A 59,379-nucleotide genomic window follows, 5' to 3' on the forward strand; every position below is an offset into this window, starting at 1 on the left:
AATAATAACCTTGAAAATGATTTCATAAATTATTTACACTTCAAATTGTAAACTCCACAGTATTCAAAAGTTGAGCTTGAATTTACTACTTCTATTAGGCTGAAAATGATCTTTTCAGCAGAACCATTTTAATAGATTTTATTTTCCAGCACTTCATTTTTACTTAAATTTGTTTTTACTGCATAACAAACAAAATGTTCAAAGGTCAGCCAACGTTCGACATATTTCACTTTCAGTAATAGAGTTAATAGAGGGTCTGCAGCTTTAGAAACAGCAAAGTGTGGCTGCTGTTTTGCTATAAAAGTAAACTCTGGACTAAATAGTTGCTGCATGTTGGTTTTGTATAGCAACTTGTAATTATTATTAAGGTTTATTGTTTTCTTGTAAAAAGTTATATGTCAAGTCCAGCAGCCAGATGCCAGATTTCCTGTGAAAAGTCATGTGTCCACCACTTCAGAGGACATAGCATGGACAATAATTTCCAGAGTCTAACCTTTACCCTAACATAAATGTTAATCTAATTTTACCTTACCTTTATCCCTGAATGTAATAATGATGATGATGATTTAAAAAAAAAAAATTATGTGTCCATCAGTGTTTGGGAATGTTACTTTTAAAATGTTACGTTACTATGATTACTTTTAACAGCCTTTAACTGAGGTCTAAATACAAGCAGCCATATTGTGGAGAGTAAATCCAGTTGTATCTGTCATTTCTTTCCCGACCATGGCTGCTTAAAAACAAAGCCTGATATGGAACCATTTCTCTCTCTACACATTCAAATTTCATTACAAAACTGTTCAGCTGTGTTTCCTGTAAATTCCTCACTTAAGATCATATTTTATCCCAGAGTTTCCTTTTCACTGACTGGAGTTCCCAATACATTAATGAGGTGCCTCCTTGGTTAAAAGTATTTCATTAGTCTGGTCTCTGTGGAGAGTCGCTGTTTTAAGATACACCTCTACCTGTTGAATAGTAGCTGAAATGAGTGGGTGCCAGCAATTAACATAATAATAAATTTAACTAGCATGTGAACTCACTAATATGAGGATTAAATTAACCCTTCCTCAAGTTAGTTATTCTTCTTGGCCCTAGGAATTTTTTTATTAGTCACACCATATCTTCATCTTTAATTCTCATCTACTTTACATTCTATTATGGCCTAATAGATTGCCTTTAAGAAGAATTTGTAAGCTGTAAATAACGTCTTTATTTAGTGGGTAATAAAACATGTATTGCTTTTGAATGCAGGTAAATGTACCTTCCATGCCTTCAAATTCAGGTTAATGTACAAATTGATTCAGGCACACTCCCCCCATCCCCCCACCCCCTTTCAGAAATAAAGAATAATCTATTGACTAAAAGGAATAATCCTTCCACTTTGTATGCATGCTTATTGGTTTTGTTGCACTTAAAGACTTTGAATCAAATAGAGAATTTTCAGGATATTTATAACAATACAACATCTAAAACTGTTTAACTTCTCCTTTTATATAGTATCTAATGCCCTAAGACCTCTGCAAATATAAACTCACTGGTACAGTAGTATGCACCTCAGGTCATACAAAGAGGGTTGCCTCAGACATCCCTGCATGACAATTAAAAACCAGCAGGTGGCAGCACTCGACTGGTATTTTTAACTCATTTACAACAATCACTATGATTGGTAAAAATAATCATCTTCCGCTTTAAATACTAGTAGAAAATTATCAACTTGTTTTCATGCTGAACATTCACTGCATCAGAAATATGATTAAATCTAATACAGATGAGGCTGAACACTTACAGTCACTCATATTTAACCCAGATCAGTTTAAACATTTTGGATGGTAAAATCTTTATATGGGATCAACTTTAATTTGTCTTACAGAGTAAAAGTAATAAAAAAAAAAAGAATGCTGTTCCATCTTACAGTAAGAAACAAACCCAATATCAATGTAAATTAAATCTTAAAAAATAATCATTTAAACTCAAAGCCCATTCACTAATTCTCTTTGGAGCTTCTAAAGCGAATCTTTTTACCAAATAAAACAGACTACATATTATCATATATATATAAAACAATATATTTTGAAGTTATGGATGTCAAAAAACGTTTTGTTGTCAACGTCAAGAAGCCACAGAGGCTAACAATTTATCAAGCTAGTGGGTAGGTTTTGTAATACAGGAAATGCAAAGGTATAATGACAGAGGTGAAAGATGAGGCCAATGGGAGCATCAACATTTTCCTCAAACATATTATTAAATTAGGAAGAACAATTTCCTGTACAACCGAAATTACAACATCATAATTCAATTACTTAAGATTTTACACAACTTACACAACAGAATCTTACAACATTACAGAGAGGAACCCAATAATTCAGCAATTCCCACATCAGCGACAGCTAAGAGGTAAAAATGTCCTTTTAACAGGAAGAAATGTTCAAAAGAACCAGACTCAGAGGTGGGCGGCCATCTGCATCGATCATTTTAGGTGAAGGGAGAAGAGGACAGAAAAGAACAGAAAACAATAAACTGATGGTGGCTCCAGTAATCGCAGACCAGAAACATGCAGCACAAACCTGCAAAGCGACATAACAAACAATAAACAAAACTTTAAGACAGACAAGGCATATAGGTAATGAGATTTAACAGTGACGTAAACATGCATGGAGAGTGACAGGAAGTAGGAGAGGAGCTCAGTGCATCATGGAAGGTCCTTCAGCAGCCTATTGGCTTACAAGAGCATAACTAAGCACTCTGAGAGAAAAGTGCTCAACTAGGATGATTGGGTACTATAAGACTTTTGAATAAGATGGAGATGGGCCATTAAGAGCTTTGTAAGTTAGCAGAAGAATAACTTACCATCCAACAAAAAATGAACTAACATTGGTGTCCGCCATTTCTCAGAAAAGTCAGCAAACATTTCAAAATTCTGAGGTTCAAAGTCAGGAATATCACAAATCAAATTTGTTTTATGCACATTTCCAGTCAAGAAACTGCATCTTGCTTTTGCGCTTACAGTATATGTTGAATTCATATTATTATTATTATTATTATTATTATTAATTAAATATAAAATATTGTTTAAAAGCATTTAAAGCTCCTGTTTTAACAACAAAATTTTAAATAAAAGATTAGAATTCAAATATTTCTGTGATGTGCAGTATATGCCTATGATTATACAAAGTGATTATCTTTGGGTGTTTTAACCTCGACAAGTCTAACTTTTATTTAGAGGTGCAATCATCGTTATATCCTCTCCTCGTGTGCTACCATGACTAATTATTCCTTCTTTTTCGGATCTTTTTCTTCTGGTATTTAAGCAGTGATGATATGCGGCATCAATTTCCTATACTTGGTCCAAAGCCCTCAAAAAGATTTTTGACACTGCAAATGAACTGAAACAGGGTTCCGTTTGATCCGACCGAGGACCACCTCTCTTAGTTGAACCAAATTTTGATCCTTTGGTCGGGACCGTCTTGGGGCAGCTTTGGCTCAGCTGGTAGAGTAGATCATCATAAAGTTCATGTTTTGCTCCCCCAAAGAAATCATATAAAAGTCCATTAAGTTGCAATTTTTGATTAAAGACGACGCAAAATCAGGCATTTTCAATTAAGAATACCAAAACAAATTCCATAAAATCCCAAAGGGACAGAGCAGGATTCAAGGATTGGTTGATTAGATGTTGGGCGTTAAGGTCACTGTGACCTCACATCTGTCCCAACACTATTTACAAATTAATTTAGCACAAACTTTTCCCACATAGGTCTAATAGGATAAAAAAGTGAAGTAATGAAATGTTATATCTAAAAGGTGAAACTATGCACTGTTACATCATAATGTTCAACAAAACACTTTTCTGGCCATTATTCTATACCGTGACTCAGGAACAGGGATATTTGGTTGGATTATTAAGTGGTGACACCAATCTTGGGTGGTGCCCCACGTCCATGGATATTTGAAGCTTTGTCTACTCTCAATCAGCTTTATTGGCCAATTCTACGAACACTTGCAAGGATTTTTCAAAGTTTTGACTATATATATTATTTGAGTCAATATCCAGATAACGATGTAAACTGCGACTTGTACAGGTTGACGGAGGCCTACAACCACAAAGCTGTAATTCTGGATAGGTATGGTCTACAGCTGAGTCCAAATTCTGGGGCTGCTTCCTTCGAAGGACGCGGCCCACACACATTTGTAGATCGAGAAGACCAAACCGAAATGAAACGGTCTGGTCTCAGCACAATTTCCTGTTCGTGTCACCAGCTTTCATCAGTTATGAGATGAATTGTTGTGTATGTTATTGAAACAAAAAAACTGAATATAACTGCATAACATAGAGGGACACAACAAAAGAAATAGAATAGGAACATTACGGATGATTTACTTGGATATTACTCTCTTTAAAGATTCTCTAATTAATGTTCTTATTAAAAAGAGATCAAACAACTATGCACAATGTTAAAGATGCCGTACAAAATGAATTATCACCCCATGCTGTTGCTCCACTCAGCTTTACAGTGTTTTCAGCCTTTTTCGGCACATTGTTTTGATCTTTCAACTTACTGATTTACTGCTTGCATTCACTCTCGCTGCTCCCACCTGTGCCAGCAGGCCACTGTTTCTAATGAAAAAAAGGCTCATCTATCCAGCACCAAATGCTATTCTGTTTGTCGTGGGCACCAAACACTGTATCGCCAGATAGTTGATATACAGCAGCCTGTGTTCAGTAGATTGTGACTATCGAGTGAACAGCAGCCTGAGTCAGATATTTTTCTCAGGAGTTGATGGGAGACCAAAAGCAGAGCTGGAAGAATATTGGAATTGCAACAAAAACAACACCACATAAATGATAATGTTGCTTTACATCTGCTGTGTGTGTAAATAGGCAAGAGTTAGCCAGTATTTATCATAGTGTTGATATCATATTGTTTTTAAAACTTGATTGCGGACAATCAATAAACAAATAAAACAGTTAATGCAGCTTTAAGTAACTTAGACGCTATCCAAGAATTATATAATTCATTCTTGACGTATGAAACGTATGAATGTAGAGCTTTTAGAGATGACATCATTTTTAGTGGTATGTAAATACTTAATATTTTTAGAATACTAATCGACAAACGAGGGAGCATTAAGACCATTAAGCTCTGCCCCCTTAAATAAAAAAGGAGAAGACAAGCCGAGAAATGTCTCTCCAAAGATCAAAATATCATGATGAACAGTCTGAGCAGTTGAGCTTCCTCTGGTCTTGTCTACATCAAATTCCACTCCTTGAAATCACGACGCCGCATTTTACATCTCTCCGTCCATCTGCGTGTCAGCCTGCACTGCAACCGAACACGATTTCCTACGGTTATTTTTATTATTGTTGTCATTGGTAAACACCACACATCTGCCTACCCAGGTCAGTTTCTCATTGGTTGAGCGGATTGTCTGTCGAAGTACATGCGTCCGTTTGGCGGCTTTTGATTGGTCCGTAGCCTCTTTTTTTCCTCTTCTTCACGGCGGTGGGTCGGAGCCGCTGTGTCCCCGGTCTGGCACGTTCCTAGCTTAATTCTCCACGGTGTAAAATTGGATCCCCCCTTATTTCACAAACCCCAAAAATTATTCCCCCTTCAATTCCCTGCAACCGCTTAATACACGCGCTTTAACACACACTTCCAAAATCTCTACCCAGTACCTTAAGAAGATGGCGATGGTAAGCGGGATGTCGGGGTCGGCGGTAGCCCGGCTCGAGGGCCGAGAATTCGAGTATCTGATGAAGAAAAAGTCGGTGACCATCGGCCGGAACTCTTCGCAGGGTTCGGTGGACGTCAGCATGGGACACTCCAGCTTCATATCCCGGCGGCACCTCGAAATATTCACCGCAGGGGAAGATGGCACTGGCACTGGGGAATTCTATCTTCGATGCCTTGGAAAAAACGGGGTGTTTGTTGATGGGGTGTTCCAGAGAAGAGGGGCTCCACCTCTCCAGCTTCCACGAATGTAAGATTGATAGAACCAGTGTGTTTGAAATGATAATATACATGCGGATTTATGGGCTCGTGTGTTGTTATTGTTTTGTTACCCCGCAGCAGTGTTACACGTGCTGTGTCAAGCAACACCGAGCCGGAGCTGTGCCGCTCCGTGTGTGTATTGGCAATAACGTCACACCTAATCTCCATACCAAATATGGGAGTGTAGTAATACCGATGCTCATATTTACTACAAAAATACGCTGAACTTGATTCACAATCGTGGGTTATTGGTTTTGCTTACGTGCTTAATTCGGCGTACACATCGACCAAGCAAGACGTCAGTGAAACGTCAGAGTCAAAGAATTGGTGCCCTGCTAGTCACTATAACGCATCTCGTGGAAGATGGCCCCTAACGTAAAAAAGTGATATGTTTGTTGTATTTATTTTTGATAGAACATGTGCCGAATTGCAGACGGTCCCCCAACAATTAAAAACCGTCCAACTACTTCAATGCATTTACTGAAATACGAAACATTCAAATGTGTGAGTTGTAACAGGATTTGGTTCGACTTTATTTGTTTTGGGGTTAACTCGAGCTGCTCGTCTCCCGCTCAACACGCCACCAAACACAGGCTGATCGTTGAACTCCAACTAGACGCTAGTGATGAACTATTGTTACGTAGGTTGTCCAACACAATTTTTAAACATGGCATCGTGTTACAATGGTACCCACAACGTTAAGGTGCGTGTTACATTAATCTGGCTCAATGTCAACTTGGCCTCATGTTCCTCACTGCCTGTTTACACTGCTCCTCTTCACTTATTTTATTTTTCAGCTCTTGTGTTTACAGTTAAAACCTCATAAATGTTTAGGCAGGGCTTATTCATGTTGTCGCCAGCCATAGTAGGAATTCAAATTGAGATGTCAGCTGCTGATCCAAATATACTCCATTAATAATAAATTAGACATGTTAGACATGATCTGTTGCGTAATGGTGATGGTGGACGTCCATATTTAAACAGTGTGAAGCTGACTCTTAGTGCTTCTCTCTGAGCTTCAAGTTGCACCTTTTTGGCTTTGCTTGTTGCTCGTCAGGAAGCTTGTCTGCACAGTAACATTGTAATATGCACTCAAATCACTGGCTGTGTTATGCCACTGATTTAAAATAGGAAGATGTCTGCATTATACACATGCTTTATGTTTTGTTTTGTTTTGCGCTTCTCTTCCTTTCTCAGGTGTTGTTTCCGCTTCCCCAGCACAAGTATAAAGATCACATTTACAGCCCTGTTCAGTGACAAGAAGGAGCCAAGGAACGTGCCGGAATCACCGGTCAAGCCCGTCCAACCCCAAATTTCACCACTGACTATAAACATTCCAGACAACATTTCCCACCTCATGAGCCCACTGCCTTCACCGACCGGCACCATCAGGTATGAGTGGTCAACTTGTGTTTGTGGATAATTAAAAAGGAGTTGTTGTTTTTTGTTTTTTTTTAACCTGAGGCTAATTTTTCAGTGGCACAAATCAAAGAGATGTGTTTTGTGAATGTATTTCACAGTGCGGCAAACTCCTGTCCGTCAAGTCCGCGGGGGGCCGGACTCTCCAGCTACAGGATGGGCCGTGTTTTGGCCGCCGACCTCATAGGAGACAATTCCCAATCAGAAAATGACAAGGAGGCCTCAGGTGAAGACAGCCCAAAGGTGAGAGCAAAACGGTCCGGAGCCGAGTGGAAAAACTGGGCAAAAGCAGTGCCATATTGTATTTTATTACAATATTTCATATTGTTGATATGTCTGAGGGATTTTGAACATGGATTCAAAGTAGATATCAGAAACAAGAGTGTGCATGATGAAGGCAGCAGACTTGAAAGAAGTCTCAATGGATTTGAGCGCTGTGAACATCACATTGAAGTCTAAAAATTGCCCAACGCTCAGCGCAGCATAGACTTTGTAGCACAGATCCTGGTTGAACTGTGTGTGTGTGTGTGTGTGTGTGTGTGTGTGTGTGTGTGTGTGTGTCTTTCTCTCTGTCTGTCTGTGTCTGTGTGCAAAAACATGCATGACAATTATTTTTTTTTCCAACAACACATGAATTTAACTTTTTTTCATATTCCGCAGGATGACTCCAAACCACCATATTCATATGCACAGCTAATAGTCCAAGCTATCACCATGGCTCCAGATAAACAGCTAACACTGAATGGAATATACACTCACATTACCAAGAACTATCCCTACTACCGGACCGCTGATAAAGGCTGGCAGGTCAGTGTCTTCCTTATCTGGTACAACTGTCTTATATTTACGGTAGCTTTGTGGTGGAATAATAATAATAATAAAGACTTAGTTTGGTCACTCTCTCTTGTTTCTTTTTTTTTTATATATAAATTCTCATTTTTGTGCTCAACTATGACGTGAACACGTTTTAGATCATGTCGTCATTTACAAGATTCCGTGACCTACGAATTGCAATGTCATTCACTCAGAAGCATGTGGAGAAGATGCACTATTACCCTTATCTTGATTTGGATGTTACTTGTTTTTATTGATCAAGTCTGTTCGAATGCATGACTGTGTGTCGATGTGCAGCACTTTGGTCAACCTTTGTTGTGTTTTCAATGTGCTATACAAATACATTTTGACTGGACTAGACTTTAAGGCAACATATGCACACAAAGAAAAGCCATTATGTTCTTTCTCTCACTGTTCTACCTTTTCCGAGTACATATCTTCAGATCCAGAGTTTCCCATTCGCGGGTTCTGCTGTGGCGGCCCGGTTAGAATAAATTACTGTTTCAGCTTTGGTAATATTAATAATAATTAGGTAAATCTTACCTAAGAATGCCTTTTTTATTTTCATCAAACTAATGCACTTCTGGCCACACACCTGTCATGAGTTGCATATGGTGCGAGTCATGCAACAACAAGGGAGTATTCCAACACTGTAAAACACAAATGCTCTACCCACCCCCATCATTTTGACTTTTACAACAATGTTTGTGTATTTTGTGTGTGTGTGTGTGTGTGTGTGTGTGTGTGTGTGTGTACATAGAACTCGATCCGCCACAACCTGTCCCTGAACCGGTACTTCATCAAAGTGGCCCGCTCTCAGGAGGAGCCGGGCAAAGGCTCGTTCTGGAGGATCGACCCGGCCTCGGAGGGCAAGCTGATTGAACAAGCCTTCAGGAAGCGCCGGCCGAGAGGAGTGCCCTGCTTCAGGACCCCTTTGGGGCCGCTCTCATCCAGGTGAACACGGACTTGATGCTAAACATGAGCGTATTACTTTCAACACTCACTGCCATGTACGGTTTGAGTGAGAGGTTTTATACAGCGCCGATGAACCCTGCTTTTCTTTCACTGTCCCAGGAGTGCGCCAGCTTCTCCCAACCACACAGGGGCACTCTCTGCCCACTCCAGCGGGGTCCAGACTCCAGACAGCCTGTCCAGAGAGGGGTCCCCGGTTCCCATGGAGCCAGAGCCAACCCCACCGCCAGCCCCCACCCAAACCACTACAGTCCAGCCCAAACTCGCTGTAATTCAAGAGGCTCGCTTTGCACAGAACTCCCCTGGTAAAACAGTGCATTAAAAAAAGTGTTGTCCCTTTCACGGCACCGTTTATCAGATACTCTTGCGAAAGATCTCATGTAAACTGACATGTTGTAGATTATTTGTGGCAAAATTAAGAGGACAATGCTACCATTGTTATTTAATTTTTGACCTTTTCATGTGACGGTGTGTCTTATTTGTGTCCCTTTTTATCTAAGTAAATGGCAGTCTCACTGACCTTTACCCCTCCCCCCCCCCCCACACACACACCTCTCCCCGCCCTCTGATAGGCTCCCCCCTCAGCAACCAGCCAGTATTGATCGCTGTGCAACGTACGATGCCTCAAACGACCATGAAGCCTGTGACCTATGCCATGGCAACGCCAGCCATCGTAACAACAACGGTAAATTCTGCCCCCGTCATGCAGACGGTGCACGTCGTCCATCAGATCCCGGCCGTCACCATGGCAACTGTTAGCGGACAATCCGCTGCTACACTGATCCCAGAACCTCAGGAGAATGGAGGAGGAGAGCATCAAGAAATCAAAGGTGATGCTGCTTGCAAATTGTCATTCACACCAAATTCCCCGTGGACCAAAATGTTGTCATTAGATATAAAGTTGTAAGTATTGTATTCAGTTTCATAGACTTTCTCCTCCCGTGTACAGTAAAAGTGGAGCCGGTGCCATCCATCACAGCCTCGTCTATAGGGGGAGTCAGTCGCATCATCCAGAGCTCACAGGCCGCTCCCTTGACAACGGTCACCATCTTGCAACAAGCCCCGCTCGGTCATCACCAGCTCCCAATAAAGGCCATCACACAGAACGGCACTCATCTGGTCCCCATCACTACTGCTGCCAGCACAGGTGGGTCTCACACACACACACACACACACACACACACACACACACACACACACACACACACACACACACACACACGTCTACCGTCAACTCTCATAGAATAGCCAGTATTTAAGTAATTGTCTGTAATAAAGGTAAAGAAAAAATGTTGGGTGGTGAAATGAACTAGCAAACACGACTTCCATTCCAACATGATAACTTGTGCGTTTCCACAGTAGTTGTGTTACTTTGAAATAGCGTTTTGCTTCAGTAATTAATTCCAGTTTTTCACTTGTATTCAAGCTGCCTCAGCACTCTCCACGGGTACTGATCTTACTATTACTCTTTGGCTTTTAATGTGAAAAATGTACTGGAAGTGTGGAATTTCAAGGTCATTTCATGACTTTCACTTTTCAGGTCTTGCATTAGCCATCATAAGGGGCTAGCCATTACATGTTGAATATGGCATTTGTCCGACTTGTATGTTGACAGTGGTAGTGGAGAGTGACAGGAAGTGAGTGGGAATGAGAGACGGCAAAGGTCCGGGTCGGCCGAACCCGTAGCAGGGACTCGCTGCTCAGGACGTATGCGCGCTTGTGGTATGGATGTATTGAAAGGTTTGAGTTCGCATTGAAGGGATAGTTCGGATTTGTTGTTGGCTGTACTGGCACAGAAGTTAAGCAATGCACTGCTTTGGAGAGAGTCGCCAACAAAACGTACTTCAGCCACCTAAAAAAAGTCAATATTAAGTGTTCACTGTACTGCACGTAGAATGTTTTCACCACTTTAACTTGCCGTCAAACGGCCCTTTTCGAAATGTGCCGTTGTGTCAGCCACCATTGTCCTTTCGTTGGATGCCTGTTCGTAAGTATGATTTCCTGTTTCTAGAGAGCAGCTCGCTGTGGAAATAGGTGAAGACGTACTTGACTCCGCCCACCGCAATGCTCCCGTAGAACTGTGGCCGCACGGTGACGACTCCGCCCACGCCGCTGCACACAGCGGGCGTTCACTTGAACTTGTTGCCTTTTTATTTATGTTTATTAATATCAAGTGTTTGACCGTGGTTAAGTGCAATGACACGGAAGTGGAGAGGTTTTTTTTTTCTAAATATAGTTGCAGCGGTTGGTAGTTTCCTTACAGACAGATTGGTTCAAGCCGATCCGACTTTTTTTTTTTTTTTTTTTTTTTTTTTCTTGAGTACCAACGAGCTGCAGCAGACTGATCTGAAGCACCGGCAGTTCAACTGATCGGTGTGGAGATTCTCCTTTTGTTCAACCTGTTTCCACCTGCAGGGTAGCTAACGCTACGTTATGTTGAGAGACAGGAGCAGACTTTTCTGTTCGGTCAGTTCACTGTCAGGTTTTATTCCGTTGATTCATCTGGTATTCTACGCTATGCTGTATGCTAAAACCTGTATTCTTTTTTTTAAAGATTGTTGTTCATAGTAATTCATTCAATCATTCAACCTTTATTTATACTCGAGAATTCATTGAGGGTGACCCTCATTTACAATGACATCGAGTCATTTACAGAGCAAAGAACAAATAAAAACAGTGATCACAGCAATAAGACCGAGTTGACAGAGATGAGATTGTAACCACAGTTGAGCTTCTAGTTAACCGTTTACGGTCAGATGAAGGAAGATTAACTTGAAAGGTGAATTGAAATTAACAAAAATAAGAAGGTTATATAAGAAGCATTAAAATATAAGTTATGTAGTTTGAGTAGATAAAACAGCAGTAAAGTACAGTTATATAAAACAATTACAAGTACAGGTTTGGAGATTTAAAATCAAGCTTCGGAAATGTGTGAATGGAATAAGTGAATTGATTTTAAGGAGATTCTGTATTTTGTTCCAGGAGTCGGGTGCACTAGAATTAAAAGCAGACTTTTTGTTGTTGTTGTTGTTCCATTTATTTATCTAATATTCCGCCAGTACTATAAATTCCTGAACTGTCATCTATTACTTCACACTCCATATCAGACTCTAATTGTTAACCGTCCTCTTTCCCATCAGCCATTGCGAACCCTCTCCATCTCCTAGCAACTCACGCTTCTGCCTCAGCTTCCCTCCCCACCAAAAGGCAGAACGGAGAACTGCAAGACCAACTCGAGCCAAAGAGGGTGAAAACGGAGCAGAATTCAGACGCAGCGGCCGCCAACAATGGCACCACGGACCGAGCCGGGAAAGGAGGGGTCAGCGAGCAGGTCGGTGGCAAGTAGCCCTCCTCCAGCGCTCCGGTCCGCATCCTGACCCCTGCTCTCCCGTACGCATCGAGCCTATAACGTCCACAATCTCACCCCACCATCTGACCCGGTGTCATCAACTACTCCAAGGTGCCAAAAAGAGAAGGATTACAGAATGTGCAACCCCCCCCCCACCCACCCACCCTCTCTTTCTCTTTTCTTTATAACCACAAAATACGATGCAAAAAAACCGAAAAGACCAAATTGAAAAAATGGAATCGGAGTTGCTAATGACTGCGGAGCCTCGATGTTTCAGACCCAGATGGTAAGATGAAGCACAGAAAACGAAAGCAAAACAGATTTTCAAATTCAGATTTCCAAATTCAAGAAGAAAAAAAAAGACTTATTAAAACATGCGAGGAGTCCCGAAACTCCTCCCAAAGAAGATAAAGGAGCCTCATTCTGGTAGCGTCACAGACAAGCGTTAACTGTGTGTCGGATAGAAAAAGCAGCCAAGCACCAGTAGTGTATACCGCAAAAGGGAAACGTGTTTACGTGTGTGTGGACATTCCCATCTTCGGCAGCTAGCCTCCATGTCGACCTACCTAATCCAGTCGTGAGTAGATATGCAGTATTCCGTTGTACAAGTGTATCTTTCGATCTTTTTTGAGTGTTTTCTCCGTTTCCCAACACACAGATACTATCTAGTAATAATTAAAATAACTAAAAGCTATAAGTGGGGTCTTTGAGAACACTTAAAACATCACGAGATTTTGAGAATCCTTTTTTTTTTGTTGTTGTTGTTGTTTTTGTATGTGGACTCTGTTCGGTGAAATGAATGTAGTCTCCTTTTTTTTTTTTTTCTCAAAAAAAAAAAAACACTATGGAGTGGATGTTCTTTTTTCTGCTCATTCATGCAAATGACATTTCTTTTATCACTGTAAATCTACAGATTTTTTTCATACTTTAGAAATATACTACGAGATCAAAAATATATTCTCGTGTATTTGACTATACACTTCATCGAGCTTGCATGTTACGGATGTAGAAACAATGTACCTGAGCAGATTATCTGAATATGGAACTGAAGAAAATCTAGACTGAATCTACGCTATATGATTCTGACCAGTGCTGCACTTAAACTCTTAGTTCTTTTTTTATTTTTGCATTTTTATTGGTTTAGTTTCCGTTTTGTTTTTCCCCTGTCATCATTGGCTGTGTTTATTACCTTTGTGTTAAAGTTGGCAGTCTCTTGGCTTGATTCTTTTAATTCTGTCTAGGCGACTAAAAAGTCTATTCAGATTGTATTCTATGTTCTGGAGGAGAAACAAGTGAGATAGGTGTTTGTTCTGCTTCAATGGATAAAAGCTTTTTTTTTATAAATTTATTTAAAACATAAACCTCCTAGTTTGTATTTGTTTTGAGTAAATGCCTTCTTTGCTGGGCGCAAACGCAAACTTATATCTGTTATTTCTTTTGCTGGAAAGATGCGTGAGGGAGAGTTTCCATCTCCGTAGCACGCCGCGAGGTTTTCTTCAGGAGGGCTTCGGCGAGAACTCTTCCCACTTTGGTCAGGTTGTTGGAGGAAGTCTGTGCACCACATGGGTGGAAATGCTTCCTGTAACACTATTAACTTCCTGAAAGGAACGAAAACAGCTTGACTCAAACATTCCCCATCGTATGTCGTCATAGAAAAGCGGGGACAGTGTATTGAGCAGTAACTACAGAAACGAGGAAAAAAGTTCCCCCCCAAAAAAGGGGCTTCAAGTCAAATCGTGTAATAGGAAGGTATTTTAGAAAAACATTTTTAGTTTTATGTCCTTTTTTAAGAATTCAACCTTGCATTAAATCTGTTGTTTCTTCTTCAACTCCCTTTTGTTTAATAGATTAATTATGAATTAAATAAGTGATTTCAAAACAGATCAAACATGAAATCACAGGAAATCCACTAGAGTCGAGGCTCGTGACTAAGCTAGTCAACCGTTAAATAGATTTCCAAACAACGAGTTGGGTTTTTTTAACTTTTTTATCAATAGTATAATTTTTGTTTTTGTCTTAATTATGTGGTTAAGCATAATCGAGATATCGGAGTATCAAAACAGATCTTTTAATTATAGGAAGTGGGAAAAAAACCATGAATTTATGTAGTAATGCCTGCTGCCCATGTGAGGGTGAAGTTGGACAGTTGAGTCTTGACCAGAAGGTCCCGCCGGCTAAAATCCAGTCTGTGCTTCGCTCAAAACGAGTGGCAATTCTAGAAACTTGACAATGTCCCATTTAACTTGTCGCATTTACGACAACTGAGAAGTGTTGGATTTAGTACCAAAACTGTGTTTTTGTCATTTATAAAACTAAATAGTAAATCTGGAATTATATTCCACAAAAGAAGACCAATGAAATGATATTTTGGAATACACCTCATTATTTGCTTCTGTGTCGCTCTGCTGGTCATTTGGCATCATACTGGTCTGGACAGGCAACAATGGAATTGGAATTTTAACTTTTGGGAACATAGGTCATAAATAATGGATACAATTCAAAATCATATCATAAAAACATATATACATTGGATGAGGAGTAATATGTCAGTATAATATACTGCTGATAATTGCAAAATATGGCATAATCCTTCCTGAAACATGTACAAATTAAATGGAGAAACTACTTCTTCCAACAGATTCTTCATCAAATAATTCAGACTGTGAAAAATCTTGACAGCTGTTGGTTTAGTGGCTGTTAAATATTATTAAAATGATCTGATGTGTATATGTAATCAGAATCAGAATGTAATCAGAAAGTCTTGACTGTTGCTGTTGCACACCAACAGAGCGCAGCACACTGATGGTATGCAGGAACCTTTGTCAATAAATATTCCAAGTTATGTTGGTCGATCAACATCAGCACCTGTGTTCCACGCGTTGTTTTTTTTACCGCTAATACGTGTGCATTCGGGATATCAGCAATGACTTGAGCAAAAAGCAATCATCGAAATTTGTGGAAAACTTGGGAAATCTGCAACGAGATTTGAAATGCTTGAGAAAGCGGAAATAAATGAAGCAGTGTGTGGAGTCGGGTCTTTTTGAGGGGCGTTCGATTTACTGTGATATCCTGAAACCTCTGATGGGAAACATGCCAACGATGTCACACACACACACACACACACACACACACACACACACACACACACACACAAAAGCTTCTCACCAGCAACTACAGTCAAACCTCCCCACCACTCCTTGCAGGTTTCGGCTCTCTGCAACATCTGTTCCTAAAAAACATTTCACAAAATTTGATGTATGCTCTCTGCTCGAGTTTCAGGTCCATGGTGAAATCGCAAATGCGCACACGTCCCAGCGGTCGCAAAAACGCATTGCACACAGGTCCTATAGTGCAACTAGAGTAACGGTTAACTGGTGGAACTTCTCATTGGGTTTAAATGAGGCTTTTAGAAAGCAATTACACTCACTGACGTTAACCAACTTAACCAACTAACTGGTTATTGGTGTACTTTTGCTTTTTTTGTGTGTGGATGGGTTGGACTTTTAGGGACTGCTAACGAGGCCACAGGCATTACCTCGTTGGTAAAAAAAAAAATGTTCCTACTTTTTTTTCTTGGTTTTTGTACTTTAAAAAAAAAAAATTCTCAAAACATACACATTTCTGTGGTATATATATATATATATATACATACATATATATATATATATATATATATACATATATATATTTTATTTATTTTTTTATAAGAATTGGAAAAAAGTCAGATTCAGGTCTGAATTTTCCCATTTAATCACTGACTTTTGGATTTGGGGGGGAACCCTTTGGAAGTGCTCAGTCATAAGAAACTTTCATGGTACCCCCCTTAAGGTTTCAGAAATTTGACACTTTTTTTTAAACAGATATTTTACGGACCAAACAGTTGATCGAGAAAATAATCTGCAGATTGATTGATCGCTAAAATAATAGTTAGTTGCAGCTCTAATACTGACGGATAGAAACACCATTAAAATAGTAAATGTAAAAAAAACACGTGTGCAACATGTAGGTTTAGTGCAATTGGTTTCCACGGTACAAAATGTGTGAAATAGGGCATAAAAATTAACTGTAAAAGCAGATGTTAAATTTTAATCACAAATTTAAATGCAGATTTTTACAATCATTCTGAGTGTGTCAGAAACAAGTTGGCTTTTTCAGTTTGTGCAGCATCCCTCCCCTGGTCCGTGACCACCTAAGTGTCGTGTATGTTCAGCATGACACCTGCAAAAGTACAATCTGATGCAGTAAGCAACAAAAATTAGATGTTTTTTTGCAATAAATCAGCTGTCAAGTGACAAATTAAAATGAAAAAATGAGCCATTAAACACAACTTTTCTTACATCCGTTCCCACTGTGGGTGAATCGAAACTGAAGAGATCTCCTGTTTATGGCCGCAGGGGTTCAACAAAGCACTTCAGCGTCCCTGATGTGCCTCGGCAGAATTAGGCAGTTTACAAAGATGCACCGGCAGACAAAAAAAAAAAAGACACCGTTGGGGTCAAACAGGTGCGACCGCAGCGCCACACTGGCCAACCAAAAGTATGTGAAGCAACCAATCCTATTTCTGATCATACTGGGATAATAACACTTAACATGAAGTAGTCTTGAACCAAGTTCAAAATGTTTATATTTTTACAGTTGATTGGGGGTGTTGAGTAGAAAATCACCAACACATCTCCTAAATCAGTTACACTTTGGAAATTAACAATTGAAACTGTGTTTGGCTCTTAAATTTTCTGATCAGGTGGAAACAAACACTCAGCTTCACAAACTCTGGAATAAATATTTCAAAATCTTTTGGGATTGTAGTCACTTTCTTGCAGACTTAGATAAGAAGGTCAATACCAGACATCTGTAGGCTGAACGCTAAGGCTTATATTAGCAAAAAGACTAAAATGGTGAAACAGCATAGCTTTTGTCAACAGATAACAAAATGTGTGTAACTGAAGCTCTAAAGCTAAAATAATCATCATGAAAAATATGGCTTGCTGGATTCAAACAAAACCCACAGTAGGAATTCACTGCCACATAATCAAATGATAAAACATTTTCTCATTTTTACATTTCAGTTTTTCTACAAATTATACCAACAAGCAATAACAAGTGAGCTTTAAAAGGTGCCGATAGGGGAATTTTGTTATCTTCAGAGCACATCTTTGCTGTTTCCAGTTTTTAAGATAAACTGGCTACTAGCTCGAACTTCATATTGAACTGAACGTGATATCAATCTTCTCATCGAACTTTCATCAAGTAAGTAATTAATTGTACCCCCCCACCCCCAATTTTTTTAAGCTTTCTTGTTCAGGTGGAACCAAAAAAAACCAAATATTTTCAAATTGTGGGAAATGTGCTTAAATTAGCGTAAAAGTGTAGACGGTTGAAAACTAGCCCATCTTCCGTCTGCAGATATCAAAAGTCACCTCTAAAGCTAACTGGTAAACACCAGCTCGCTGAATCCTTACAAAACAGAAGCATAAAAAAAACTGAGTAGTATTTTATCAAGTCACTGCTCCTGGCTCTGAAACAATCTGACCCCGTGAAAAATTATATTTTGTTCTTTTTTACCTGTCAGTTTCTGTGCGTACAAGCTATAACATTTATTTAAATGAGCTTTAGAGTGCTCAGACGGATTTGGTTACCTTCCGACGGAGGCCAGGCAAACTGCTTCCAGTCTTTAAGCTAAGCTGAAGCTAAACAGCTGATAGCTGTAGCTTCATATTTACTCTACAGACATGAAAGTGGTATCAAACAATTTAAGTCTGGGCAAGAAAGTGAATAACGTTTTTTTCTTAAAATGTCAAACTATTTCCTTGAGCTCAATTGTTTGGGTAAGAAAAAACACAAACACTCAAATTTCACAAGCTTTTAACGAAAAAAAAAAAAAAAATAATAATAATTTGGGAAAATAATGTATTGCACAACGTAAGAAAAATGTTTCGTTTTTTTGCTACTATTCTGTACAGTTCTATGTGGTTAGAAGTTCAGTCTGGCAAGCTGCGTATATACAGTGACTATAAGAAAATCTAATAATACTAAGGTTATGGTTCACCAAGCAGGATCAGCGTCCGCTCCCCTGCTCCAGATGTTACTACGAACCTTTAAGACTGAAGTGGGTCACCTCATTCTGATCCTGCTTCGTAAACATCTTTTATGGTACATTTGTATATACACAAACATGTGTGTATGTATGACAACAGTAATATGTGCACACACAGATTCGCTCCAGTCTCAGAGGCACTCCCTATAGTTAGGTTAGGTGGTGTTAGTTGACAAAAAATATCAACATTTTCAATCTGTCTAACTATCGCAATCATCTGTGTGATTAAAAATAGCCATCCATTGTAAATTCCTCGGACGATGTCTTAAAAAGTTTGTCCTTTCAAAAAAATAACTTTCCCTCTTTGTTTGTGTCTTGTGTTTGGTTTGGGAGTAAAGTCAGCATCCTCCGTCCGGAGACGTCAAATCTGTGTCACTTTTTCGTACTTCCGTCCATCCATTTTTTTCAATGAGGGGGTTTCCCCCCCCTCCAAAGTCTGGGCTTCTTCTCTTTATGTCCCTCCTTCATCCGATGCTCTTTTTACAGAGTCTGTGACGATAAGAACAAGTCCAACATGGAACTTCTCCGGCCTCTCCTTCAAAATAATAATAGAAAAAAAAATAATGAGAAACAAAACAGGTGGCTTAATAGGAAGTCTACAGGGAGAGGTCAGAGGTCATATTTTCTCATCGGTCATCTCCAGGAACTGGGCGTAGACATCTCTGGAACACTCCCCTTTCTGGTTGAATAGAAACTTGTAGTAGCTGCCGTCAGCACAAATGGCTACAAGGTGGGAGGAGAGGAGAAAAAGAAAATGTCAGCAGAAAACAAACACAGGCTAGATACAGAGAACCAGAGTTCAACAATGCAATGCTGTATTTAAAAAAAAATAATAATAATAATAATAATTATATGGAAGAACAGGGAATCAGGCAATGAAAATAATACAAATAGAATGGAAAGAAATATCCATATAACAATATTATAGGAAGATTTAATAAAAGGCTTCTTCAAAACAATACATTTTAAGGAGTGATTTTAAAGATGTCACTGCTCTTGCTAGCTTCAAATGCTCAGTCGGGGACTTCTAGAGCTGACGGCATTTGAAAGCAACACCCAGGTCACCTTTTAGTCTCGAGCCGGGACTTAAGAACAGCCAGCAAAGCCCTGCCCGAGGATCTGAGGCCGCCCCACAGGGGGAGCCGCAACTCAAGCAACGTAGCTGGGAGCTAAGGCCATGCAACTTAAAATGTGATCAGTCTGATCTTAAGATCAATTCTAAAACCGACAAGCAGCCGCGTTTAGTATCAACTGAAGGCATGAGATGGATTTTTGGCTTCACCCTCAAAACGCTGAATTACAGTCATCGAACCTTCATCGTCTCATCGAACGATCAAAAACAAGATTGTACAATGTCTGAAATGAAAGGTCATATATTTAAATATGACACCCGGGTTTCTGGCTACAGGTTTGATAATTGAAAACAAGGATTCCAGATTCTTCTGTAAAACAAGGGAGGACTTCGGGGGACAGAAGAGGATTATTTCTAAGTTATATGGCACTTTGTCTCCAAAATGGCTACAAGAGAGTAGCAACCTGGTGATAAGGGGAGACAGATAACCTTCTGTCTGATACACCTTCTGTCTGTCTGTCTGTCTGTCTGATACACCTTCTGTCTGTCTGATACACCTTCTGTCTGTCTGATACACCTTCTGTCTGTCTGTCTGTCTGTCTGATACACCTTCTGTCTGTCTGATACACCTTCTGCCTGTAACCAGCCAGAGTTACATTGTGAGACATGAAGTCATGCATCACATTTCCATCAGAACCTACCTATGACAGCGTTGGGCTCCGTTCCAAAGGCACACACACAGGGAGAGCCAGAGGGAACCTGGAACTTGGAGAAGCTCCATTTAGAGCTGAAGTATTTGGGAAGAAAGCTGGCTGATGCCAAGCTGCAGAGAGAAAGACATGCAAACGTTGTTTTTGTTTTTTCCATCCATGCCACTGGATTTGTAAAAACTATTATGCAGCAGATTCAACACATAAACTGTGTAGAAAAAAAACAAAAAAAACATTCAGCAGGGACGCACCTTGACTGCTTGTTCCTTTTGGGATCCTCTGCAGCAAAGATGTGCACAGTGCCGTGGTCACTGGACACACAGATGAGCGACGCATCCTGGTTGAAATTAATGCTAAAAAAAAAAGACAACAACAACAAGTGGAAACTAATGAGAACAGGGAAAACTGCAAGATTTCATCAGTTCAGATCAACACAGGGACACAAGATAAAAGCACAGAAAGTTGTAGCTGACTTCAGGAGTAGAACTCAATCAGACCTCAGGCACTATACCTGCTGACTGGGTCAAATTGGTAAACAAAAAAACAAACCAAACATTTTCTCTGCTGGAAGCACCAGAACACAAGGCTGAGAGCGTTAGCATTGACAGGCTACTTTTACTGTAAGGTTGAATGTCCTTGTGATGAGCCAGTACTTCCGAATGAAAGCACTGTATCATAAATTCAATATACTCAAAGCAGAACTTTGAACATGTGTAGCTGCAGTGGCTGCTATAACAGGAACATCTACATCAGCTGCACTAAATCTTTCAGTCATGCGATCACTGGCCTGTTGTGGTTCTTTCGGCTGATTCACTCCACAACAGCTTGAATACAAGTAGGACTTTTTAATACACTCAACTCAAAAATAATAATCATTAGGATGTTGTAAAGTTCTTTTTTTTTTTTCTAAATTTGGTTTGTGGTTAGAATCAACTGCTAAACAAAACTAATGAATGTTTAAAAAAAAAAAAAAAGGGGTGATACTGTTATTTATTCTTTCTGGAAGGTCGGTTTGAAAACATGTTATATTTAAATGCTACACAAATGCATTTAAAAAAAAAATCAGACACTGTCCTCATTAGAGACTGTTGCATTAGGGGTGGATCATAGCATACGTGTTTCTAGGCTACTGAGAGTGCGTCTGTTAAATTTTTTTTGTCTCGCCCTGTTTAACCTGCAGGAGAATCTGAAGGCTGCCACGGGGGAAATAAGTCATGACGAGTGAACCGAGTTCCGTTTGCTGACATCTTTACTGCCGGGAGTAAAAACCTGCCTCACAGATGTGATAGATGAGAAGCTCAAAAAAGTAAAATGCGGTCAAAAAAAAGGATTCTGACACTTTAAGAGCCTGTACACTAGTGTAGATATAGTTAGAGATACCCTGATGAGGGTTTTACGTATTTCATGTTTCACTGACGTCTAGACTGTCATGTAAAGCCGAATGGAAATTTTGGACACCGAAGCTTGGAGAGTTGGTAACCGTGATGTGGTGCCTTCATGAGATCACCATATAAAGAAATGTGGTAGTAGCATTACTTCACTCACAATTTCATAGCGACTCTGCAAAGAAGCGGTCTGACATCTTACGTTTGCAGCACTGAAGACGACAATCTGACCGTCCATAAGTCTAATGTAGAAATGAATACTGTTGATGCAACCTGTCAATACACAGTAATCACTTGCAAATACAATAATTAAGGTTGCAGTGCAAGTTAACCAACAACTGTGTGGATGAACTTTGGGTCAAGTAGAAGCAGCATCATTTTCTATTTTTCTGTTGTCATGTTTCCCACAAAAACATGTACAGCAAAGATGTGATCACGGTTACTCACCAGTAAATGTTAGCTGCCTGCGACCCTCGTCTTAGCTCCTGTATGAGCTGACCGGCAGACGTGTCGAAAATTCTAATGAGAGTGCCCTGCGGAAAACACAACGGAAATTCATCTCGAGTCAGCAAGAAGAGAAAACAAACAACACGACAGCTGATGAAGAGGTGTGCCAACATTAAAAAGTCACTGTTCGGTATGCACCTTTTTTTAAAATTTTTTATGACAATTCTCTACTGCCCCGAGCGATACGTACTTTTTCTGATGCGGTAGCTATTCTTGTGCCCTGCAGGTTGAGAGCGATGCAGCACAGTGCTCCCTCGTGGGCGGGGATGTCCACTGGGGGCTTCTCCGTGTTGGCGAGGTCCACTATCTGCACATGGCCAGAATGAGTCCCCGGGAACGCCAGCAGGGAGTTGTTGCTGTTGGGACACAGCACACACAGACCTGAGGAGGACAAGGGAGAGAGCGAGAGACAAGTTTTGGCGTGATAACACATCTGAACGGTGGCTATTTGCTAAAAGTGGTGTCGGCTTCACTCTGGTTGTAGTGTTCCAACCCATGACTGTGTTTCCACTATGTTCATTTACCAACAGCAGTAACGGCGCTGCTGGAATAATGTTGTACTATTTTGTATTACAGACATATTCAGGGCACTTGACTAAAGTTAATGAGCGGGCAACTCATTCATTTAAGATTGTTGAACACAAACAACATTTAATTCCAAACGGTAGACAGCAAAACTGCCACCTCATCGCTTTCAGCGGTGCTTGTTGCTGGATGAGCTGCAAACGTATGTCATTTGATTACGCTGCATAACAGTATGCCATCATCAGGTTGGAGTATTGCCTTTATTACAATTTTTTTTTTTTTTTTAATCATACAAAAACTTACACCAGTATTATCACGAACGATATGATATGGAACACCCGTATTTAGTAGATACTAAAATCTTCTACTTCCATAGTTCTCCACTCGTTTTCACATCATTATTGCACTAAAGGTGAAGAAGCAAAACCTTTTCTTTTTTTTTTTACCCTTTTCCTAACCTTATTTGCGTGCTCCTACATTTCTTTTTATATTGGAGAACATGTGCTTCTTGCGAAAAAAAAAAAAAAAAAGGTTTGTGTCGAGCCGATGGGTCAGTGAGGGCTACGGGTCTAACAAAAGTAATAATAGCCTGTTAATTAAATCCAGCTTGGCTTATTAAATGTTCCTCCTTGAGGCCCTGCTATGACCTGCCGGAGGGTTGCTATTTATCTGCTGGGACCAGGAGGGCTCTTGAAGCCTACGTACATGCGCACACAAAAAAAAAAAATAAAATAAAAAAAAAAAAAATGTGCTTCACTTTCACTATAAGAAAACACTGCATGACACCTGTTGATTTCATGGCTATAGTGTTAGAGAAAACGGTGCACAATAGGCAGTTTTGGGACCAGACTTCTGGTGATTTAAAAGTTGGATAAATCCAACATCCAAGTGCGTGGTTGGCTCAAGTGACAATCTCCATTAAAACAGAGTGAACTGACCTTTGGGGTTATAGCAGGTCTCAAACACATGCAGCTGATGGGGGTTGTGAGTAAAGGTGAACACTTTGATCATTGAATCCAGGACCACCACAATCCTAAGAACAAAAGGGGAATCAATACACAAACTAAAATTGAAACTAAATGTCATACAACATTTTACAAGAACAGTAATGTGACACTTCCAGTGACAAAACCAGAGGATGAATTAGAAGATACATTTTGTATACTGTATGCAAAATACTTTATGGTTTTGAGAGAGATGAATGCCAGGAAAAAAAGAAAAAAAAAAGATCCAACTCTGGTTGTGCCAAAAGAGGAACCTCCACCTTTTATTCAATAATTTACTACACAACACTGATTTTGCATCAAATTATTAAAAATTAAAACTTGCTCTCAACAATATGACAGAAGTGTTTAATAGAGGACTTTTACCTGTCACGCCGGAGCTTCACTGCTTTAACTTCTGTCGAGAACTCGATCTCAATGACTGTCTTCTTCTTCAGGTCATCCCAGATCATCACTAAAGTATCACAAAATATACAAATGCTGCATCATTGCATTGTTTTTATAAATTTGCATTTCTGTTCGTTTCATGTACTTCTTTGAGGAACATTATAAGTTTCCCCGTCACTGCATAGAGATAAGATGTTTATCTGCAGACATTTTTCTTCTCCCTAGAAGAGGAAGCTTTAGAGGATGCTGAAGTTGATCAACAATACATACCTTTGTTTGTTGGGTACTTAGGTTTCTTCCCTCCTCCCACTAGCGCTAGATAGTTACACCTGAACAGCATCTCCACGTGGCCAACCCCGCCCTCCAGGAACTCTGAAAGTCAAAGTCAGTGGGGTGGTAAATAAAATACTGACAGCAAGCATAACTGTTAATGGCACTCAGAGAAGACAGCAGATCCACGCTGCTTCTAATCACTAACGGCTTATTCATCTCTCACGGCTTAGGACTTGCACAACAGCAGACACATTCTACAGTAAGACTTGCTTCCCTCCATGTGCAGCACACACCACGTCAGCAGGAAAGCACTGCAGCGTTCTGCTGTGACTCAAAAAGGGCTGAACACGGACTGTCAAAGAGAAAAGAAAAGGGCTCCCTCGTTCCCGTGAACAATACTTGGGAAACTGCTGACCAGCAGTCACATCTGGTGAGTTTAGGGGAAGTAACACTGGAGCAGGTCATGTGCTGAGTCACATTTTTAGCCGGCTTTGGATAAAACTTCCTCTTAAACCCCTCCATATTCAAGGAGTTGCTTTGTAGTTGCGTTTTTGGGTTGCTGTGAGCAGCAGAAGTGCCTGGTTTGAATGATTTTTTATTTTTTTTGCAGTCACAAACTTAAAAGTTTTATGGAACTGAAATTACCCGCCAACCAAAAAGTAGACTATTTTTTTCTATTACCCCACTTTGGGATGGGAATTTAAAGCACCCTGACCTACTTGTCTGCAATGTAAATGATCAATAATCACTTTGTCTGCAAAAGCTTCTATATTCCTATGTGATATGTGTATTTAAACAACTGGACCACTTGTATAGTAATAGCCCTGTATATTTAGTATTGAAATCAAAAAGAAGCACAGGTAAGTTATTTTGATCATATAGTAAAACTCCAGCAGAATGCTTTAATTAGACTGAAATCATTCTGGTTGTAATAAAGAATATGACAACAGCACAGCAAGCACGATGAACACACGTGGACGACCTTGTTGGTAACTTAAAAAGCTTGTTGATATAATAAGTCATTCCTCCAAAAAAGTGATGATATTAAAAGCAATTGTATCATGTATACCTCAACGCCTCGGATATATCAGAGTAAAGCAAAGCAAGAGAGGGAAGCTTTTTGGGCGTAGTGGGCTCCATGGAAGATGACCCAGGAGGACTCCACTGTTGAATGAAAAACATTAAAGAAAATAGACTGCTACTTGCTCAAATGCATATTGACAATCCACAGTGCTTCTGGGAAATTGTCCTTTGAACAGGCTAAGCAAAAACTCTTAGACTAAAACTCTCTCCTTTTTGGCAAGTCATATCAGCTCTGTGTTCACGGATAAAAGATGAAGTTTTCCAAGCAAAGAAAACCAAAAATGGAAGAGGTTCGGTTCTGTTTTAGGGCTACTTTGCTGCATCAGGCATCTTGAATCTGTGCAGTGCACCATTGAATCTCAAAGACTATCAATGCATTGTGGAGTAAAACATACTTCTCAGTGTTCCAAAGCTTTTGTCTTAATCACGGGTCGATGGGTTCTCCGACAGGATAATGACCCAGAAGACACAGCTAAAACCACCGGGGAATTGCTAAGAACAAAACATTGGGACTATTCTGAAGTGGCCTTTTATGAGCCCCGATCTGAATCCTATCAAACATCTATGTAAAGGACCGAAACATCATGCATTATGGAGAAGGCACCCTTTAGAGCTGAGACAGCTGAGCAGCTGGCTCAGGAAGAGACGATTATGTAAAATGTTCTGTACCAACAAATTTGTCTACATCTATACGTGTAGCAGCTGAAGATGACTAGTCTAGTTTGGATCCTCCAACATTACAAACGGCAAAGCTCTGAGTCTCTAGTCACATAATGCAGTGAGAGGATTTAGAAAATAAATATGAATGCAATTTCCTTACTGCTCAGACTTTTAAAGGTATCATTTGTTCAGGTCAAAAGCAAAGCTGAATGAAGAGCTGCATGCAATCGTCGGAGAACTCAATTTACCCCCAGGAAATCTCGATATCTTTATTTATTAATTGCTTTGCTGTCTCATGTATCACGACTAATAAAAAGAACTGGCATTAGCGGAATATGCACACACTCATAGAACTAGAGTTATGGCTTAGTAACTTGGATGTATTTACTTATGCCAGAAGTCATCTTACATCAGACAACAATTAGGTGATAAAACTGTTTGAAGTGTGAGTGCAATGTAATTAATGTTACTGTAACAAATTCAACACAGCAAATGCATTTTTAATTTCTCAAAAAGTTTCTGTCAAACAAGTATACGTGAACAATTCTAACAGTGAGCTTGAGCGTGGGTAAACTACGAAACAAAATGTTGCACCAACATCAGGGACAAGGTCAGCTCTAAATGTTACTGTTACCTTGTTTCTCCTTCTCTTTGAGAGGATCTGTGTTGTACACACGAAATCCGTTCTCCATTCCACAGGCGAAGCATCCTGGAGAGACAACGGAGATCCAACAGTACAAATCAGAAATGGGTCACCAGCTAGTGTCAACATTCATACATTGTTGGCATTCTTCACAATCGTCTTTCCGTAGGAATCACGTCAATATTTACCATACTAATGACACGGTGGAAGATGAGCTAGGGAGTGATAGTTGAGCAGCCCCTTGAATGCACAGCTGACATGGAGCAGGTAAGAAATGATTAATGTCTGTTGGAATTCATATAAAGTCGGCACGCCTTATTACTGCCAACGATGAGTGAGGCGTTTAAGTGCCATGACATATTCAGGAGTAAGGTTCTTGGTCCCTTTACCTTTTTAAAGTAACATTACTCTAATTACGACAAAGGTAACTGGCACTAGCAGTTTCATTAAAATTAAGGTAAGATTTAACTGCTTTCATCTTGGAAGCAGCTAACATAATATCAGCCCCCATAACGCTGTAATAACTGTGGCGTTAACGTTGAGAATCTATCTTTCAGTGTTATCTAGTTAAAGGCTAGCTGATGGTGTTATTATTTTGGAAAATAACAATTTGTTTAATTTACTGTTTCATCCAGTAGTGCATTTATTCAGTGATGCAATATAACATTATGGGACTAGTTAGTTTGCCCTGATTCTCAAAGTATGAGCAGCATGAGTGAAAAGGCTTTGTTTGGAAAATGATTCCTTGTGACCGTTTTGTAGATAAATTAGATTTTACCAAAGTATTTGTTGGGGGAAAATGTTTGGCGTGGTGAATTTCACCTTTATTAGTTTTACATGTATTAGGTAGGAAAACACCATTTATACCCTAATAGCATAAATAATTTCGTTATTATATTGTCCTACAGGTATACCTGGAAGGCAGCATTATACACCGGGATCCCAAACTAACAAAACTACTGAAACATACATTTTAATTCATTTACAAGTATAGTGGCATTTGTTGGTATCCTTCCACAAAAAAAAACAAAAAAAAGGAACACAATTTTGATGATGTTGATGAACAAATGAACAAATGATTAACGTCTGTTGAAATTCATATAAAGCCGGCGCGCCTTATTACTGCCAACGATGAGTGAGACGTTTAGGTGCCATGACACATTGACACATGACACATGACACATGACACAGTAAGATCATTGGTCACTTTACCTTTTTAAAGTAGCATTACTATAATCACGACAAAGGTAACTGGCACTAGTAGTTTCATTAAAAATGAAGGTTAGATTCACACCCAACGATCAAGAAACATATTTAGACTTTCCGGCCCGTGTAAATGTGTGTGTGGGTGGGGAGCCAAAACAAATTATGCTATATAATGAGAAGGATTAACAAATTATTCCTTAAATCTGTCAACCTGAAAATCATCAGCCCCCATAACGCTGTGTAATAATTATCTGGCATTAAACTTTGAGAAGCTATCTTTGAAGCTAGCTGATGGCTAACCAACGCACGGCTAGTCGATGGAAATGCAGCTATAGCATTTAGCATTAGTGCTAGGCTTATCTACATCATTGGATGGCCGTAACATTCTTTGTTTAAAAGAGTACTGAAATTGTGAATCGCATGTTTGTATCTAAACACTGCAACCCGCATATGACCTACTCTATGGGCGGGACAGCTGAGAAATGCAAGTGGCTGAAAACAAACAAAAAACGTTACGTTACCGAGCTAGCTGAAAGTCTGATGAGCTAACTCGAAGCTAACACCAACGGTACTTTTTAGAGAACGTTGTCTGGAGTAGCAACGACAGAATCAGTCGTATCACTTGATCATCAAGCTCAATGAAAGGTGGTGTTGTTGTTGTTGGATGGTGTTGTGGTCGATTTTGATGCCTTTTGGAATACGTCGGTTTAGCACTGATAGCTTAGCATTGCACGACGCTGCTAAAATTCCACTCGGGAGGACAGAAATCACCATGACGCTTCTCACCGTGATCCTGGTTAAATCCGGCATAAAGGAGCCCGTTCCCGTGAGGATTAGACGGTAGCAAATTCATTGTTATAACAGAAGACGCGAATGCTAAAAGAAAAAACGGTAACAAGTTTAATCCGACGGGGGATCGTCGATGAGCTGGCTGGCGACCATTCCTCCCGCTGCTGGGCAGAGAAGCAGCAGAAAGAAGGAAAACCAAGCGGCGCTGGTTCCTGCTCGGGAGAGTTGTCACCGACAGATCAAAGGAAGTTTTCAAATGGACTTTGTCGACATATTTGAAAAAAATAGTGGAGCCTGAAATAATTGCATTATCTTCATGATCACATAACTAAAGAATAAATTTACTAAAAGTAATGTCAACGAAACAGGCTCTGATCAAAGAAGGGTTTAACGAACCGCGACTTCGCTGACCGCAATCGAGGATTTTGATCACTTCTGACTTAATCAACGTTTGTCACAGAAGATCATTCGGTACGTGTAAGCATGTCAATGATGTTTCTGAGAAGTTGGATTTGCCCGGGTTTTTGGGGGCCAAAACGATGCAAGTGAAAAGTAAAGTTTTATTGGTGGCCAGTGAAGTGACATCCCAGCAGGAGTCACGCGACTACGCACCAGAAATTGTAAATACGCCAGTTTAAGGTGTGTTCGTACGAGGATGTACTTGACTCCCACTAGCTACGGTACTTAAGCAATAACTTGATACTCTCTAATGCACTAGCCCCAGTGGCCTAATGGATAAGGCACTGGCCTCCTAAGCCAGGGATTGTGGGTTCGAGTCCCATCTGGGGTGAATTTGTTTTAAAGTTTATTATTGAAATTCAAAATATACCCAAAATGATCTAGAAAGAAAGCATTTTTATTAAATAACCATAATTAACATGATTGTGTTATTTTGGCAGGAGACCCCGGGGAAGACCCAGAACACGCTGGAGGAATTATATCGGCCTGGGAACGCCTCGGGATCCCCCAGGATGAGCTGGAAAACGTTGCGGGGGAGAGGGAAGTCTGGGTCAGCTTGCTTGGCCTGCTGCCACCGCGACCCGACCCCGGATACGCGGAAGACGATGGATGGATGTTATTTTGGAAAATAATAATTTGTTTAATTTACCGTTTCATCCAGTAGTGCCTTTATTCAGTGGTGCAATATAACATTACGGAACAGTTAATTTGCCCTGATTCTCAAAGTCTGAGCAGCACGGGTGAAATAAAACGGTGATGACATATGTCTATTTATGAATCTACCACGATTGTTTACAAACCTTCAAAATTGGTAAAACACATTCATCATTTAAGGCCTTGTTTGGAAAATGATTCCTTGTGATCCTGTTTTGTAGATAAATTACATTTTACCAATGTATTTATTGGGGGGAAATGTTTGCAGTGGTCAATTTCACCATTATTAGTTTTACATGTATTAGGTAGGAAAACACCATTTATACCCTAATAGCATAAACAATTTCTTTATTATATTGTCCTACAGGTATACCTGGAAAGGCAGCATTATACACCGGGATCCCAAACTAACAAAACTACTGAAACATACATTTTAATTGCTTTACAGATGTGGTGGCATTTGTTGGTATCTTTCCATAAAAAATTTCAAAAAAAAAAAGAACACAATTTTTATCTGCAATAAATTAAAACTGACAAAAAGTAATTGGCATCTATCAAATAAAAATGGCATCGAAAAAATACTTGGAACCTGAACCTAATATTTTGCCGCAATCATTGCAAACAAATGACCTCTGTAAGTCTCAGTGAGACTTCTGCACGTCGAGGTAAACCCTTCACCTGGGACTGAGACAGAGCTTTCTGACATGGGGCAGCACGTTTCGCTCCATGCCTCGACATTGCTTGGCAATATGGATTTGAGCAAATTCCATTCAGTTTTTGGAAGTTTTCCGTGGCTCAATGTTTACCATTTGTATAATTAGTCTGTTCAATCTGGGATCCATTTTCTTCCACCGCATTCAGCGCGGTTGACTGCAGACTCATGGACCTTAAACTTATTTGCAGCTGTCGTCAAAAGGATGATCACACCGTTAGGAGATGGTTTTATAGCCTTTACACATGTTACACATATACATTCAAAAATATTAGAATTTCCCTGTTAGGATGGATAATGTGATCTATTTATGTTATCTATGTTCAGTGTGGTGCACATGATAACCAGCAGTGACCACTTTTAATCAGAGAAATTAGTTGGTTTGAAATATCACTATAATTCCATTTTTTTAATCTTTTCTAGGGGTATCGACAAATCTTTCAAGGCCTTTAGAATCTTTGCACAAGAGAGAATGATTTATCTCTTCACATTTGACTTCATGACATACCAACGGTATGCAGGTGAACGCTAAACATTTAGTTTTATTTATTTTAAATTTTCGAATTACCTCTACATTATGAGCCCTAAACCAGTACTCTATATGGCGATAGTTTAAGACAAAAAAAATGTGATTATGGGTACTCTTATTTAGTAACCACATATTGTGTAGGATGTCACTCTTTAGTGAAATAACACTTGGAATCAAATGTTCATTTTATTCAAGAAAAAAAAAATTAACTCCCAAAGGAATCAAGGTTTATATCATTTATACATACAAATATTATGCAAGACTACAGCAAACATTTCTATAAAAAAAAAAAAAAAAAAAAAAATACAATTTTTTTTTTACAATGCACTATACAATTACACAGTTTCTGACAATCCGAGCTGACATTTAACGTGAAATGTCCTTCAACATGTCTCGTATGACGTCAAATCATCAGCCCTTCCTCAAGTTCTGGCTTCCAGCTGATGCTGACGTCCTTCAACAGGGGATTGTTGTACTGAACGTCGTAATGGGAATTGGTATCTACGCATGAACAAGTCTCCTGTGTCTTTTTAGGCCATGCAAGCTTGAAAAGCCCTTGCTACACACTGTACAAACATATGGCCTCTCTCCCGTGTGGGTTCGCATGTGTAAAGTAAGAAAGCAGGACTGCACAAAACCCTTTTCACAGATGCTGCACTTAAACGGTCTTTCCCCGGTATGGTATCTCCTGTGTATCTTTAATTCTGCCGCCGATCTGAAAGACTTATCGCAGTCGTCGCACTTGAAGGGCCGTTCGCCCGTGTGAATCAGAGTGTGCCTGACCAACGCGTCTTTGCCAAAGAATCCCTTCCCACAGTGCTCGCAAGGGAACCGCAGCCCTTTGTGGTGGAAGTTGTCGTGTTTCAGGAGGCACCGTCGGGAAGTGAAGGTCTTCCCGCACTGAGCGCAGGTGAAGGTCGGCGTGGGCTTCTCGGTCACGGGCTCGCCGGAGTGATGCACGCGCTCCACGTGCCGCGTTAGCGTGACGCCGTGCCGGAACTTCTTGCCGCATTCCCAGCAAAGGAACGGATACGCTTTGGTGTGTTTTTTCTGGTGCTCCACCAGGTCGGAGTACGAGCGGAATCGTTTGCTGCAGTGAGTGCACTGGAACGGCTGGTAGCCGGTGTGCTTCCACTCGTGTCGGATGAAGCGTTTTAAGCTGGCGAAAGTAGTCTGACAGTGGGTGCAGGTGAACGGCTCGGTGGGGTTGTGGACGTCGATGTAATGCTTATGGAGGGCCTTGAACACGGGGAAATTCTCCTCGCACTGGTTGCACTGGAACGGCGTGTGGGATTCCTTGTGCATCGCCAGCGCTTCCGAGTCTCGCACTAATTTCATGCACACCTCGCAGTAGAGCGGGTTGTGCGTCTGCTTGTGGGAGTCCAACGTCGATTTGTACTTGAACGCCTTGTCGCATTCGTCGCACCTGAAGCAATGTTTGACGTCCTCGGGTTTCTCGGGATCCACCTGCTGCTCGTTGTAGCAAATGTTTCTCAAGTGGAACCTAAACGTCTGTCGGCACTTGAACTCGACGCTGCAGTGGGGACAGTAGAACGGACCTTCGATCACGCTTTTGTTGCCGTCGGGGCTTTTGTCTCCGGCGTCCTGGGCGGCGCCGTCGGACAGCTGCTCCTCGTTGGGTCCCTCGCAGGGAACCCCGCTGGATGACTGTTCACCCTCTTCTGCTTCGGTCTCCGGTTCCTTGGCCTTCCTGCCGCCCTTTGCTTTCGTTAAGGCCGTACATTTGTGTTGTTGCAAGTAGCGCATGCTCTTATAAAACCTTTTGCACGCGGGACAAGAATGTGGCAGCTCCTCCGAGTGCTGATTCATGTGTCGCTGCAGGAACTTGGCGTGACTCACCACCTTGCTGCACACTTTGCACGTTCTCTCGTCCAAGTCGTTGCTTTTGGCGGAATCCTGGGACCTAGTCGACTTTTTAGAGCCGCTGTTCGTGCCCTGCGTCTTGCCAGATTTTCTCCACTGCGACAAGTACCGCTTCATTTTGAGTCCTCGGTTCTTTCGCACCGGTCTTTCCCACAAAACGTCAAACTCCGGATCTTCTTTTTTGTTCCTCGCGCCGCTCTCCACTTCAAAGTCTTCGTCCGCAGGGCGTTTCTTTTTCCTCCCGCGTTTGTTGGGCTTCTTCTCCGTGCCCTCCAGCACCGTCACCTGACCGTCCTCCCCGATGATCAGTGTTCCAGATTGATCTTGGTGGTGCTGGTCGTCTGCCATTTCGCTCTCGCTCGCCTCGGCGCCTTCGACGGGATCTGTGACCATGACGGCGTCCATTTCTGCTTTCACCTCGCTGCCGATTCCAAACCACTGGGTTTGCTCACTTTCTTCCGAGTTCCCGGTTCCCTCCACGTACACCTCTTTGTTTTCGGATTCCACCTCCATCTCTGTGCAGACGGTGTATACGAGGCCGGTATCTGTATCCGTTTCTGTTTGCTCGTTGAGTATAACAACTCTTTCCACAGGAGGAAGACAAAGCGCTGACAAGATGCCGCTGTCGACAATGTAAGACTCTAAAAAAAAAGAAGAAAAAAAGATTGACAAATAAAACCGATTGAAATTGAAAAAGTAAAAACATACAAGACTACAAGTAACTGATGATACCGCGGTGATGGTGCAGTTTAGTGAAACATTCAGCTCACCAATGTCCTCTAACTGGCTGAGATCTTTCTGAGTGTCCAGCAGGACTTTGAGCTCCTCAGGTTGAGTCAAAGTCTCCATGCATTCCTTCAGAACAGACGAGGTGTCGCTGAGCAAAGAGGCGATCTGAAAAAAAAAAAAAAAAAGGGGGGGGGGGGGGTTTAGATCATTGAAAGTAAATGCTGAGATTTCCTTCTAAATACATTATAAATGTTCGAAATTCGTTGTTGAAAACGTGAAAAGGCTGAAACTCATGTTGCACTGAATTGAGGAGTTAAGACTGCTAAACTGTTCACCAATTTTCAGTTCAGGATTATCTTTTTTGGGGGGGGGGGTCTGAAATGTCAGCTCCCCAGACTGCATTTAAAGCCCTCTGCATGACACCTTCCCCTTACACGGGAATCTTTATTAACACCTAGCGTGTATTAGCATCATCGGTTCTCCGGCTCAATGAGAGTTGCTTCGTCTGCTTTAGTCTGACTGTTAGTGTACTGTCTGCTAGCTTGCTACGTCTCCTCCCACCCGGAAATGCATCTTCCCTGGATGCCACCATTTGCAGTACAGCTTTATATCCTCATATAAAAAAAATGTCTGTCAAAGACACAGGTTAATTTTGTGAGGAGCCATACTGATGGAGAGCTGACGACCACCACCAACGGACTCTGCAGTGAGGAAAATACACAGATGACGGCAACACCAGTGATTTTATCAGGTGTCTTAATGTAGCCATGACAAGGAAGTATAATGTATGCAGCTCGGTATTTCATGTTAGACGGTAATAAACATCGACCGAGGGCCATCTCGTCTTTCCGATGAGTATAAATCAGGCTAATCGATTAACTTTTTTTCCTTCGGCATGTAACGTTAGAATTACCGACCCTCTATCGACCGGTCGATTTTTAACAGGATTATCAGCACTTCCCCACCTCAGTCCGCATAAATGAGCCGAACTACGTGTTAAAGTCATGCAGAGAGGGGGTGGAGGTGGAGGTGTATGCTGTGCTTCTGCATACATGTTTTGCAGTCGTTTCCAAACCCCTTTGTAGAATTGATGTATTAAACAAAAACATCCTTAGTTTTATTTTTCCTCTTCCGGTCTTGTCTTACAGAAATGAACCTCTGAGGATCACAGTGGGATTCATCGACTTGCAGTGTGCCTCAAATCGTTTTAGCTGTATGGATGGACCAGCACATGGACAGCATTTACTTTCTTCTTTCCACTAAATTCTCCACCACAGCTACATTTTTAGAATGAGTAATAATCCAGCGATTGCTTGTGCCATTGTTAAAATCATATGATTTTCATATATATATATATATTTTATGTACGTGTATGTTGATTGTATAGAGAAAAACCCACTTGAACATCTTTATTGATTGTCCAACCATGTAAAAGCACTGTTCAAACAGTAGCTGAAGAGACCAGTGCTCTGGAACATAATAATACAGCTCTTTTGATCTGTGACCATGCACAAAATAAAACTAAATGGAAATATAATCAAATATAGTCATGTTTATTGATAACCTGGGTTCTGCTAGTCAGTAATGCATGTTTCTAACTTGAAGAAAAGTGACTAAATAAATGAGCATTCTGTTGCAGACCGAGAAGAAAGAAGTTGATGTTCAGGTAAATTGTGCTCAGAACTAGATTCTGCTTCTGGTGGCTGAAATATGTAAAGTCCCAGACCTGCGTAGCATCATTTCATTTAGGCATCCATATTAAGGGATTAGAGCCCCCACACTACCTGCTGAGACATGTCTCACGCCTTGCGTGTGCAGTGCTTCATTTATAAAATAGAACCAACGCCTATTTTTCATGCACGGTTCCCAGCTAAAATATACAGGGAAACTGTCTGTGATCGCATTTGTACTGTGTATACATAGTAAAAACCCAGTGTAGGCCCAGTGTAGTGTGTTCCAGGCCTAAGGATGAACGAGTCTTCTAAAACTACTGGATGCAGCATCCAGTTTGTTGCTACTTGAAGGCAGCGGCTCAGACTGGCCGTGGTTTTTCTGTGCTTTCAGCATGTGGGAGAAGAGGACTGCTGATTTTCTCACGATTTTGCAACCTAATCAAATATACTTGTGGATGATTTTTTAACATTCAAATTGGCAGGATGGACAATTACCCAATATTTTGCGGTGTGAAGAACTTAAAACACTTAAAGCACGGCATTTTCCAAATTATAGGCAAGATTATTCTTTTCACAAAAATATGAACGGTAGAGTTTCACAACACATTAATAATTAGCCTTAAGTTAAAAAAAAAAAAAACATATTAACTTTAACAGTCAGTGCTACTGTCAATCACACGCGAGCAGAAGGACCGAGCTAGATTAAGCAGGCTGAAAATTTAAATAATACTTGGAGACATAAACTATGAGTGATTACTTTCTCTTAAAATGATATATGAAGTGTACCTGTTGAAGAGTTTGGGTAGGAAGAAGCTTTTCAAGTCTGGACAGAAACAGCCACATCAGTGTCTGGATTGCTTTGTCATATGTGGGACCAAAGTCTCCTGGAAAAACATCCTGAGACACAAAGAAATCGATAAATCTCACATTAATGGGATGTATACATTTCAAATATAGGCTAAACAAGGCTAGACCATAAAACAAAGAATTGTCAGTAATTAAATTTGATTATTTAAACTAACATTATGGTTAAAAATATATACAAATTCAATTTAAACTCGCCTGGAAAAAGTTTCTTCTTTCATCAGGATCTCTCAGCAGATTTCGGACAAGGCCCATAAAATGAGAGTCAGACACCTCCGGCTCCGCATCAGTCTGAAATAAAAGACAATTGAAAAGAGGTCTTCTTTTGGAATAACTAATTTTAGGGAGATGACAGCAGAACACCAGCAGATCTTAAAACCCCCAACCACAAGGAGGTTTCAACCCACCTCCACATTCCACAGAGATCTAAGGTTCTGCATTCGGTCGAGGTGAGGCTGAATAACCTCGAGGTCCGCCGTCTCATCGGAGCGACATAGCTCCAGAATCAGCTGCAATCAAAGCACAAATAATGAGCAAGTTATTTGAAGGAAAGATGCAGTCCAGAGCTGCTCATCTGCCTGCTGCCCTATTCCATTTTAAACTAGGTCTACAATGATGGTCTGAACCTGTCGCAGTCACACAATTTGTTTTTTTACATGTTTAACATTTGAATCCTTCAGTTACATACAGCCTGAATTAAGATAGTTATACTCTCTGATATTCACTGGGAACTATTGCTCTAAATAGCTTCCCTAATCTTATTTGATTCATTTTGAAGTGGTTTTGAAAAACAAAACCTTCCAACTCACTCGTGCTCTGAGCCCCAAAATCAGTTCAGCCCGTTGCCTTGTGGAGAGAAGTTGAGGAACAACTTCTGTGACCATAAATACAAACTTCTCAAGCAGACCATAATCAGAGACAATTTTCTGCTCCACAGTCTGCCAGATGGCTGCAGAGACCAGCCGAATCGGTGGGACCAGGAGGCGCAGGGTGGAGAGAGGAAGAGAGGCACCTGCAAACAGGGAAATGCATTTTAGAAATGGTTTGAAGGCTGGCAGGTTAGCTGACACTAGCGGTCGATCGGACTGAAAAGGTTCTGTATTGAGTATTGGATGAATACAGCAGTCCCTCCAGAATTAACTCAAATTCAAGCAATCATCCACAATTTTTCCCCGTACAAAAGGTTTTCAGCAGTAAATGAAAAATGACTATTGTACAGGAAATATTGGTGAGGCTAAAATATACCAATCAAGATTTAAATTCAAACACTGATCTTGTTCACGAGTCATTGGAGTGAAACATCACAAATCCTTAGGCTCCATTCACACCTGGCATTAGCATGTGTCCTGGGTTATCGGATCACAAGTGGACAGCTCAAAATGTTTGCTCATACCTGGCTGTAACTGACTTACCAGATTTATATACAAATAAACAGATGCATCACATAAATAAACAGGATTATTTGCCTTCTTTCCTTTTGTGACTAAGATACACAGCAAAAATGTAAACTCATTCTTAAAATTTATGTAGGAAAATGTATATGTCTGAGCGCTGTTTGTAATTCTAAACCCGAACCATCAGGCCCACAGCTTTGGAAGAGCTGACACCCCTTTGCACAGTTCATTTATCCAACACAGCGCAGAGCCTGACCCTCTCAAACACCCTGGAATAAATTATTTGAGCCCTCACCGAGTAAATTACTAACTCAAGTGTTTAGCTAAAACGAGTCTCCAGCGAGCAAGAATGTCTCATTGTGTGAAACGGTACTGCCAGATGTGAACTGCCGTACTTGTTAGGAGCTGTCCACTTGTGATTGGATTACCCAGGTTGCATAATCCAGGTGTGGACGGGCTCAGAAATTACAGACGAGATTAATTTTAAAACAAAAATAAGAAGACACAGCGCTGGCTTTGGTGAAACCAAGTGGCAACCAGCAGTGACGTCACGTGTTGGTTTGTGAACGGCCGTTATGAAGCCTCGAGTTCGGAATTTGGCCGGCGCCATGTTGCTAGTCTCGAGCGGTTTGGAGCCAGTAGGGACCATATTTGGACGAGCTGGGGGAGGAGCGAGCGGTGGATCTGACTCAATCTGATTGGAAACCCGGAAATACAACATCCCGGCACCAATAGCCGGAACCTGACTGCACCACAGGCCTGTCAATTAAACAGAAACGCCACCCACCCCCAAAAACCCAGCTTGAGGCTTATTTTATAATCAATGACAGGATTATTTTAAATGGACCGCCAGAACACTAATCTGGAGTGAATTTAGCGAATGACATGCAGGAAACTTGGGAGAAATTTTATTGAATGAGCATTTTATGAGAGAAGTTGAAAGGGTTTTTATGGAGCCGGAGGTTATTTGGAGCCAACCGCTAAGCGACATCTGGTGGTATCGCAGTTTAAGGCACTTTCGCATCGGCCTCATTTTTCAGAGCCAAAAGCTACGGCTACTTTGTGGGTGAAACAAGCAGCCTGTGTTTTTATTCACAAAATAACTGCTTAATAGCCAACAGTTCAATCTGCAAATACATCTCTGGCACTTTCTCTACAGTTAAGGGGCGCTCTGCAGAATTACAAACAATAAATTAAATATGTTATTGAGCCCGGAGATATACTTGCTTTAAACTATGCGTTTACATAATGGCTGCCTCACGAATTGTGTCTGTTTGACGCCTGTGCACATCCTTTGGAAATGACTGCAACATGCCAGATAGATTCAACATGACCGGCAAAGTGGCGGTGTAGGGGCACTGTGGAGATGTGCCAGCGTCGGCGACCTGCAAAACTAAATGTAAAAAAAGTCTGAGACTTTTAGGTGCGTGCACGGTTGCAAATACCGGCAAATCAGGAGTGGGAATGGTGCCAATGGCGTGTTTACATCAGGCAAATGCGGATGTTTTAATTATATGCTCGAGTCTCGCGCGTGCCCTCTAGGAGAGTAGTGAAGTAACACGCAAGAGTACAGATGCAAATATGTGGGCAACAATGTTCACCACGCAAACATGAATACGTAGTTGAAAAGCAACTATATTTCCGGCCTAGGTTTATCGCTCACGCAGAGGACGCCAGTTGATTGGGCGATCCTTCAGCGTGGCCCTGTATGTACGGACCTGCTCAACGCGTCGTGGGTGCTGATCACACCTGTACTTTAAGCGGTCTACTTGAAACGGATGCAAGTAAATCTCAGGTGTGAATAGGACCTTAAACCGATAACCAAACTACGCTGCGGCGCATATACCCACTTTCATCGCCGCGAATTGACTCAGGTTTTACATGTTGATATGAAACTGTCACAAGAGAAAGGCACATGAACGTTGTTGGTATGTTTACATATATAAAAATAAAAACCACTGCGCAAGTAGTATTTGTTAAGACCATAGTCTGAGGGATGTGGTTCACTCGAAACAAAAACACTCAACCACGGCTAGTTTACTTAGCATTAGCGAAGTTAGCACAAGCGATACCAAGCGTCGGTACGTGCCCTGGAACTGCAACGTTATCTATTAACCGAGCTACCTGCTTCAAGGGTAAGATAATGGGAGGGTTGTTGGGACAGAATAGGAGTAAAATGCGCTGGGAAGTAAAACTTTCAAAATACATAAACGAAGTTAGCAATGCTATTCCCGCGCGCGGGCTGGGTTGCGGCCTAACCAAATAAGTCTGTCTGCAACTGATTCTACTCACCGGGCAACTCAGGAATTCCTCCGTCCATCGTGTGTAGTCACTGCAGTTACATTAAATTTACGGAAAACATTGTGCGTCGCTCGACAGAAGCCAAACTAAAATATCTTTAATGGTTGTTGGGTCCAAGACACCGAAGTCATACAAGCCGATCTTTGTACGTCAACGGTTGCCTTGCGTTCCGTCCGGAATAACAGTCCGACCGACAGTGAGGATATAATTCGTTCCGCCACTTGTTTTTTTTGGTGTTTTTTTTGCCGTTCCTCTCACTTTCTCCTCTCTGTCAGATATGCTTTTCCTCCTGTCTTTTTTGGTGGTTTTACAGCAGTTGGCGTCCTTTTTCGTTGCTTCAGTTGCATAATATGCTGGGGATGTTGGAACCTGCTTTTTGTAATGCACAGGCCTTGTACTACTGTCTTACTAACCAATCAATTATCTTGGAAAATGCCATCAGCAATCCTGGATATGAAAAGCAAAACTAAGATCGACAGGATACGTATCAAAGCAAGCCTATAGTCTGACACTATCACAAGATCGTTTGTAATTTCCACCAGTGCTGTTTCTGTGCTATCGTGCACTCCAGAGCCTCGTTGAAAATCATCAGACAATTATTCTGCAAATGGTCGCAATTGATTTGCAAAGGCTTTTAACATGGATTATGTCTTTAGCTTTATATTTGTCTAATATTAGAGTTTTCTTCTTGTTTGTAAAATATGCCGACAAACTACAGTATTAAATGGAGAATTTCAAGACACAATCCAGGCTAAAGCATCAGAGCAGCAGCTGCCAAATGCAGGAAGGATCGGGAGATTTCCAACAGATGGCTTGTTCAAACATTAAATAATCCAAGATAAATCAATAACAAGTAAAGGACAAAAAACAAAATAATAAACAAATACAAATTGGTTTTGAAAAAAAAAATGCTCGAGGTAAAGCAGATGCTAAACTCAAATTAAAATTTTGTACATGAATAGTTAGTTAAGTGCTAAACATGATAGCTTTTCTAATACTTTTCCTGACCCACAAAAAGTTCTACAAATGTATTCTCACTTCTCATTTTTTCCATCCGTGTTTGACCTTTCACTATTTAACATTTAGTTTTTTTGTCCCCATCTTTTTCCATTGTTCTTCGTTCTCACCTGTTTTCCACCCTCTTTGTTTTTCAATGTCCCCCTACATTCCTCTTTCCACTGCTAATCCTTAAACTAAATCAGCTTGTAGAGGTGCCATGATTTCCATTACATATATTTTATATACCATACTTAACCATTCAATTACTAGTCTAAGGTTGTTTTTTTTTTTTGGTTTCAGTGAGATTAGAGCACTAAATTAAGTAAATAATTAATGATTTTGTTAGCTCGGTCTACAGCCTCTAGGTAGGTGTTCTTCAAGGGGCAGCGAAACTAGCTTCAATTAGAGCTAGCGTCAAACTTGTAGTTTTCTGTTCTAATTGAAAGTAATTTAAGTTAAGGGACATCAATATACTTCACAAAGTTCCCAATTAGGAACATACAAGTTTTATATAGCTACCAAACCCGATGTGTAAAAGGAAAAAAAAGAAGCAAAAAAGGAAAGAGTGAAGAAATGGCCCTTTCAAGTTCCACTATGGGTAATGTACAGTGCATCCGGAAAGTATTCACAGCGCTTCACTTTTTACACATTTTATTGTTACAGCCTTATTCCAAAATGGATTAAATTCACTTTTCCCCTCAAAATTCTACACACCCCCATAATTACAAGGTGAAAAAAGTTTGTTTAAAATTTTTGCAAATCTATTCAAAATAAAGAACGAAAATATAACACGTCCATAAGTAGTCACAGCCTTTGCTCAATACTTTGTTGAAGCACCTTTGGTTTGTGCTCTGACATGCACTGTCAGCTGTGGGACCTTATATAGACAGGTGTGTGCCTTTCCAAATCATGTCCAATCAACTGAATTCCAATCAAGTTGTAGAAACATCTCAAGGATGATCAGTGGAAACAGGATGCACCTGAGCTCAATTTTGAGTGTCATGGCAAAGGCTGTGAATACTTATGGACATGTGATTTTTTTCATTTTGTATTTTTAATAGATTTGCAAAAAAACGTTTTTCACATTATCATTATGGGGCATTGTGTGTAGAATTTTGAGGAAAACAATTAATTTAATCCATTTTGGAATAAGGCTCTAACATAACAAAATGTGGAAAAAGTGAAGTGCTGTGAATACTTTCCAGATGCACTGTAGGTGAGAGGTTCTAACAAGGAAGATTAAAAGCATGGAATGAAAATGAAACATCTCTGGCTTTGTTGCATCAATTTTAATCCATTCAAAATGATCCACCATGAGTTTGACTGTTATGGGAGGGCAAAGCAAAACTGGTAGATACTCAGTCAATGCAGTTTAACACAGCATATGATGGTAGTGACTGGTTCATTATTAATCAAACTGTCCAGTGCAAACACCGCGACTGGCTTACAATGGATTTTTATCAACCATTACTAATAATATATGCAAATACTGTTCCTGTCTCAAAACTATTTTGCTTAAACTGAGCATTCATGCAGGGTTAATGCGTCGCTGATGAATGTAGAAGCTTTTTGTGTCTCAGCATGCTGTAGACTTTGAGGAAAGTCTTGCCGCAGATGTGGCAAACATATGGCTTCTCTCCCGAGTGTATTTTAGCATGTGCATTGAGAAAACACATTTTTACAAAGCCTTTCCCACAGACATCGCATTTATATGGCCTTTCCGTAGAGTGGTGTATCAGGACATGCCTCTTTACTTCAGAAGTCGATCTAAAGTACTTGTCACATTCAGGCACAATGCATTTGAACGGTCTCTCTCCTGTGTGGATTAATTTATGTCTCGCCATTGTCGACGGCGAGACCATCTTTCCACAATATGGGCACGGATTACGAAACAATTCGTTCAAGTGTTTGCTCCTTTGGTGTTTTTTCAGGGCTCCTTTCTCTTTGAAGGATTTCTCACACTGAGAGCAAGAGTGCTTCTTCTCATTTCGAGACTCACTGTGGATGAGAGTCAAATGGCGCAAGAGGTTGGATTTATGGGCAAAAGTCTTGCCGCACTCAGCACACAGGTAGGGTTTCTCTCTGGTGTGGACTCTTTCATGGTAAATGAGATCCGCATCGCATTTGAATCTTAAACTGCACTGAGCACACTGGAACGGCAGATGGCCCGTGTGGTGCCATTCGTGTATGATTAGAAAACGCAGCTTGGGTAACGTTTTGGGACAGTGGTTGCATTTAAACGGTCTGCAGATTTTATGGATGTTTTCGCAGTGCCTGAGCAAGGGCTTAAAAAGAGTAAAGGACTGGTCGCACCTGTTGCACTGAAATGGGGTGTGGGAAGCGTTGTGCCTCACCAACGTCGCTGCATCTCGTAGTACTTTCCTACACACGCTGCAGTATAGTTCATCGTGGGACAGCGTGTGCTTTTGCAGTGAAACTTTGTACCTGAACGCTTCTTCGCATTTGTCGCATTTGTAAAGATTTTCGGCCTCGTCCGGCTTTTCCGGATCTACGTGCTGCCGACTGTATTCGTAACACGTCCTATTCAAGTGGTGCTTCAGCGACGTCAAGAGTTTGAACCTGCTGTCGCATCGAGGGCAGGCGAAATTACTGGTGGGAAAGTGGGTTTTCATGTGACTTTTCAGACTTGTGTTCAGGTGCTCCTTGCAGATGAAGCACTGGACTTTGCGAGTCTTTCTCGGAGCGTTAGTTTTGATGTTGGAGATGCCGGGCTGTCGGCTGGCAGCCGCTGCATCTTTAGGACCCGTGAAGGAAGGGTCCTCAGGGGAGCCGCTAGAAAATGAATCATTACCAGCAGAACTACTGACGGGAGTCACCGAGCCGTTTGACCACGAATCAGCAACATTGGAACTACAACTGGAAGTTTTACGGCAAGAGTCTTCTTCTGAGTAGTAAGACCAGGAGTCGTCTTCACTGCAGGTGCTGATAGGAGCCATGTATGAGGAGTCTTTGCTGAAGCTGGTTAAATCATTGTCCGAGACCAACAGAGAGGCCTCACTGTATGGTTTCGTTACCCTGGAAGCAGATTTGTTGGCAGGAAGTTCTCTTTTCTCCTCCACCAGAATCTTGTTCATTCTCAAGCCTCTGTTTGGCCGAATGGGTCGAGAATGTGAAGACAAAGACACGTCAACTCTTTTTAGCTGAACACAACACTTGTTGAGAAGGCAAGACGCATCCTCCGCTTGACTTTGCAGGAAGTCTGAGTTTTCCTCATGTCTTGTAGTATTTCCCAAAAGTAATGAGGTTCCTTTTTTCCCAGGAGTGCAATTTGTTGTGTTGCTCTTTGTCTCACTTGTCTGGCGCTCTTTGGTTATGTCTGTTTTTATCTGTGCTGTATGAGAGGATGTTACAGATTCCTTCTCCAAATCAGACGCACATGACAGCGCATCACCCAGGATGCTGTCTTGTGCTTGTGTTTTAAGTGTCTCCGTTCTTTTTACATTGGGAAGTCTGAGAGCTGAAATGATGCAGGCCCCATCCAAGAAAATATCTGAAACGGAAAAAAATTGTGCAATAAAACAGTGAAAAAGAGTCACTTATTATTTAGATATTACACACCTCGTGAACTCTCTTACAAGCTTATGGACAAAGTAAACAGACATCAGGAGATCATTGACAGTAAAGGAGTCCTTATTTATTATTTTTTTTATCCATAAAACATGCGGGGGAAAAAAATAATAATTTCAAAATCAAAGGTGGTACATGCTGTTTTTTGTTTTTTTTAACACTGTAAAATTACATCTGCAGATCTACACCAGGCAGGTTTTAACTTTAGACTCCCACAATATGTTATTACAGCCCCACTAATACACTAATACTCCTCAGCACCGAAAGCAAGGTTCTATTACACATTGAGCAGTGTTGTTTCTAAAAGAGCACAGTGGTGAAAAAATTACATGAAATCAGAGGAAATTAATGAATCTGTAACATATTTACCATCGTCATCTAGTTTGCTGAGGTCTTTTTGATATTGCAGCAGTGTTTTAAGCTCCTCACAATGAGACACAGACTGAATACAGTCCTCCAGAACAGAGGACACCTCACCAAACATTGACGCAACCTGTAGAAAATTAAAACAAAATTGGGATGTATATCCATAAATGTAGCTTAAAGAGATATCAAAAAAACACAGCAGGTTGTTTTAAATACCTGTTGGAAAGTTTGAAGGGGAAGAAACTTTTCAAGTCTTGATAAAAAAAGCCACATTAGGGTGTGAAGTGCTTCATCATATGTGGGACCGAACTCTTCAAGGAAAACTTTCTGAAAGGCCGAAATTTTAATTTGTTGTTTAAAAAAACTTGAAAACACAAAAGAAAGATTTCTGTTGCTGAGGCAGTTCAGGAATCCAAAGTATAAGATTTTATACAAACACACAAGAGTAAAGCAATCTAATTTATGACATGACAATCTAACCAGAGGAAAATGAACATACTATAAAGGGCTAATGTGCGGTGGCCCCGAAGGTCAAACGAAAAACATTTCACAGAACACACAAATATTTCAGAAAACACTTTTCTGTGAAATTTTTTTGCGTTTGACCTTCAGGGCCACCGTATTAATGACATTTCTGTGACTATCTATTAACAGAAAATAATAAGCAAATAAGCCTTCGATACATCTGTTGAACTGAATATATTGCATTGTTAATGAACTAGAGTACTATTTAACAGATCAAATTCAAGTTGGAAAAGTAAAGCAGACCTGAAAGAAGTGTTCCCTCTCATGAGGATTTTTAAGCAAATTCTTGACAAGATCCACAAAGTCGGAGTGCGGTAGTTCTAAATTTGTACCACCAGCCTGTGAGATACGACATGAAGAAACTTCACAGCAATGAAAATGAGCAAACTAAACTGGTTAAAAAACATTCAACATTTTTTTGTCTAAAATATGTTTCATGATCATTTGAAAAAGAGAGATTTGAAATCACCTCCATTGGCCATGCCTCGATGAGCGTTTGCATCCGATCCAGATGTGGCTGAACAATCTCGACGTTAGACGGAGCTTCAAACTGACAGAACTCCAAGATCAGCTAAAACCAAAAAGCAGCTGTTGTAATATTGCTATAATAGCGGACAGTTTTTAGTCCCATCTCGTAGTATTGTAATACAAAACATAATAATTAATGTTTATTTACACTTTGAAATGCCCCATTTAAGATCAAGAGCTATTTTTTTTTTTTTACAAGGGATAACATCAAGAAAATAAATTACATAATTTCATTAGGAATAGTGCAAAACTTAAATATGAATCAGTTTGCCATTTGAGAGGATTAATGCACAAAATATGTACAGATATGAGCTGGGTGTTGCTCATAATGTTAGCAGGCTACTGTCAGTGTGTTGATACTGAGATGCTATAAATTGCCCTCACCCGTGCTCTGAGGCCCAGGATGAGTTGAGCCCTCTGACTTTTGGTGAGCAGCTCTGGAACAATGTCTGTAACCATGGACACAAAGTCCTCAAGCATCCCATAATTAGCCACAACCTTCCTCTGGACTGTCTGCCAGATCGCTGCCGAGACCAGCCGAAGCGGTGGGACCAGGAGGCGGAGGGCGGAGAGAGGAAGAGGCGCACCTGAATGTAAACACACTGTCAGTGGGTTATTTTAACAACGTAAATTGTGTTTGTTTTTTATTTGTTTTTATAAATTATCAATTATTCCAACAAATGTGCATGCCCTTTCCATCACAACTTTTTAAAAGCATGTCAAAATTAAAGTTTTAAGGTACACACAAAGTGCTATTTTACTGTGCAAAGGTCAACTTGACTCAACATTACAACCCGTCTTCACCTACCAAACGTCTCACTACTTCACAGGACGCTATGCTATACATTGCTATGCTCAGAGACCCAGATAAGACAGAACTTCTGCCCTCAATAATACTCACCCACCAGCCTGTTCACATCTCAACTAGTATGACTTGCGCGATCAGTGACATTTATCTTTGCTCACAAAGTTCATATCTGCTCCACATGACCACCAATACATTCCCTTCATCCATTACCTACATCCTGAACAGGCTTACTTCGGACACAAACACCTCTTTCTAAGGGCAATTTGTAGAATCACCAATTAACCCTGAGATTCATGTTTTTGGATGGTGGGAGTACCCAGAACCCACGCAGGCACAGGGAGAACATGCAAACTCTGCACAGAAAGGCCACAGGCCCAGATTCGAACCCAGAACCTTTTCGCTGTGAGGTGACAATGCTAACCATTGTGCTTCACCCAATACAAAGACAACCCTGCTAGCATGCCAGTCAATGCCGTATTGACCGAGGAACCTTTGTCTCCCCCGTTAGAGCCCATTCATCAAAATAAAAGAAATAAATACATTTTAACATAATCAGCCAGATGATATTTGATATTGTTTGCAGGGAACAAAAGATGTGTCAAAAAGAAAGTGGTTATTAATCTGGAATCTACTAGTACTCATCATTAACTTTCATGTTAACAGCTATTATAATCATAAACCTATATCACTAACCTATCACTCTTTGTGAACCCAAACATGGCGTTAGGTGAAAAAAAATTGTGCTATAAGGGCATTATCCCTCTCGGATATCTCGGCTCTTCTGGTTTCGGTGGTCTTATCTAGTTTATCTTTGGTTTTCAGCATACCGCTGTTCCAGTAAGGAGTCAAACTTCTAGGCGCACACGCAGCTTTCTCTGGGTTTGGCTTCGGCAACAGCATCTGACAAAAACTAACTTCTATTGGCACGTGAGGACAATTTAAAACAAGAGGCACCACTAGTTGCTCAGTTTCTGGACGGGCCCCCACCATTCATATTTTCACACAGACGCACTGTCGGTCTGTTTCTGCTGCGTTTCTTCAGCCGTGCACTTCTGGCTCAATAAATATCTTAAGTCAAGTCCAAACACTGAAGCGTATTCTCGTCCATAAGCATCCTCTTCACTCGTAATTTTTGGGATGCCATTTTCATCAAATCATGTTTCAGTCCTTTTGTTTAATGAAAGAGATAAAGGGGGGGGGGGTGTATGAATAATGTGTTCATGATTATTTTCTGGTTACTTTAGTCCTCCATGAAAAAAACAACACTTGGGACAAACTGGTTGACATTTTAATGACATTACAAAGACCAACAAGCTAATCGATTAACGGAGAAAATAATTGATATCTGAATCAATAGCGAGAAGCATCTTGTTTTCACCCAATAGGCTTCATAAATCGATATCGAGTAAGTAGAGCAACACGATCTGATTATTATATCTGGTTATGTTTACAGACATAATTTATAGCTATAGCGTGTCTTCTACGTGAAAGAACAGCTGGTGTAAGTCGAACAGTAAATTAGTACTTTCAGGTGGTGACGTTAACTTACTTGATGAATAGTTACAATTTCCTTTTGAAATGGGATCTTCCATCTTGTTTATCCACTGCACTTAGTTGACGTCACAATACGTTAGCAGAAAAAAACCCTTCTGTGTCTGGCCTCTTGGTGGAAGTTGGACCTGATGTACCGAAGTTAACCATAAAACATAATGGTCCGACGATTATTTTGTTCCGGGTTGTCCGAGTCGACGGTTCCCAGCTCCTGTTTGAATTGTGATTCTCTGCCACTGAACCCTTCTCCAGTGTTCACTCGCGCTCCGCGTGCACCTGCGCGTGGGCTGTCCGCCGCATTGAGCGTCATTCCAATCCAACCAGGTTCGCACTTTAATAAGCAGTCTAGTTTTTTGCACGTCTGCATTGAAGGAGGCTGTCAAATCAAAACTCTCAGGGAAAGTGCAACACTGCTTTTGAGTCCGGGAGGAAACACAACATAACCTACCTGAGTTCTGCGCGGTTTTATCCGAAGGATAAGTAATGTGTTGCCTCACCTTCACCAGACTTTTGAAAGACTATATTCGTGGACATATGACGGAATGAGAGGTTACATTGTGTTTTAGAACAAACATGCCCGTGTGTACCCGAGAAAGTGGAACATGTTTTGATCTTTTCACTCGATTATCTGTGTTGGATCAGGGGACTCAAGAAATGTGTAATATGTACTGTATGCACAACATTTTTTATTTCTCCAAACATTTTGCTATAAAATTCACCAAATTATGTGGAGATACCCCTGACATCATCCCAATGATATGAGAATTTTTTTTTTAGAATTGTTATTACCAACATTTTGACTTTTAGAAGCGTTTTAAGTGTGGACAAGAAAAACTACTCAAGTTTTGAAAGTTTTCCCAAACTTGACCTAAATCCATCCATTACAGGCAATTTTCTTCAAACAATTACAATAAATGTAATTGGGCTACAGAGCTAATTCTTCCCCCCCCCTCCCCCCCCCCCCCCCCACCAGAACATCCTCTGCATTGTGACAAAACTTTGGCTCACTACAACCTATAACTCCACAAATATTCATTCAAATGCTACCAAAATCTGCAGTGATTTCTAAAATCTACTTGTAATATCTGCTAAACACTTTCTATTTCCCCAAACTCCATCCACCCATTGACTATGGGCAATTTTTTTAAATTTTTTAATTAAAATAAATCACCACTATGGCTGACACAGCTGAATTTATTTGAGGACATCCTCTGCATTGTCAGAACTTTGGCTCAAACATTACCCCAAACATTTGATCAACCTCACCAAAACTTTAATCACCATCAACAGTTTAACTCTTTCTACCTGAGACTGGAGGTGAAGAGAATCCTCATCATAACAAACATCTGTCTGCCTCCACATCCTCCTCTGTATGATGCAGCACTAGACTCTTGTTTCCTGTTGCAGTTTGTCTGCTGCCGCTTATTTTTCAGCGCTGAAGATAGTCTGGCGGGTTACGATCACCACTTCGGAGCAGGAAATGACGTGAGGACGCTGGTTCGAGTCCCGTGGAAGATAAGAGTCCTATGGTAAGAGGTGTGACTTCAATAACCAACTGAAAGTACACAATACACACTAATACTTCACCAAAAACTGGCAAACAAACTGATGTGAACAATGGTACATACAAATGGTATAAAAAAAGCAAAGAGCTTCCTAATATACAAAGAATCTAGTGAGTTTCCAAAAGGAAATATATCAGAGACAGACAGCATGTCAGTGCAAGTGTGTTGTTGAGAACCTATTTAGCTAGCCAGCTTGACAGATTTTTGTTATTGGTTGATGTTAGCAGTTAGCTCATTAGCTCTCTGATACAAAGAAAAAAACCTTGATCTCTGGGCTCGAATGAATCGAATCATAATGTGCAGTGCTAACCACTGCACCACCAAAAAGATTGGACCCCGTTATTGCCCCTCAACGCTATATTCACAATTCTGCATTTTTAACAATTTCACATTCCAAACTTTAAAGATTACAATAAATCACCCTTATGGTCTACAGAGCTGAATTTCTTCCAGGACATCCTCTGCATTGTCCTGTCCGAGTACAACTAGTCAACAATGTTGCCACGTGTGCATGTGCTGCTTGTCTTCTACTGCTTGCAATTTGCTCGGACCCCGATCATTCCCGTATGCGGCTATATTTTTTATTGATGTTGATTGATGGAAGTTTTGTTTGCTTACTTAGTGCCACATTGCCTTCAGCACAGCTTCTATTGAGTACTTTTTAAGGCAGAATAATTGCAAAAATTTTGTAAAATTGCAAGCTCTCGCAAATATGGGGATTTGTTAAATGATTAAAGGATTCTTTTAGATTGCATTTGTAGAGCAGCAATTATTTCCTTAAAGGGGAATTCCACCTAATTTTACACACTGTTCACACATGTTGGGGAATACAATAGGATATGTGAAAATTAGAAAGAGGTGATCTTACAACATCTCTGTGCATTGTGGGTAACAGGTGACAATTTGGGGAAAAGTAAAAAAAAAAAGAAAAAAGAAGTCTCTCCATCATGAGCACTTTTAACCTCACTGGAACCACAGCAGGGACAAATGTTTTCCATAAAGATATTTATTTGTGGTGGCAACATCATGCATGAGCTCTGGTGGGGGATGAAAAGGGAAACTTGAAATGAAAAGCATAAAACGTAAAACAGAGGCCGATATGTCTTGGAGACTGATGCCACATTTGTAGAATTGTCCTGCTCCTATTTCTGTCCAACAGGGAGATTTCTTTCTAAAGTTAAAATTATGCACAATAGGTAGACAATTCTGTTTATCAGAAACCAGCAAGAAGAAAAAAATAAATACATCTGCACCTAAGAAAAAAAGAGAAAAATCTGCAATCTGCTTCACATAAAGCACATTACAAGTGAGTTGATGCATCTCAAACATTTAAAAAGGAGTCATCTGAAATGAATGGGATGGGAGATGATGTGTAATTACAGGTGATGTAGCGTACATGTTGGGTAATGCTTCTGCAAATGAAGAAAGCCATTTACAGTGGCAAGAGCTCATTGGCTCCATTTAAACTGTTTGATTTGATTCCGTATTTATTCAAAATAAGCATTTTGTTTAATATGGAGAGGTAAAATACAGTGAGGCAACCGTACTCGTTGATTCTGATGGCATTCGAACAAAAATATAACTTGGTTACATCAGAGTTGCCTTAAAAGAAAAGAAGAATGTTAAAATTACTGCATCTACAAGACTTGAGATTTATATCCTACCAAAGAGAAACTTAAAGAGAGAGAGTCTTTTACACGTGAGAATGCATACTGGTCAAAAAAGAAATACAAACCATGAACAATTTGCCCACTTAGGTCATGAGAATTCAACAAATTCCTCCCAAAATTGATACAAGAAAAACAATGCACATTTATTTTGATTGCAAATACAATTACAAATGCTCAATAACCATCCCACCACAAGTCCACTTCAATATCATACAGTGCCAAATCACAGGCAATTTTTATGTCTTCAGCTCTTATTCACCAATGTGTCGAATCTCCAGAGTACACATTTTTATGTAGAAAACTTTTCTTGCTTTTTTAAATCCTTTGTACAGAGTAATACAAAAAGTTAAGGCAAGATGCATCAAACAGAAATCCGAGGACTGTGGACCAGCCTCTGTGTTCCCGTTCCACTGATTTTGCATCAGAAGGAGGTGCAACCAGAGGCTTCCGCTCGCTCTCTGTCTCAGGCATCTTACAGTGGCAGGAAAGCGAAGAGGAGGAAGCGGTGGTGGAGGTTGGGGTTGTCAGAGGTGTCCGATGCCACTCCCCCTCCCCCCCGATTCCCCACTTTGAGTCTGCCAAAACACTCCTCTTTGGCACTTAGGCTGGCAGACTGAGCTTCTTTCCTTTCAGTACTGGGATGAGAGCAGATAGATTCATGTTAAACACAGCAGGCTGGTTGGACACAGGCCACAATTCAGACTGATAATAATATGAATTGCTCCAGTATCAATAGCAGGACATTTAACGTCAGAGCTTATCATTGCTACGCTCCAGTGCCGCTGTGGGACCGGTTCTGATTAAATTTGGATGCTCGTTCCCACTACTGACCCCTCGATTGCAAGACAGTGCCTACTCAGACTTTCTACACAGGTTGTCTGTTGCTGCTGTTCCAATACAAGGAATTTAGTGATCTACAACCTGAATGAAGTTGTGCAGCAGATATTGTAGGTGCTGCTTTGGTTTTCCACTGTATGGCTGCGCTCTGTGACTTGAAGTAATTACAATAAATTGGTTGCTGCCACTTAAAAATTGGTTCTGAGTGTTGGTTTTGGCCCCCATGTTTCTGAGTTACTGTTTAAACGAGGGAAAGAGAAAACTGATTTGAGATTGTGTTTTACCCGCGCTACCAACAACAAGACTCTTTTACCATAAGTGAAACATAATCTGACAGTAATACAAAAGGTATGAGCAATTTATGAAAAAAACTATTGAACAAAGAGAACGCAAACCGTCGCACGTGATGTGATCGAGCCCAACAGTCAAACCACTGGCACATACTCGACATAGTTGAGATGTGATAACAACACGACTATTTGACAAAACACATTTGCGGACCAGCTGACGGTGCCCCAACTCTGGCTGTGGTTACAACTAGCAGAGGTCTGCAACATATGACACAACTGCTACAATAATCTACAGTGTGGTGCCTCATTTTATACAAATTTTACAAAAATTTTGCCTGACAGCCTTGGAATCTTAAGAAACTTCCAAAAAAATTTGGATGGTTTGGTGTTTTGGGCATAAAAAAAAAGAAAAAAGAATAGACTCAGCCAATAGAAAAAAACAGTATTTAATTACATGGCAAACTAATAGTTCGGTTTTGAATTTCAGTTGTAATGTTTCTGTTGTTTCTCTTTTTGTCCTCTGATGAAGTCTGCCTGCTCTCCAAACTTTCTATACCAAACACAATCATTGTTTTGACATTTATTACTGTGACAACAATCTATGATGGTCATGAATTTTACTGTGCCACAATGCCAAGGATGAAGCTACGTTAAAAGACTGACAGAATTCTGACCTTCAAGAACAAGTTATCAGCCAGTTAAGGTTTTGGTATACAGTGTGACTGCAGTAAATGAAGGGGTACGCTGATAGATGACCACAAGATTGCTCTTGCAGGGTTTGTTGTTTTAAGGCAGCACATAAAAAAAAAAAAAAAAAAGAGATTTCATAATCTAACTGTTCTTTAAAGAAATGACAGGAGAAACGCAACAGCACTCACCTTTTGTTACATACAAATAGAAGAAGTCGCAGTAAAGGATGGTCTGCACCACTCCAGCGACAATGGCGATCATGTCAAAGAATCCCTCGAAGTAGAACCTCCATATCCAGTTAATGAGGTAGAGGGCTCTGTAGAGTCCGAGGAAGAACAGGTAGTGGGTGGTGATGGTCTCGGCCTCGCCGGTCTTGCTGATCATGAAGAGCTGGGGTAGAATGGCCACCGATTCCAAGTAGATAGAAAATGTCCACAGGATCTGAGGCATAGAAAAAAAGGGGGACGGAGTGTCAGCCGTGACTAAAACAACCATCGGTGATGAGAATGCATTCATATATTTACATAATTCTTCTGGAGACCAAGTAAAGGATGTGTCATCTTCAGATGGAAGACAGGCATGTGTGCGAGAATCCGGGTTCAGGACCTGCTAAGGTGGTTTTATTGGCCAGAGCTTCAGGCTCAGACTCACCAGAGGTCTCCATCAATAATAAGACATATAGGCGCATTACCACCACCTTCTGACGGTAGTTACTCATTACAACCAGGTGCCAGTAAAAGAGGAGAAATTAGGAAGAATGATAGTCGCATATACTAATCAAATTTTGATATTATAACCACTATTCGAAATTCATGTTCCATCCCTAATTTAGAGAGGTGTGACTTCTTCACTGGAACTTATTAGGACTTTGTGAAACCTGTGATCTCACAAGTATCCCCCCCACAAAGAGGGCTTGGGGGGAGCATGCACTGACGACTAGTTCTACACAGAACAGACAGTAGGAAAACTGAAACTTAACTGTATTTGGTAATAAGTTCATGTAAATCTGCGTATGGTTACCTCCGCTGACCAGTCGCAGGTGCCTCATAGGACTGAGGGTTCATCGTGTATTTAATAAACCTTCATGATAAATGTTTCTGGAATCAGAGTGTGTGTGTTTAATTTCTCACCTCCAGGGGAGAGAAGTCGTGGTTAACCAGGAAAGCTAGGCCGCCGACGGGAACGACGAGGAACTCCACTCTGAATGTGTCGTGGTTCCCATCGTATGTCGCCTTAAACTTCATGTAGATCATGTACACTGTGGCGTACGCACATCCAATGTAGATCACCTAAAAGATAAAGACAAAAAAAAAAAAAGAGGGCGTCAGTGCTTCCTGACATGAGGTAGATGACAACTGTGCAGCAGAAAACGACAGACAAAAAGGCTGTTGAATTGTGCTGGCCAGGTGTATCCCTTAGCAAACACAGGTGTCTTGTGTGCTACTCATGCCTTTACACCTTGTGTTCAGTAATTGGGGACAAAAATACTACAGGATGTGAAGGTGAGAAGCACTTGACGGAGTTTCACCTTCATGGTGGTGTTGTACAGCGAGATGAAGGACGTGAGCAGATCCAGGTAGCGAGTGGTGAACACCAAGGCAAACAGGACCTGACTCTTTCCAGAAATACCTGTGAGGAGAGACAGCAGAGAGCATTCAAGCATTTAAATGGCAGAATGCACACTTATGCAAAGGGAAATCTGACAGATTTGATGCAATTTCGCTGATGTTTGCAGGTACAGTATATCTCACATAAGTGCAACAAACCTAAATTACATTTTTGTTGGTTCAACTCAGAAGAATTCTATTTTACAAGCAAACAGCAAAATATTCACAGTAAACTAATGACCTGGTGCCTTACACTACTACACAACACGTGCCTGACCACTTTATCTCCGTCCTGCAAATAAAAGAAAGCTTTTTATTCACTCATTTAACAATGTAAACATCCTGCAGCGGGTAAGTCAATCAAAGTTAATACAGTGCAGAGTTTAAGTCCAGCACAGTATGTTTTGTGCTATATATATATATATATATATATATATATATATATATATATATATATGTATTTATATATACCATACCAGTGCACAGTTGAAATAATTTCTGTAATTTTACATTAGGCAGCAAACCTTTCATACTCACTGAAACTAAGTCAAAAACTTAGAAAACCAAAAGCCAATATATTGTACAGTTGATCAAGTTGCTGTAATTACCGCTGGTGGTGACATGAGAACATACATCTCAACAGAAAACGTGTTGGAATACAAAGAGTGTAATGCAATAACAGGTATTGAATTCGAGGCCATCAACCAGTAGCTCTGTGAAACAGTGAAGCATTTTTCGAGAAACTCACTACATAGAAGAGCGTGTGGTGGAACCAAAACTATGAACCGAGGACACCTAGACAAGAACATGGTCCTGCTGTAAACAGTCAACGAGGATGTGCTCAGAGCAAACATGAAAACTCTGGATTCAACACGTCTTTTATATTTAACATATAGTTATTACCCGCTAAGTGAACGCTCAGTGTGCACAAAGGCAAGACACGTACAGTCGTGCATAAAGAAAGGCTGGACAGATACGTGTAGTGCATTGTAATATCTGTGTATTTTTGCAGAATACCATTCCAGCCCAAACAAAATAATATATCACGTGCATTCACAATTCACAATATTCAAGTGTGGAATATATACATGATGGCAGTGAAATATTATTATATTGGATGTGCTCGTGACAGTAGAGTAAGCCACCATAAACCTCTTTATGTCCAGTCATACAATAGAAATAATCAAATAAAATACCATGATATACTGTGAAATTACCAAAATCTTAAGAAAGTATAATTTTTTGTCATACTGCTCAGCATAAATGACAAAAATAAAGGAGGTGCTTGCATCATTTTGAGCCCTTCCTCTTTGCTCATTATTGTGTTTCACTGTGCAGTTATTTTAAGGAGAATGTGAGGTTACAAAGGTACGCTGTAACGGTGCCCTGTTGGTCTAATAAAGAAGCTCAACAGTATTCATCCTCACTTGCACTTTGCAGCAAACCTCCTGTTTATCTGGTGTGTTGGCAAGTGACAACATGTATCCCTTAGTCACACCCACTGTCAGAGTTGGGGGCTCCGATCGGTAAACTCTAGATTACTATTTGCAATGAGCAGCCTTTTACTGTCGATTATCCTAAATCAGTTATGCAGGCTCAACTTGTGGAATTGTGGATCACTGGAGCTCGAAAAAGACTGACGTGTATGTAGATCTCTGCGGTGTAATCTCCAGCAAACAGCAGTAATGACATAACTCAGGTCACTGGCTTGTCTTTGCAGTAATGCTGCCCCCGACCTTTGACCACCGGACACAGTAAAACACAGCAAAGTTTAATCACGATAATACAGGAGGCAACAACTAACTATTCCTCAGCTCAGAAGCATGCCCTGAGTCACTGTTAACTTGGATGTACTCAATGCTGCCACGTCAGAGGTCATACTCTACTAGAAAGTATAGGAGTAGCAGGGAGGGGGGAAGGCAGGCGTAAACGTGGAACTAACTGGGTTTCATCAAGCAATTGAAATTACAAGGCCCTAAATGTCAAACTAACAAATGTGGTGTCCTATCAAAAGTTAGTGTGGGGCCCACAGCGCTGTCAAGGCTAACGAGCAGCTGTTGCCAGAGCTTTTTTTTTTTGCCCATAACAGCATTTAACAAGATTCAAGTCCCACGTAGCCAAGTTTTAAACATTAAAAGTGAGAGTTTATTGGATAATTGTCCATATTTGATAACAGGGGACACCGGGTGTATGTACGCTGTTTGTTAGCCAGCTAGGTCGTAGCAAACGGTAGCTGAGAAACGGCTAATCAGCTTCTCAACTACAGAAGTTAAGACAGCGAAGAGCTTTTTTCGAGACGACACATTCTGTACAAGACAAGAGAGATTCGTGCAAACTCCAAATTTAAGGAATTTGGTTACTCACCGGCACAAGACCTGGTTTTCCATATTTTTAGCAGGAGGATGATGATGGCAGCTAGATGGGAGAGATCGCCGGTTAGCCTGAAAATGTTCATGGTCGCGGGAGCACCTTAAGTAGCAAACCGAATTAAGACTCTATGAAGAGCTCCGTTTTTCTGCGTAGTATTTTATCTGACAGTTGTTGAATGGCAACCGCGACACGACAACAGCCTGACAGGATAGAATAGTGACTCTTGCTACAGAAGATGGGGAAAATGGCGAGCAGAGCGCGACGTGGCCTGGGGACGTGGCCAAGACAGCAGCACCCAATGCGAGAGGGAGAACGTTCACCGGCTCAGCCAATCGGAAAAGGAGAAAATGTAATTTGCATAAATTATGCTACAAATGCGTTCGTTTTCAATTTCGGCTTATTTCGAACCGACTTGATGATCAGCGAGGAGTAATCGGTGACTGCAGGGTGGAGTGGTAAAGGGGGTTTCGATTGTGATGAGCCAGGCCTGCGCAGAGTCTGTCGGCGCAACAATGCAACGCCTGTTAGTTTCTGTGGATTTCTGTCCAATTTTGATTCCGACATGCTCTGATGTCATGCAAACGTAGGCAACGTTAACCTCACGACACGAAGGCAGCTGAAGTTTTTTGGAGCCTGGCGCTGCAGTTTGCTCTCCACCGACTGCACAGTTTTGGGGCATGATAAAAACGTCTGGTTCTCCCTTGATCTAACAGCTGATTCGTTGTTGTTGTTGTTGTTGTTGTCTATACACTGTATATATATATATATATATATATATATATATATACTGTAGAGATTTTTCATTTTTAATTTTAATTGGGGAGGTTGTGATTGTATTTGTCTGACTTTGCAGGTTTATGCTGTTAACAGATAAATGTTATTGGTTGACGTTCAGTCTTCAGCCAGAAGGAATAAATACATACATGTACATATTACAGATGTTAAACTGAATATAATATATCACACACTGTTCTACATTAACACTCGATTGATTTAATTATTGAGGTATTCAACACCATAAATATAATAATAATAATAATAATAATAATAATAATAATAATATTCAATACTGTTAAGTGGGATTTGAGAACTCTTAAAATAACATCTGTACAACTGTGGCAATCCAAACATCTGACATATATGAAAGCTATTGTCTTATTGTATTATTTTTCCTTAATTTCCATAACTGCAAAATGTAGAATTATACAGAATGTGGTAGTAGCTATTAGTTGGTAGTATTGCATCTGTTAACATACACTGGCTTTACATCAGATACAACATATGTAAACCATATATATTCACTGTACTGACTACAAAATCAGGATTAAGCAGTCAACTTTACATATTTTAAAGTGCAGTAGCACAAAATTACTGGTTGTTTTTCCCTGAATGAACCTCACAGGTGAAGGTACTGCCTATACAGACAAAGACACGTGACTGAGGTCTTACTTAGATGAAAATAAATTGTTCCCAAAGGTAAACAACTTATTTAGCATAGTTTTTCTTGTTTATGTTGTGGGAATCTGAAGTAAAAGAATACACAACAATATAGCCGCAAGCGGCAATGATCCGGGTCCAAGCAAATTGCAAGCAGTAAAAGATAAGCACATGAAAGAGACTTCTTTTTTCCCCCACTTTTTCCTCAAGTTGTTGCCTGTGTTACACAATGCAACTGGCTGCCACAGATATGTTGTAAGATCACCTCTTTCTAACATTCACATATCTTGTAGTATTCCCCAACATGTGTGAACAGTGTGTAAAATTGGGTGGAATTCCCCTTTTAGGAAATCATTGCTGCTCTACAAATGCACTCTAAAAGAATCCTTTAATGTCATTCCCCCATATTTGCGAGAGCTTGCAATTTTACAAAATTCGTGCAATTATTCT

The 59,379-nt window shown here is 40.5% G+C and overlaps 5 protein-coding genes and 1 non-coding gene across 8 annotated transcripts; 2 read left to right on the forward strand and 4 right to left on the reverse strand.

Annotated features, from left to right (window-relative positions):
* Window positions 1-5,477: 5,477 nt before the first annotated feature.
* foxk2a (forkhead box K2a) lies at window positions 5,478-15,422 on the forward strand. Its single transcript, XM_069156256.1, has 9 exons — window positions 5,478-5,976; window positions 7,185-7,379; window positions 7,508-7,649; window positions 8,067-8,213; window positions 9,001-9,194; window positions 9,315-9,517; window positions 9,785-10,042; window positions 10,162-10,359; window positions 12,353-15,422. The coding sequence occupies exons 1-9, from the start codon at window positions 5,681-5,683 to the stop codon at window positions 12,556-12,558; spliced, it is 1,839 nt and encodes a 612-aa protein (XP_069012357.1). The 5' UTR covers window positions 5,478-5,680; the 3' UTR covers window positions 12,559-15,422.
* A 1,198-nt stretch (window positions 15,423-16,620) lies between these two features.
* On the reverse strand, window positions 16,621-29,060 carry wdr45b (WD repeat domain 45B). Its single transcript, XM_069156262.1, has 10 exons — window positions 28,897-29,060; window positions 26,896-26,970; window positions 24,516-24,617; window positions 24,225-24,312; window positions 23,793-23,887; window positions 22,520-22,710; window positions 22,270-22,355; window positions 20,689-20,790; window positions 20,429-20,550; window positions 16,621-19,378 (listed from the first exon to the last, which is right to left on the reverse strand). The coding sequence occupies exons 1-10, from the start codon at window positions 28,961-28,963 to the stop codon at window positions 19,272-19,274; spliced, it is 1,035 nt and encodes a 344-aa protein (XP_069012363.1). The 5' UTR covers window positions 28,964-29,060; the 3' UTR covers window positions 16,621-19,271.
* A 556-nt stretch (window positions 29,061-29,616) lies between these two features.
* On the forward strand, window positions 29,617-29,689 carry trnar-ccu (transfer RNA arginine (anticodon CCU)). Its single transcript has one exon. It is a non-coding gene; the product is annotated as a tRNA-Arg (tRNA).
* Window positions 29,690-31,420: 1,731 nt separating this feature from the next.
* LOC138202326 (zinc finger protein 135-like) lies at window positions 31,421-40,258 on the reverse strand. The gene is made up of 7 exons (XM_069156257.1): window positions 40,090-40,258; window positions 37,213-37,415; window positions 36,811-36,912; window positions 36,602-36,694; window positions 36,326-36,436; window positions 33,908-34,031; window positions 31,421-33,778 (listed from the first exon to the last, which is right to left on the reverse strand). Exons 1-7 carry the CDS (start codon window positions 40,115-40,117, stop codon window positions 31,755-31,757), a joined length of 2,685 nt encoding a protein of 894 aa, XP_069012358.1. The 5' UTR covers window positions 40,118-40,258; the 3' UTR covers window positions 31,421-31,754.
* A 2,115-nt stretch (window positions 40,259-42,373) lies between these two features.
* On the reverse strand, window positions 42,374-48,847 carry LOC138202327 (zinc finger protein 551-like). Of its 3 annotated transcripts, none has more exons than XM_069156260.1 (7): window positions 48,462-48,847; window positions 46,489-46,691; window positions 46,046-46,147; window positions 45,820-45,915; window positions 45,268-45,378; window positions 45,055-45,178; window positions 42,374-44,608 (listed from the first exon to the last, which is right to left on the reverse strand). In XM_069156260.1, exons 1-7 carry the CDS (start codon window positions 48,502-48,504, stop codon window positions 42,636-42,638), a joined length of 2,652 nt encoding a protein of 883 aa, XP_069012361.1. In that variant the 5' UTR covers window positions 48,505-48,847; the 3' UTR covers window positions 42,374-42,635. The 3 variants fall into 3 exon arrangements, with proteins under 3 accessions (XP_069012361.1, XP_069012360.1, XP_069012362.1); XM_069156259.1 differs by having other exon boundaries at window positions 46,489-46,706; XM_069156261.1 differs by lacking the exons at window positions 46,489-46,691; window positions 48,462-48,847 and having other exon boundaries at window positions 45,820-45,938; window positions 46,046-46,139.
* A 2,169-nt stretch (window positions 48,848-51,016) lies between these two features.
* Window positions 51,017-57,757, reverse strand: LOC138202329 (ER lumen protein-retaining receptor 2). The gene is made up of 5 exons (XM_069156263.1): window positions 57,487-57,757; window positions 55,044-55,144; window positions 54,646-54,804; window positions 53,704-53,956; window positions 51,017-52,333 (listed from the first exon to the last, which is right to left on the reverse strand). Exons 1-5 carry the CDS (start codon window positions 57,575-57,577, stop codon window positions 52,299-52,301), a joined length of 639 nt encoding a protein of 212 aa, XP_069012364.1. The 5' UTR covers window positions 57,578-57,757; the 3' UTR covers window positions 51,017-52,298.
* Between the last annotated feature and the right edge of the window lie 1,622 nt (window positions 57,758-59,379).

The sequence above is a fragment of the Embiotoca jacksoni genome, unplaced genomic scaffold, assembly GCF_022577435.1.
Source record: "Embiotoca jacksoni isolate LCO1_2020_lvr unplaced genomic scaffold, fEmbJac1.0.p SCAF_20, whole genome shotgun sequence".
NCBI lineage: Eukaryota > Metazoa > Chordata > Actinopteri > Embiotocidae > Embiotoca > Embiotoca jacksoni.

Coding starts and splice junctions, on each gene's coding strand:
- foxk2a (XM_069156256.1), top strand. CDS start 5,681: ATGGCGATGGTAAGCGGGATGTCGGGGTCGGCGGTAGCCCGGCTCGAG. Junction 7,380..7,507: donor TCACCGACCGGCACCATCAG/GTATGAGTGGTC, acceptor TGTATTTCACAG/TGCGGCAAACTCCTGTCCGT. Junction 9,195..9,314: donor TTGGGGCCGCTCTCATCCAG/GTGAACACGGAC, acceptor TCACTGTCCCAG/GAGTGCGCCAGCTTCTCCCA.
- wdr45b (XM_069156262.1), bottom strand. CDS start 28,963: ATGAATTTGCTACCGTCTAATCCTCACGGGAACGGGCTCCTTTATGCC. Junction 22,711..23,792: donor GACCTGCTATAACCCCAAAG/GTCAGTTCACTC, acceptor TGTCCTCCTCAG/GTCTGTGTGTGCTGTGTCCC. Junction 20,551..20,688: donor AAAAGGAACAAGCAGTCAAG/GTGCGTCCCTGC, acceptor TTCTCTCTGCAG/CTTGGCATCAGCCAGCTTTC.
- LOC138202326 (XM_069156257.1), bottom strand. CDS start 40,117: ATGGACGGAGGAATTCCTGAGTTGCCCG. Junction 36,695..36,810: donor GATCTCTGTGGAATGTGGAG/GTGGGTTGAAAC, acceptor CTTTTATTTCAG/ACTGATGCGGAGCCGGAGGT. Junction 34,032..36,325: donor CTACCCAAACTCTTCAACAG/GTACACTTCATA, acceptor TTTTTTTTTCAG/ATCGCCTCTTTGCTCAGCGA.
- LOC138202327 (XM_069156259.1), bottom strand. CDS start 48,504: ATGGAAGATCCCATTTCAAAAGGAAATTGTAACTATTCATCAA. Junction 46,148..46,488: donor TCCTGGGCCTCAGAGCACGG/GTGAGGGCAATT, acceptor TTTTGGTTTTAG/CTGATCTTGGAGTTCTGTCA. Junction 45,179..45,267: donor CCCTTCAAACTTTCCAACAG/GTATTTAAAACA, acceptor AATTTTCTACAG/GTTGCGTCAATGTTTGGTGA.
- LOC138202329 (XM_069156263.1), bottom strand. CDS start 57,577: ATGAACATTTTCAGGCTAACCGGCGATCTCTCCCATCTAGCTGCCATC. Junction 55,145..57,486: donor GAAAACCAGGTCTTGTGCCG/GTGAGTAACCAA, acceptor CTCTCCTCACAG/GTATTTCTGGAAAGAGTCAG. Junction 52,334..53,703: donor CTATTTGTATGTAACAAAAG/GTGAGTGCTGTT, acceptor CTCTCATCCCAG/TACTGAAAGGAAAGAAGCTC.